The sequence below is a fragment of the Camelina sativa genome, chromosome 6 (genome assembly GCF_030686135.1).
Source record: "Camelina sativa cultivar CO46 ecotype springtype chromosome 6, ASM3068613v1".
Taxonomy (NCBI): domain Eukaryota; kingdom Viridiplantae; phylum Streptophyta; class Magnoliopsida; order Brassicales; family Brassicaceae; genus Camelina; species Camelina sativa.
Window position 1 is genome coordinate 14,163,493 of NC_141885.1, and position 59,320 is coordinate 14,222,812.

Here is a 59,320-nt window from a genome sequence, read left to right on the forward strand (position 1 = left end):
ACGTTCCCTAATTACTTCACCACCATTAATCCAATTTCTCCATCCCCATTTGTAACTGAAGCCTAGCCTGCTTCTTCTTCACATCTAAGCTTGACGTGCTTTGACTCTGTTTACGTCGTAATTCGCAAGACCCAACAACACCAAGAAACCAAAGAACATAGCCATCTTCTAGTTAAAGGAGATTGTTGATATAGGGAGTCAAAAACATATACGGATATATAAGATAAATCAGAGGGATGATCGCTTGAAGCCAATATCTGATTCCAGAGGTATTGTACAAATGTAAACTAATTGAAAACCATCACAAGGGCAACACATCTTCATGGTTCTCATAGATTAAACACATCAAAGACAGACAACAATACCAAATAGAATGAAGTTAAAAAGATTTTTTTCATAAACAGTCAGAGGACACATATCTCACTCCAGAAACAAACTTATTCAAGAACCCCATGTACGGTCCTTTTTTACTTCTTAGTTGGTGCGGCTTTTGAAAACATCAAGACCCATTTCGGTTGGATCAGTAGCTTGAAGCTCCACTTGAATCCCATCAAGTTCTCTCTTGAACCTATCCTTAGAGCTCGCGTAAATCATCTTGTCTCTCACTTTAGCAGTGTCCGGAGACCTTTTTGCACACAAAACACATTGGATGATGATCAACAACACAAACAAATCAAAGGAACATGAATTGAGTTTTAGCGAATAACTTTTATTATTACCAAGCGATGAAGAAGATCTTGCTCTTCTGGCAGTTCTCAGCAGTGACAAAGTCGAAATCGTAAATGCAGTAACGGCATTCATCTTCTGGAAGACTCGCTGCAAAGTCATCATATGACTGTTCAGGCTCACCGAGCTTCTCTACAACCACTTGCCTGTCCTCAATCTTGTAGACTATGGTACGAAACGTTCGTTTCGCCTTCAGTTCCATAAATTTTAGCTTGCAATCATCATGCACAGCCATTCCTGACGCCGCGTTCGCCTGTTAATCATTTCAAATACACAGAACAACAAACAAAACAAATCTCTTCAAGAACACAATTATAAACCAAAGAGATCACACAATTTTAGAGAACTAACTCAACAGTTTTAGGATACTTCATCATCTGCTAAGTAGTTTCCAAATTCAGGAGACTAAGAAAGCACCACAAAAGATGGAACAATTGACTAAACACTGATCAAACAACAACAAGTTCCTCCTTGATTTCAGATCAACTAGCGAAGAAGAATCACATCAAAAATTACGAGTTCTTCATTTGATTCTCTAGTCCTCCTAGGTATATCTATATAAATCCGATCACACACCATAGAAACATACAAAAACACCAAAGATCGAACCAACAAATAATTTTTTTTGTATTCTCTAGATCTAACGAGCGAGGACTGTAATCAAAAATATAGACGAAACCAAAACGGGATTTGAAACTCGAATCGACAAGCAAAGCAAGCTTCAAAGCGAAGAACTTGAAAGAGAAGACGAGAGGAAACTGAGCTCACCATGGCTTGAATCAAACCGATTTCAAAGAAAAGTTCCTCCTGGTGAAGTGAAGAAGACGGAAGAAGAAGATATTTTTTTTCTCCGGTCGGCAAAGATCTATGGATATGTCTTTTTGTTTTCTTCACTGTTTCTTCTCTCTTATTTTTTTTTGTAGCAGCGTTATTTGTAAGCTATCCTAAGATTTTTTATTTATATAGAAAAACATAACATATGGTCCATTTGCTTATGTGTTTTTTTTTTACACATGGTTATTATTATATGGATAAGAAAAATATAGTAATGTAAATTATTGATCTCAGATTATGATATAATTACAAATTAAAAATATATTCCCTCTCTATCATAATAGATAATTTAATAGGATTTTCATCAAAATTAAATATATAAAAAAATCTATTATAATACAGAACATCATCCTTTATAATACAGAGAGAGTAGTAATGTAAATTATTGATCTCAGATTATGACACAAATTACAAATGATGATCCTACATATATTGAAAATGTCATCGATTCATAAATTCGTGGATAAGTTCGTTTTCAATTCTCTATAGTGTGTGTGTAATCATATGAGTTGTGTACCTGTGGACCAAAACAAAGATATCAGTAGGTCAATCCGGCCCTAGACAGTTGTTTCACATTTTCTTTTATAAATGATAACCAGAAAGGTTTCATCTTCGATAGAAGATTTTGGGTCCTTACACACACACACCATTTCGAACCAAAGACAACATCGAATTCAAAGACCAAAACATCACCAATATAAATGGAAGTTGTTTAGGTTCATACCTTCTTCACAGTTAAAAATGTATAATATAAAAGAGGGGGTAACATCACTCGGAAACAACAGAATAAGAGAATATAGATCTTTCAAGGGGATAATAATAAACTTTGGGGTTTACTTTTTTTAGTTGGCACGGCTTCTGAAAACATCGAGATCCATCTCGGTTGGATCAGCTGCCTGAAGCTCTATTTGAATTCCATCTAGTTCCCTCTTGAACCTGTCTTTGGAGCTCGCGTAGATCATCTTGCTTCTGACCTTAGCTATGTCAGGGCACCTTTGGCAAAAAAACCAACATAATTATGCATTTACATACACTAAGATAAATCCTACCTTTGGAAGATAACGAGAAAAGAAGACACAGTAGTAGTACCAGGCGATGAAGAAGATCTTGCTCTTCTGACAGTTCTCAGCAGTGACAAAGTCGAAATCGTAAATGGCGTAACGACATTCATCAGCTGGGAGGCTGGCTGCAAAGTCATCATAGGTTTGGATAGGCTCACCGACTTTCTCAACAACCACTTGCTTCTGCTTCTCCTCAATCTTGTAAACAATGAACCGGTGTGTCCTTTTCGCCTTCAGTTCCATAAATCTCAGCTTGCAATCGTCATGCACTGCCATTCCAGATGCCGCATTCGCCTGTATTAAACCAAAAGAGAACACTTAATATGAACATTTTTTTTCACACTACATACTCAACAGTTCTTACAAAACACAATCTAAAATATCCATAAGATCACTCATTCCCAAGAACTAGCATTTAAGATCATCATAGCTTTACTCACAAACCTCTATTGTATAACATGATACAGACTGACTCTATGATTAAAATGTAAAACTGATGAATCCATAGTAGAAACAACATCCAACAGCTCAAGACGAAGTGATAAAAAGATCAGCACTGATCAAGGAGAATGGATCAAACAACGTCATAACACCAAAATTGATAGATATGAACAAGTTTCAACAACAATAAGCATTAAAATCAAACTGATTTCAAATTCTAGCTATCGGAAATCGAAAAAAAAAAAACACAGTAAACTTCAACAGAGAAGCTATCTCTCACGCAGTTATGATCTTTAGATCAATCCACAAAACGATCACAAATCTCAGAGATCTAAATCAAAAACTAAAAGTCTATATACAGATCTTAACGAAACAGCAAAAATGAGCTAGAATCGTCGTAACCAGATTGGTTTTGTATACGAGACCCAAACCCAACTCAAGAGGCGCACGCACTACAGATCGAGGAATTGAAAGTATAATAATAATGAATAAGTTGAAATTGAGCTCACCATGGCTGGGAAAACACACTGGTATCAGAGCAAATTAACGAGAAGGAGAAGAAGTTATTTATATCTTCAGGCGGCCTGATTCGACAGAGAGAATACAGTCACTTTTTTTTCTTTTCTTGTCAATTTTTTTTTTTTTTTCTCGTCTTTTCTTCCTCAATTTATTCGGAAGTCCAACCATACTATTTGGTATGTATTTCATTAATATTGTTGAATTTATTATTTTTTATCTAATGCAATATTGTAATTATATATTTATCTTTTGAACTCAGTCTTTTTGGTAGCTATTTCAATAATATCATTTGAGTTTTTAGTTAATAATTTTATTTATTTTTTTAAAAAAATGATATAAGTGATACCTCGGATTAAAATTTCGAATTTTTTTATATCTTTGATGATTTATTTGATAAATAATTCATTAATTATATAGAACTTGATTTCAAATTTTTGATGGATTTTGGCTAACTCAGAGTCTCAGAGTGATTCGATTTTTGGAAAGAAAAAAAAATATATTGAGCTGGTTGAAAAACAGATTTAGAATTAAATTGTTAAAATTTTAAAAAATTTGAAAATCTCTCAAGACATTAGAGAGTCTATCACAAATAAAAAGATGACTACAAAATACAAATTAGTCCTATATACTTTTAAGAAGAGATGGCCACACTTCACAATGTATTAACATATATCTATCAGTCTAAACAAATTGTTTTAAAATAATTGTACTCCCTGGCCTAGTTACTTGAATGACAAACCAAATTGGTACGTCATGTATCAGTTTCAAAATTTAAATAAACTAGTTGGTTGCCATCTCGCTGATTAGATTTACAAAAGTTCCAACCTACATTAATGTTTTATTAGTGTACTTTAATTTACAAGCTTTAAAACTCAATTACTAGTGGTCACATTTATGAATGCTGATAAGACTTTGGAGCCAAAAAATTTGTAACACATATACACATTTGGTATATATGTGTGCATTATGTAAAATAAAATTGCGAATTTTTTCATTTGAACAAATAAAATCAACTCAGATTCCACTAAAAAAATTCTTCCACAAGCCAAAATGTGTATTATTCATTGAAAACAATATAACATTTCTCTATATATATCGTATTTTGCCATGGAATATTTTTACATATTTTGCAAATCGAAATTAAATGTAAGGTACCTCTTCGGCACCTCTCTAGGTTGGCTCCACATTGACGCTCAGGTTTCATCATTATAGCGCGGTGATGGGAAGAAGCTGAGAGGAGCTAATCAAAATACAGACACGTGGAAATTTTGGAGTTTGCGTTTGTGCTACCGGCATGTGACCCTAGCTTCACCGCTTGTTATATTTAAGCCCATTAACTAAATCACGCCCAAGTCACCTCAAAAGCGAACGTAAACTGTTTCAAGGATTCTTCTACAAACAAATACAAACCATATCTCACAAATAGCATCTGTTCAGTGTAGTGAACATGGAAATGATGATCTCAGATTTAATTTTGTAAACAAGTTTACATGAGAACAGTGAGTCTCTCTATGCCTAAATTACCGGCGGTCATCATCGGCTTTCTTACTGTTAATATCCGTTGTCACTTCCTCTGCGTTTTGGCAACTTCAACAAATATTAGTCTACCATCAACAATCTGAAACAAACAAAAGAACCAATTATAACTTCAGCACATTTGTCAAGAAGCTCAACAACGTTATCATCACAATGAAAGGACCAACATTGATATAGCTTCAGACCCTGAACGGCATTTCTACAGTAGATTCTAACTTCAGTACATTTGTTAAGAAGCTCAGCAACGTTATCATCACAATGAAAGGACCAAAATCGATATAAGGCTTCAGACCCTAATCAGCATTTCTACAGTAGTTCTAATACAATGCCAATGGATATAGAGGAGCTCAACAACATTATCGTCACAAATTCACAATGAAAGGACCAACATTTATATAGCTTCAGACCCTAATCGACATTTCTACACAGAAATTGTAAAACAATGGTACTCCTACGAGAATCCTATGAATCTATCTCACGCCAAGGGTCCTGACTAGTGATGCTTAGGACAATAATATACCAAGAAAGCAATTTTAGAATATGTAATACAGAACAAAGTCAGTAGTAGTACATCAAACAACACAGCCACAAAAACATCAAACTGAAATCCATATCCAAAGGACAAAGAAATGGCAAAAATGTTATCGTAGAAATGAAAAAAGTCAATTGGGTTTTCTTCTTACCTTCCCATCTAAGCTTTTCATTGCCTTTCGAGCATCATCTTCAGACTCGTAGGTGATAAAGCCGAACCCTTTTGGTCTCTGCGTTTCTGGGTCTCTAATAAGCCGAGCTAACCAAAACCCACAACACAAATTTTGTTTGAGGAACAAAAACAAGAAACCTAACTGAGCCTTCTTAAACATATTCGATCTCGTGCTTATCATATAACATACCTTCTTTGATTTGACCAAACGGAGAAAACAATTGCCTCAGAGATTGATCTGTAGTGTAAGCTGATAACCCTGCACAATATATAAATCTGATTAAACCAGAGCAAAGTAAAACGAAGGAAGAATCTAAAATTAGAGATGGTGAGTAAACAATTATCTTACTGCTTACAAAGAGTTGAGCTGAGATTCTCTTAGCCATCCTACTCAAACTGTTTCGAGAAGAAGTCAAGTAAAGAAATTGCAATACTTTTTCTAGGTTAGAGACGTTCGAGCAACACGGTGGCGTTTTAGTAAGAAACACAGATTCCGTTCGAAACGACGACGTTCTCGGTGAATCCAGAAGCTAATTCGATACATTTGCAGAGAGGAGACAGAGCAAAGAGATAATTTCAGAAGAAAGATTTAGTATTTGATTATAGAGAGTGATTGGATCTTAGTTTGATATTACATCTACATCACAATAAGAAAACCCAAAAGATCACAAAACGGAAATCGAATTACACAACTTTTAATAGTCAAAACCCTAATTTTACAAACACACCTTAAAAGACCAAATCAACGATTCCAACAAGATCCACACAATTTCAAGAACTAGTAAATTTAGTCACAGCCTTAGTTCCTTCAGAAACAGCATGCTTAGCGAGCTCACCAGGAAGAACAAGTCTAACAGCAGTCTGAATCTCCCGAGAAGTAATCGTAGGTTTCTTGTTGTACCTAGCGAGCTTAGACGACTCCGAAGCGAGCTTCTCGAATATATCGTTGATGAAACTGTTCATAATCCCCATAGCTTTGCTCGAAATACCAATATCGGGATGAACTTGTTTCAAAACCTTGAAGATATAGATCTTGTACGTCTCGACGCTCTTCTTCTTCATCTTCTTCTTCTTGTCGCCTCCAGCTCCAGCTTCTTTCGGGAGCTTCTTCCCGGCTTTTGGTTTCTTCTCCGCCGGAGCTTTCTCGGCTTTTGATTTCTCCTCTACTGGCTTCTTCTCTGCGGGCTTCTTCTCTGCCTTTGGAGCCATTCTTCAAACAAAGTATCAGAGAAAAAGAAAAGTTTCAGAATTTAGAAAGATAAAAGCTTTTGTGTCGTGTGTGTTGTTGTTCAATCGATTCCATAGCTGATGTATATATACGAGTATGTATTAGATACTGATTGGTTAGTTCTGGTTTCACGAGGATTGATGACGTGGACTCTATTACGTACCGTTAGATTGGAACAAATGAACGGTTTAGAATCCGCATAATCAATATTAATTACGAGTTTAACGAGAAAAATCGGCTTAATAGGACTCTACACTTATAACGGGCTTAAATGGGCCTAACTATGTACCTATAATGGGCCTAATGAAACCCGTGAAAGCGGTAAAAATCGAAAACCCTACTTTTTTTGTTCGTCTTCTCTGTTTAACCTGTTCTTCAAGGCAAAGCGAGAGCCGAGAGACTAATCGATTACAGCAACATCATTGTTTCTCTGTATAATATGTTCGTGATTTAAACGTCCTCTGAATGATTATCTGATGTTTGAATGGAGTAGAATTACGTTCTATGATGATCTGATGTTTGCCCAATTGTTGAATCTGTAGGGTTGAGAAAGATGTTGGCGAAGAAGGAAGATCCAACACGGGTCTTTTGGGACATGAGCACCTGTCCGGTTCCCAGTGGCTACCCTGCTAGTCGGGTAGGCCCGTGTATTAAACGGGGGCTGAAGAAACTAGGCTACACTGGTCGTGTCTCCATCACTGGCCTTGGCATACTGAAAAACTTCTCTACCGACGTCCTGAAAGAGCTCTATTCCTCCAGGGTCTCTCTTACTAACCTCGAAACCAGTAAGTTTCTACATTACTGGATTGGTTTTAAACATTCAATTGGCTGCATGTATTTTCCTTTTGCATGGAGTCTCAGTCCTTTATTTTTGTTTGTGAAACAAAGCAAAGTTTGGCCTTCAAGTTCAAATTTCCTGTTGGATAGATGGTATTCCACCTTTGGAAAATTTAATGCTCATATCCGGAGAGAGGAACTTCATTCCATATCTTGGCATCTTAGAGAGGATGCGAGTCAAAGTTATTCGTGAATTACCATTTGATGATGAGCCAAAAACTACCACCTCCAATCCTCTAGACTACCCCGTCTGAGAAAATTTTTTATTGGCACGTATTTGTTTTCCTTCTCTCATAGTCCAGCAAATTAATTAAGCTGTTGTTGTTTCTCAAACCATGTCGTTTTTTCCACAGATAGCGTGGGTTCAGGGGACCTTGAGGAGGACCTTGACGATGATCTTGTTTGGTCGTGCTCACTATGCCTTAAAACTGGCCGTGGTTTTCAAAGTTTCTGCATGTGCACATCAAACTTAGATGAAGATAACTACTGGAGAATATACTCTAACAGACTCCGTATTTGTAGTAACGACTTGTACATGCTCATAGATTTATGTTTCTTGTTAACTAGGTTCTATATATATGTAATCCTAAACTCTCAATGAACACATAGAAAACCTTTTCACGCTTCTGAATTTCTTTACAGTATCAGAGCCTGAAATCTACAAACTCTAAAGTTTATTTTTGACAACGAAATGTCAACGAACCCGAACCCGACCACGACTGCTGGTAAGCCGGCAACAACGACGACGACTGTTGAGGTGAGAAGAACTATCTCTCCTTACGACATGACTTTGGCGGACAACCCCGGTGCGGTGATTTCGCATCCACTTCTCAAGGGGACGAACTATGATGAGTGGGCCTGCGACATGAAGACGGCGTTAACGTCACGCAAAAAGTTTGGCTTTCTTGATGGTACCATTGAAAAACCGCAAGAAGGATCGGCTGATTGGGAGAACTGGTGGACAATCCAAGCTCCGTTGGTATCTTGGATCCGTATGACAATAGATCCGGTGTTGCGGTCTACAATCTCACACAGAGAGGTGGCCAAAGATCTCTGGGACTATCTGAAGAAACGTTTTGCTGTGATTAACGGATCTCGCATTCAGCAAATCAAGGCAGAGTTGGCCTGCTGCAAACAGAAGGGACTTGCCATTGAAGCTTATTATGGAAAGCTTAACCGGATCTGGGATAGCCTTGCAACCTATCGCCCGATAAGATGATGTGAGTGTGGCTTGTGTACATGTGATCTTGCAACTGCTCAAGAGACCGATCGGGAGGAGGACAAGGTGCATCAGTTCTTATGTGGTATAGATGACCAGTTTAGAGTAGTACGGTCGAGTCTTGTGGCACGGGTACCGGTGCAACCTCTAGAAGAGGTGTACAACATCGTAAGGCAGGAGGAAGACTTACGAGTGAGTGGTGAAGAGAGAGCCGAGGTGGTTTCTTTTGCAGTTAATACGAAACCACGTTTCAAACTTGAAGATAAAGACGGAATGATGTGCAAACTCTGCAATCGTCATGGTCATATTGTAGATCGTCGCTATGCTGTCATTGGTTATCCTGAATGGTGGGGTGACAGACCAAAGAGTCGATCACTTCAAGGTAGAGGTCGCAGTGGAACATCATCTGGTGGAGGACGGGGTAGGGGTCAACAAATTGCATATGCGAATCATGTTAATGTTCCAAATCTTGAACCAGCTGAAAAGGAACAGGTGAACCATGTCATCACTGATAAGGATCGTGATGGAGTAAGTGGTCTCACAGACCAGAATTGGGGAGCCATTAAGAACATCCTCAACGCTAAGAAGGAAACCGCAACTAACAAATCCTATGGTAAGTCATCTTCTCATTCTTGGATTATGGATTCTGGGGCTTAACATCATTTGACAAGTAGATATGATGCGTTGTCAAATGTAAGAGAAATGTCACCGGTTTTGATCATAATGGCAGATGGAAGAGAACGAGTTTCTCTTAAGGAGGGTACAATACAACTTGGCTCTGGTTTAGTATTACAATCAGTGTATTATGTTGAGGAGTTGAATGCAGATTTGATATTTATGGGACAACTCATGGATGAGAATAGATGTGTAGTACAGATGGCTAACACATTTCTGGTTGTTCAGGACCGCTCTACGAGGATGGTGATTGGAGCTGGTAAGAGGGTAGGAGGCACATTCCACTTTCGCAGAATGGAGATAGCTGCTGCAGTCACAACACAAGACATTGAGATTTTCGAGCTGTGGCATAAGAGAATGGGACTTCCATCTGCAAAAGTTCTAGGAGTGCTTCCTTGTATTTCAAGTTCTGTTTCAGTAGCTAAGTTGAATAAAGATTGTGATGTGTGTTTCCGCGCAAAGCAAACAAGAGAGAGTTTTCCTCTCAGTATGAATAAAACTTCTACTATTTTTGAGTTGATTCACATTGATTTATGGGGACCGTATAGAGTTCCATCTCACTCTGGAGCTAGATACTTCCTCACAATTGTAGATGATTACTCAAGGGGAGTTTGGTTATATTTGCTAACAAATAAAGGAGAAACAAGAGAACATATGAAAATTTTCTTTGTTCTAACTGAGAGGCAATTCAATAAACAAGTGAAGACAGTAAGAAGTGACAATGGAACAGAGTTTATGTCTCTTACTTCCTTCTTCCAGCAGAATGGAATAGTCCATGAAACATCTTGTGTAGGGACACCACAGCAAAATGGTAGAGTTGAGAGGAAGTATAGACATATTTTAAATGTGGCAAGAGCATTGAGATTTCAAGCAAATCTTCCAATCCGGTTTTGGGGTGAATGTGTGCTATTTCCGGGAGATACACCAAGCTCAATTACAGGTAACATCACACCGTTTGAGCGTCTGTTTGATCGTCCGCCGTCGTATGATCATCTTCGGGTCTTTGGCAGTCTCTGCTATACTCATATTCAAAATCGTGGAGGAGATAAATTTGCTTCTCGCAGCAGGAGATGTGTTTTTGTTGGATATCCGCATGGCAAGAAAGGTTGGCGAGTCTATGATCTAGAGAACATGGAGTTCTTTGTCTCAAGAGATGTTGTATTCAGCGAGTCAAAGTTTCCGTATTCACCAGAAACTACTTTACCTTTGCTCGATGATGATGAAGAGGGACAAGTTTTATGGGCTCCAATTTCAGAAGGAATCATATCTGACGATGATTCTTTGTTGAGCCCACCAGTGCTTCCGATCCAACAGGTCACAATGGCCATGGACTCTACTTCCTCGGCCCAGACAGTTAATGTTGATACCAGGCCCAGTCCACAATTACAGCAAGTTGAACCCACAACAAGACCTACAACTTCTTCTACATCGGTCACGACGATAACCTCCGATCCAGAGATTGCAGAACCGAGATTAGGCAAAGGTCAACGACAGAAAACGACTTCGGTAAAATTAAGTATGTAATAGTGTATACCCGATTCATAATAATGATGATGTGCATCGGTTTTCAGCGGAGCATATCGCTTATGTTGCGGCTGTTGTTTCAACAATCGAGCCAAAATCATTCAAACAGGCAATGGTGGATAAGCGTTGGAGAGATGTTGTTGGGTCTGAGTATAGGGCTTTGGACGAGAATGAAACGTTTGAGATCGTTGATTTGCCAAGTGGTAAACACGCCATAGACAGTCAATGGGTTTTCAAAGTGAAATTTCAATCAGATGGATCCATCGAAAGATCTAAAGCTCGACTAGTTGAAATGGGGAATAAGCAAATCGAAGGAGAAGATTTTGGTGAAACATTTTCTCCTGTTGCAAAAATGGGAACAGTCCGCTTGTTTCTTGATACAGCCTCGAAGTATGGTTGGATAGTGCATCAAATGGATGTGCATAATGTCTTCCTTCATGGTGACTTAGAGGAGGAAGTGTATATGCGACTACCTCCAGGGTATCAGTTGGGAGATAGGAACAAGGTGTGTAAGTTGAAGAAATCATTGTATGGGCTAAAACAAGCTCCAAGGTGTTGGTTTCCTAAGCTGACATTGGCCTTATTATCCTATGGTTTTGATCAAGCTTTGGGGGATTATTCATTGTTCATGTATGAGAAAGGTACCACTCATATCCATATACTAATCTATGTCGATGATCTGATAATTGCGGGAAGTTGTCCTAAGGCTACATCTGCATTCAAAGAGTATTTGTCTTCTTGTTTTAAGATGAAAGATCTAGGAGCATTGAAATACTTCTTAGGTATAGAGGTTGCTAGAAATGAATCAAGAATATATTTGTGCCAAAGAAAATATGCACTAGATATTATTGCTGAGACTGGTTTGTTGGGAGTAAAACCAGTGGAATTCCCATTGGAAGATCATCACACATTGGCTGTGTCATCATCACCGCTATTGTCTGATCCAAGACCATATCGCAGGTTGTTAGGAAGGCTAATATACTTGGGAGTTACACGTCCTGATATGGCATACTCGGTTCATGTGTTGACACAATTTATGAAGGAACCACGACAGGATCATTGGGAAGCCGCTATACGCGTTGTCAAATATCTGAAGTTTGATCCAGATCAGGGTATATTGTTACGATCAGATACGAAATTTCAACTCACTGGCTGGTGTGATGCGGATTGTTCGCGATGTAAACAGTCAAGGAGGTCAGTCATGGGATACTTTGTTCAGTTGGGTGACTCACCTGTCTCTTGGAAGGCTAAGAAACAAAAGACAGTCTGTTGATCATCGGCAGAATCGGAATACAGGGCCATGGCTGATTTGGTTCAAGAACTAATATGGTTGAAACGTATGTTAGGTACTTTGGGGGTGATGCATGTTCAACCAATGCTTGTGCATTGTGACAGTAAGAGTGTCATCCATATCGCTACCAATCCGGTCTTTCATGAGAGGACGAAGCACATAGAAAATGATTGTCACTTCGTCTGCAATGAGGTCACCACAAGAAATATAGACCTACTACATGTTGGAACCTACACTCAACTTGCTGATATATTTAGGAAACCCATTGGAAGAGATGGTTTTCTGAAGTTTCGATCCAAGCTAGGCATACACAATTTGTATGCACCAGCTTGAGGGGAGGTATTGGAGAATATACTCTAACAGACTCCGTATTTGTTGTAACGACTTGTAGATACTCCTAGATTTATGTTTTTTGTTAACTAGGTTCTATATATATATATATATGTAATCCTAAATTCTCAATGAACACATAGAAAACCTTTTCACGCTTCTAAATCTTTTTAATAAATTTGATGAAGAGGAAGTGGAAGATGAAGAGGAAGATGAAGAGTAAATCCCACATGTTCTTTTTCTTTTAAATCATTTCATAACTGCCATTGTATCTTATGGTTTGTGACTAATCAGAAATTTAACGAGAATCACCATGTCAATGTCAAAATTATCTACTGGCATTCATAAGCTGCGAAATTTTAGAAATCAATAGTAAGAATTTAGATCATTGACAAAAAAAAAGACACAATTTTGACATCGCTTTGTGTGTCGTTCAATCGATTCCATTGCTGATGTATGTACGAGAGTATGTATTAGATACTGATTGGTTAGTTCTGGTGTCACAGAGGATCGATGACGTGGACTCTATTACTGATTAGAACAAAAGAGCGGTTTAGAATACGCAGAATCAAAATTAATTACGAGTTTATCGAGAAAAATCGGCTTAATTGGACTCTACACTTATAACAGGCGTAAATGGGCCCTAACTATGTATCTATAATGGGCCTAATGGAACCCGTGAAAGTGATATAAGCGAAAACCCTAATTTTTGTTCCGTCTTCTCTGTTTTAATCTGTTCTTCAAGGCAAAGCTAGAGACGACGTCGGAGGCGGCTGCTACTTAGGTTTCAGGTTAATTAGTAATCGCCGGAATCTTCATCTCTCCTCAACTTCTATGAACTGCTCTATTGTTTCTTTTGAAAATATCGTTTAGTTAATTGTTTCTCTGGAGAATCTACGTTTGAAGCTTTCGTTTTGTGTCATTTTCAGAGTTTAGTGTTATGAAAATATCAATAAGCTCTAAGATTCGTTGGTTTATGGTTTTTGCAGTTTTTTGAAATTTTGAAAGAATGGTGAGAATCAGTGTGCTCAATGATGCTCTCAAGAGTATGTACAATGCTGAGAAGAGGGGAAAGAGGCAGGTCATGATCAGGCCTTCTTCTAAAGTGATCATCAAGTTCCTTATCGTCATGCAAAAGCACGGTATGTGTGATTTTTGCAGAGCTAGTAGTTATAACTCTGTGTTACTTTTGCTTTCATGTGTACTGTTGTTTCCAAGTGTAATGATGATGCTTTGTGTTTTGGAATTTTGTAGGTTACATTGGCGAGTTTGAGTATGTTGATGACCACAGGTCTGGTAAGATTGTTGTTGAGCTTAATGGAAGGTTGAACAAGTGTGGAGTTATCAGTCCTCGTTTTGATGTTGGTGTTAAGGAGATTGAAGGATGGACTGCTCGTCTACTTCCTTCCAGACAGGTTAGTCTAAGACACTATAGCCTTTTTTTACTCTATATTTGTGGTTCCGATCCATTAAGTTTTAGAACGTAAGAGTCGACGTAATGCTCTCATATCAATCTGCTGCCTCACTTTACTGTTCCTGTTAGGGTGTAATCTGGTGTTAAGTGGCATTACTAGTAGAACATAATCACTTTGCTCATTGCTGTTACTGTTAGGGTGTAACCAGTTGTCAAGTGTCAGTACTTGTAGAACATAATCACTTTGCTGTTCCTGTTAGGGTGTTATCGGGTGTTCGAGTGTTATTACTAGTAGATTGACATAAGCTTACTTTATCTTTTAATGTCACAACTTCATTGAACACATATCTCTATGTGCAGTTTGGTTACATTGTTCTGACGACCTCAGCGGGAATCATGGATCACGAAGAAGCCAGGAGAAAGAATGTTGGTGGCAAAGTTCTTGGCTTCTTTTACTGAAGCAGCTTCTCGAGATCTATCTTATCGGGTTATATTTCGATTCTCCTTATGTTGAGGGAGTAGTAATTGGATTGTGACCTCAATGTTAAAGTAGTAGTTTTTTGTACGTGGTTTTACTCAGATGCTTAAAAACTTTGGAGATGAGTAGACAAATTTATTTCAGTTTTTGAATTCGTTAGACTTGCGATTTATGATAGGTTTTGGTTTTTAGTTTTTCAATTTTTATTTCTTTTTTTTTTTTATATATTTTATATTTTACAAAAAAAGAAAGATAACTAAATAAATATTTATATAAAAGAGTAATTCGGGACAAACATCTATATTAACATTTTCACAGCAACTTTAGCAAAGAAAGTTTGGAGTTGAGAAAATATTTACAATCCTATGCCATTGACATTTATTAAAAAAATATCAAACGATAATCTCATCCCATTGAATTAATTACTCAAATCTAAAAAAATCGACCAATAATTTTTGTAAACAAGAATATATTAATATTTGGAAATCACAACAATATCGGACCGCAAATTTAGCTATTCTGACGCCATAAAATTAGTATGCAAATCGCAATCTCATTTGTTAGAATGAATATTCTTAATTTAGGAAAATTATATTTGAATAAAATCAAATAAGGAAGTTCTTTATTACTCCGAATTTTATTATAGTAATTTTTGTAATATATCTATTTCATGAAATCTTAAATCTTACCTTTTATTATATGGCATATTCTTAACGTTATGACTGACTAATGAAATTTAAATTCTATCTATAATTAAGATTTTTTTGACAGATTTTGTACTTGTCCACCAAAAATATCTCTATCCGCGACAACTTCTATAAACCACTATAAATACATACCATTCATATGTTGTCAACTCGATAGCATATTCTTTTGCTTTTCTCTGAAAATCTTTTTCAACTTCATATTGGATCACATAATCAATTCATTACAAATACTGAGGAGCTTTGTTGTTATCCTCATGAAAATTTGAATCCTTTAGGAATTGATAGAACCACCAAAACATATATGTTAACTGAACTTTACATTTTTTTTTTTCGTCCAGATCCATGAGCAGGATCGTTTGGGAAGATTTAGGAAGATGAACATTTTCCTCTAATTTTTATTTTTAATTGACCGTATATCTTTTTTTCCATCATGTATATATGGACACCATGACATTTGTTTTTTTTTTAATTCACATATGACCTATTATTATATTGAACATATCAAACCATATATATGGCTTAACGAAAACACCCAAAAAGATTTTGTACATTCAACCAAGGCCCATTTGTATATGTCTAATTTTTTTCTAGCCTATTTATTTGTATTTTTTAATTATTAACAAATTGTTTATTTTAATATATAGTTTAACTATGCAAAGTAAGACTCAAAAATAAATACATAATATTTTAAACTTAATTTCAAGTATGTTCGAATCTATATTAATATTTTTGAAGTACAAAATTTTCAAAAATAACAATTACTTCAGATTTTGTTTCATAGATATATTACATTCGATTCCAACTAAAAAAACAGTAATCAGTATTACATAGAAACATAAACTATGATATATTAACCACACCTTATATTGTTTTTTGAAGATATTTTGTCTCCGAATCCTTTTCAAACAAAGAAAAAAACAATTTAATTTCCATTATGTTTTTCCAAAACATGTTAGCTTCGATTTATAAGCTAATAAGAATTTAGATTCCCATTTTTTAAATATTATTATTGATATAAATATATATATATATAAACTTAATAAAAACTTTAAAATATTATGAATATGTAAACTTAAAAAAATTTAAATACTATATAATGTGATTATATAGTAGAAGGGTTATAAAGAAGACGGTTTTAGCAATTATTTAAATATCATTAACTTTGTGCTAAAATACGGGTTAATTCCTCATTTTATTATTTGTCAACACTCCTAATATTAGAATATTTGACATACCAAATTAAATTGATTTAATTAAAATTGTGTAAAATAATTAAATCACTTGGAAAATGTGACTTAATCACATCTTATAAATTACTTATTATGTATCTAAATCCTTTGTTTTGTTATAATAACTAAAAATCCAAATAGAATCTCAAACACTAAATAAAATAAACTAAACATAACAAACAAATGGTTATGCGGTGTACCACGGGTCAAAAAATTAAAATAAACATTTAGTCACACAAGTGGCATGGAAATTTAGTTATTTTTCTATTTACAAAACATCCAATATTTAACAAACAAATACAATGTAAATAATAAATACAAATAAAATTTATATGTCCACACTGTAACGCTTACACAAATCCCATAATACTAAACTTATACGTATGACAAATTAAATAACACAAAATTATATTAGTCCTAAAAATATTTTTATTAATTTTACTAATAACAATATGTAAAAAATAAAGCAAATTTAAAAATCAAACACCACCCCGGGTTAAAATCTAGTTTTATAAATTAATAAAAGCAGGTTTTTAAAATTTTGAAAGAAATGAAAGAATTGACAACATCTCTTAGAATTCATATATTTTTAAAGAAACTACTTTTACCATAACCATCTCGAAACAAACAAAAGCGCGTCTAATATATCTATGGTTTAAGTTAGATTGTTTTTTTGTTAGATTTAGGTCCGTACTCGTCTTCGCAAGAACGTCGTTTTCCGTATGTATCACTAAATCCTAATTAACAAACAAAAGAATCATTACATCAACTCATTTATCTAATACCAAAAATAATGAATTACTAGTAAAAACCAAAATAATAATAATAAAATATTGTGTTTTCTTTTTTAAAACATAAAAAATCTTATTGTAATAAAAACTTGGACTCACTCACAAGAATTTCACATGTGAAATTTTTCTAATTAACTGAATCGAAATATGGGTTAATTAATGGGATTCAAAGAATGATTTGGGTTTGTAGGGTTAAGGGGGAATTAAAGACCCTAATCCATATTTTCCCAATTACATCTATACACAATGCTATTATAGTAAAGATCTCATCTAGTTTCCTAAATTTTAGAAAAGCTTCCCAAATCTAGGCTTTTAGCTAAGTCGTAGTTAAAGAAAAAAAGCACATTGCTATTTTTTTTTGTTAAATAGTAAATATCATATGCTGAAAGGTGTTACAGAGCATAAGGAAAATGAACCTTGCCAAAAAACGATAAAAAACAAGGGCTCATATAGATACACATTCTCAAGAGAAACAAAGAAAAAAGATGGGAAACCTTAGCACAGCCAGAGTCATAAGGTTCCTGAACTTTTTATACTTCCTCCTTGCTGAAATGGAGTTGATGATTAGACGATCAGTATCCTTGAATATGGTGAGAGCTGGTACAACAATCTGATTGTGTAGGAGGTTGTTCCTTTGGCGCCAGATACTGTAGACTAGAGCATGAACTAGCAACAAGCGGAGGGTTTGAGGGGAGGAAGGCTTATTAACCTTAGCCCAAGCCATAAGAGCTGACCAATCAGGAAACATAGCTAGGGCGAGTCTCAATCTAGGCAAACTGCATCTCCATAAAGTCTGAGCAAACTGGCAGTGAAGACAACAGATTATGGGAACTTGTATTCACCAGGGACTAGCCGAGACCTTGTAGGAAGCCTATCCAGGTTTGTGATCCACATGTGGAAAGCATGCTTTGGTGTTGACCCTTTGAACCAAACTAAATCGCTCCCGTCTTTAAGGGAGTCTCTTGGTCTGAAAACCTCCCATGTTGCACTCAAAGAGAAGCTGTCACATGACTTGTTTTCAATATACCAATCATAAGAGTCAGTATCCTGAGAAACGCTTGGTATTTGAATGGTGGACAGGTAGATTTGAAGTGTCACTGCCTGATCCGACCTTGGAGAAGCTAGTCTTCAGCCATTTCTAGTGCAAGTTGCAGACACTCTTGCATAACGAGGGATTTGAAGAGTAGAGGACCTGAATCTCCAAATATCGCCAACAGTGGACCCAAAGGGGTCCAATTATCATGCCAGAACCAAGCTTTGTCTCCATTTCCAACCCTGCATTTGATAAAATTCTTTGCCAGCAGCCTCAACTTAAGCATGCTCTTCCAAAACCAAGAATCTGTGTTCTTCACATTGCTATTTTAATTTTAGGGTTTTTTTCATTAACTAATTTGAAAAGCCATAAAACCCTAGATCTAAAAACCTAAGAAGACGTAGACGACGAAAGAGATGAAGAAATCATCAGACTCTCCTCCGACGTCGTTCTCTTCGTTCTCGGAAGACATCGTTCTCAACTGTTTGGCTCGTGTCTCGAGGTTCCATTATCCAACCCTATCCCTAGTCTCCAAGTGTTTCCGATCACTCCTCGCCTCCCGTGAGTTCCACGTAACACGATCTCGCATTAGAAAAACCGAGAGTTCCCTCTATGTCTGCTTATACCTGTATAGGATGAGCTATACTCCTCGATGGTACATAGTTTCCCCGATTACCAAACAGAAACTTAAACCCATCCTTTCGTATTCTTGTCCATCCTCGACAACCGTTGAATCAATCAGTTCAAAGATTTACATGATCAGAGGCTTCACAGAGGGTAAGAGTAGCATGAGAGTGCTAGTACTCGATTGTCGATCCCATGAATGGCGTACACTCCCCAAGATGCGTGTACCTCAAGAAAATGCAGCAGCTGATGTAATCGATGGTAAGATCTACGTGATTGGAGGCTCTAGTTTCAACGATATCGAGGATTGGGGAGAGGTTTATGATCCAAAGACCCAAACGTGGGAGCCAATATTGCCTACAACACTAGATCTCACCGTTCAAATGAGTGTGGTTCCAGGTATATTGGTAATGGGTGGGAAAGTTTATGACATGAATGGATTGGAGCTTAAGTTTCAGAAGAATAATTGCTTGGTGGAGATAGATAACATGATGTACCAAACAAAGGTTTTGGATGGGGTGTCAGTTTGGTATGAACCAAATGAAAATCTTGGGTGGTGTCACGTTGATGGACTTGAAGGACTGCTGTGCAATCCAACTTTTCCTGATTATCTAACTTCGGTGGCCAAATCTGATGAGGAAGAAGAGTAACAGTTTGGTGGGAGTCGGCGGTGTTCCATCGTCTAGGTTCCAAATCGATCATGGAATGTAAAACAGAGATTTTTTGGTGTGCAGAGATTTCATTTGAGAGACGCGGTTTTGGAAAGATTTGGGGATTTGTTGAATGGTCTAATTAGAATGAATTTACTAAGAATGAGTATCCTTGTAATATATGTGACCCGCTTTCTGATTTCTTTGTGAATTATGCCATTGTGACATATTGATCAATGAGAGTTTATTTTAAACTTTTGAGCGAGAGTACTAAATTCTTTTGTGTAAAACATCTTGAGTATATTAAGACGACGAACGAAATTATGTTGGTGTGTTTTTATACTAATATATACAGTATGCAGTTGCGTAAGAACATTAACATTACTACTAGCTAATGAAAGGTTTATCGTTGAGCTCACTTGAACTCTTTTTTTTTTTTTTTTTTTTTTTTTCACTGAATGATTATATTGATGGATGAATGATGATATAAGTTTTTTACAAAAATGATCAAAGGCAATCAACCCAGCTAACCAGCTAAATCTAACCTAAGATTCTAGCCATATCATCTACAAAAAGTTTGTGAAGCCAACAAAGGAACCAGTTGCTACATAAGATTGACGGTGATCCTCTCTTGTTACACTCTTTGCAATAAGATGAGCTCCAAAATTTGAGTTCCTATCTTCCAAAAAAACTTTATAATCCAAAATATGCTCACTTGAACTTTACAATGAATGAATTAGTTCCGGAATATAATTTAAACCTTTAAACTATATGAATAATCATCTATTATATAAAGGGTGGTAACAATATGGAGTTGACTCATTATCACCTCTCTCCATGACACATAATGACATAAACCTTTCTAAGAAAAAAAACTTAATTTCTCTATGAAAGTCGGTGCCTCTCTCACCATTCTAGTTTACTATTGACATATCAAACTGAAAGTAAATGGTTGAATATACTTAGAGATTGGAGAGGTGATTTCTAAATCCATATGAAATTTTAAATTCTAGAAATCAAAACACATGGATTTTGAAATAACATGTTTTATCCTTGGATTTGAATCCTTATATTTTACACTTTCAAATTCATTCAAATCCATCTAAAACATAACGTGGATTTTGAAATCCAAAAACAAATCATTGAATGAATAACATGAGATTTTAACAAGTATTTGTAAATCATATAACCAATAACACATCATTTTGATAAGTATTTTAAAATCAATGATTGAATAACACATGACTTTTGTCTGGATTTCCAAATCCATTAAAATCATAGAATCAATAACTCCCTCTTTGTTTTATACTATGTACTACTCACAATATCATAAAACAATTAATTCATCGAGACTTTTTCTTCGTCATAGAAAAATAATATAACTAGAATTCAAAACTATCAAGTGTAAGTTGAAAACAATAGTGAATACATTTTTTTCTTTTGGTAGGAACAATAGTGAATAATACATTACAAATGCAAAAGAAAATTCTAAGAATAATGTATTTAGGTTATATCTCTATTAAGATAGATAGAAGTACAATTTAATCTAATGTGATTAGTTTTTACAGCTTCCTAGAAAAGTATTTATAGCTAATATAAAAGTAATACAATAGACCATTTTAAAATTAAAATAAGTTTTTTTTTTAGAGATAATATTTTTATAAAAATGATTTATCAAATTATTATTATTATTATTATTGACAATTTATCAGATTATTATATTCTTGTTTCAGTCCAGCTAATTGATTTGGATATAAAGTAATTAACAAAAGGCCCATAAGGCTTCGTGCCTTCTATAGGCCCTCTCCCCAAAGTATCTCTTCTCTCTCTCTCTCTTTTTGTGCGCACACTCTCTCCTTCGGTTCCAATTTCTAACGTGCGCAGTGTATCCTATCGTGCACACGAAGACGAAGAAGTAGAGGACGAAGTAAAATAGAAGAAGCCGGGAGGGAAATATCTGAAAAAGCTAAATCAGGACTGGCGCATTTTAGCCGTCCGCCATAACCTTCGCTCCTCTCCGATTACATCGGTTTCTTCATCTTCTCTCTCTCTCCCTCTCCGGTACGTGGTCTTCTCCATTACGCAGCCGATTCATTCGATTTCTTCCTCTTTTTTTTGTTTGATCTAATTCGATTTCGATGAAACTAAGATATACAGATTTTGATCTTTGAGTTGTTTTTTTTTTGGTTTCCTTTAGATTCAATGGCTGCTCCACCTGCTAGAGCCAGAGCTGATTACGATTATCTCATTAAGCTTCTTCTGATTGGAGATAGCGGTACGTTCGTTGATCTGAAAACCTCTTCGATCGTGGTGGATCCGTTGAACTTTTCCTGCATCGATTCGTTTTTTTTATTGTTAAAATCGATCTACTCACTGTGATGATTTTGATTTTGTTGGTTTGTGATGAGATCGTTGTGTGGACTTGGTGATACAGATTTGATCGGTCTTTGTATTTTAGAGATCTCTCTGTAACGTAATGGTTTGTTTTTTTTTCTTTTTTTCTTGTAGGTGTTGGCAAAAGTTGTCTTCTTCTACGTTTCTCTGATGGATCTTTCACCACTAGCTTCATTACCACCATTGGGTTTGTGTTCTCTCGGTTTATGGGATAAATTTGAATTCAGTGATGTGTGTTTTGATTTTGTTCCTTGACGTTTTACTTACAGAGTCTTTTTGTTTTTTTTTGACGTGATGTGTAGCATTGACTTTAAGATAAGAACGATTGAGCTTGATGGCAAACGTATCAAGCTTCAGATTTGGGACACTGCTGGTCAAGAACGGTTTCGGACTATCACTACTGGTGAGTTTTGTTTGCTGAATCATCTTATTATGAATCAAATTCGATAGATTCTCAAGGAAATGAACACCTAGTTTTTATAGTTCTTAAATAGCCATTTATATGTGCTGTGATCTCTTGTAGAGGGAATGTATTTTTGCAATGCCGCTTGACTGATTTGCTTTGTTTGGCTGATTACTTTTCTAGGTCTTGTATAGTTCATGTTGTTGGGCTACTTCAGAACTTTATACTTCCATCTTTTTGTATAAACTCTGTTTGATGAGCTCTGTATTTAGCATTCTCAAGTCAAGTTAGAAAGATTGTCGAGATGAGATTGACGACAAACACCTAATATGTAGTGTTAGATAGCCACTTATAGGTAAAGGAGATGTATTTGTGCAATGTCACTTTACTGATTTGCTTTCTTTAGCTGATTCCTTTCGTAGGTATTGTATAGTTGGTGTTGTTGGGATATTTTGGCAGTTAATATTGATCTGTTTCCGTTACACCAGTTTGAAGATTCTTTTTCTCTTGCATTTTCACAGCTTATTACCGCGGGGCTATGGGCATTTTGCTGGTGTATGATGTCACAGACGAGTCATCCTTCAACAGTAAAACTCCCTCCATCAAGTCTTTTCACTTACTGGTTTCTATAAAACTCCTTAAACTATAATGGTCATCTCTTTTACACAGAAGATTCTTAACGTAATTGCAGACATTAGGAACTGGATTCGTAATATCGAACAGCATGCTTCAGATAATGTTAACAAGATCTTGGTAGGGAACAAGGCTGACATGGATGAAAGCAAGAGGGTATGAATCACACAACCTCTATGGCTCTATCCCTGTTCATTATTCACGGCTGATCCTGATAATAATAGCTTCTTGGTCCTGTCACAATTTTCAGGCAGTACCTACAGCAAAGGGTCAGGCTCTTGCTGATGAGTACGGAATCAAGTTCTTCGAAACAGTAAGTCTAACAATGCTCTCAATCATCGAAACTAGATAGGTAGTGTATACATTGCTTACACATCTAGCTATATATATGTTGTCGCAGAGTGCCAAGACAAACCTAAACGTGGAAGAAGTTTTCTTCTCAATAGGGAGGGACATTAAGCAGAGGCTTTCAGACACCGACTCGAGGGCAGAGGTTTGTTACATCTCTCTCTCTTCTCTTTCTACATCTTTGCGCTTTTACTCGTGCAACTATCTGAAACATATTTGTTTCATGTGTCTGTCCTCAATTGCAGCCTGCAACTATCAAGATTAGCCAAACAGACCAGGCAGCTGGAGCCGGGCAGGCAACACAGAAGTCTGCATGCTGTGGAACTTAGAAGTTGAAAGTCTTAAAAAGTGAAGTTTAAGTCGAAAAAAAGTTTGAGGTGAAGTGAGAAAAAAAACTAAGATATATCGTTGGGTGCTTCTGTAATTTTTGTTTTATTCCAACACTTCTGATTCGTTCTTAAATTGTCCTTCTCATTTGTACGAAGGTTTAATCGAAACTTGTATTTTTCTTTTCTGTTACTGATTTTTTTTTTTTTATGAAGGTGACTGAATTGTTATGTTGGTCATCACTTTCCTCTATATTATCCTCTCTGTTCTTATGTTTCTCTTGCTTTCACTCTTATCAAGTCTTGAAACAACACTTCTAAGGGAAACACAACCATTGATTTACTCAAAATACAAACATATAAAGAGAAAATAAACATATAACTTGTGTTAGGTTCTTCAATCCAGAGATCACGAAACTTATCATATTTTAGTTGCAACACAGTAACTAAGCATGATCACACTTATACTGTAGTGACACCAGTTAAATCATTCATAAAACGTGAATCCAAAACTTTTAATAAAACGTGAAACCAAAAATTTTAGGAAACAAGAATACAAATCTTGTGATAGTATATAGAACTGTATTCACATCGATCTGTAAGGATAAAACAAAAACATCAGAAGACTAATTAAACCATGTAAAAGCTCTACGCAATATGTTTGTTAATCTATAAAACTGACAAAACCCTAACGGATACGAAATTGTGTCAATACATCGTTCTACCCAACTCCAAATTCGTATTGACCAAAGTCTCCACCGCAGCTAAGTCGGCGAAATCCAAACACGCAACTCTCTTCCCACTACTACTCGATTTCTTCAAAGTCGTCGTCGTAAGCGTTGCGTTCTCCGGCAAGAAAGATCGCGTAACCAACTCGTTGTTTGAGGCTTTTTCTTTCTCGTTCCTATGCTTCCTCATGTGACCACCAAGTGCTTGTCCCATCGGAAAATCCAAACCACAAATCGGACAAATATGAATCGTCGTCGTCGTTTTAGTCGGCGTCTTCTTCTTAGGTGATCCAGGAATCGACGTAACGTCACCGTTGTTAGTGGGTTTATTGTGGCTCGCACGGTGACCTCCTAAAGCTTGGAACGAAGAGAACTCTCGCTTACAAGTCTTGCATCTGAAAACTCGTTTCTCTTTTAAAGCTGTTCCTTCACCACCACCGCCGCCACCAACTCTCGATAACAACATCAGACAGTTCGCCGCCGCTTTATCCATCGTCGGATCAAGATTCTCTCTAGTCGCAACCATGGTTTCGAAGTCTTGAATCGAGTTTAGTGACGCTCTTCTAGGGTTTTCTTTCGTTTTTTGTTTTCTTTCTAGTGTCGGTGTTAAGTTTGTGTGTCTCGTGCGTGTTTCTGGGATACACTCCGCATATTTATAGGGTTTACTTAAGGAAGAGACGTAATGAAAAGTGACGAAAGTACCCCTTCGTGACTTGGTGCGTAAGTTAGTGTAAGTGGTGTTTATGTTAATTAATACTTTGGATACTCTGATAAATGGAAATAAATCGTTTGATAAGAAAATAAATTATTTATTCAAAGACCAAGTTCTAATTATTTATTAATATCTAATAGTTTTATTCATATAAGCCGCCATAAAGGTTTTTGTCCCTTTTTTTTTTTTGGGTATAATTATAAAGAAATCTTCTAGATGTGGAATTGTGGATTGTGCAAATCTACTTAGCAACTTATCCATATTCACTGTAAAGAAGTAAAGAAAAAAAAATCTAACTTATCCCATATTCAGTCAAGAGTACATGCATGTAGAGTGGATATATAATCAATATATTTTGTTTATTATTCATTTAAATCATTTACTAATAGATACATGTTTGGATATCATTTATTTATAGTCAGAGATATTCTGATCCGACGTCTGGTTTACTTGCAATGATCAGTAGAACTCAAGACTTGAGTTTTTGAAAGAACAAGTAGAGAATGGGACGAATAAAAAATGTGAAAATCAATGGTTGTACGGAAACTAGAGAGAAACGTTCAGAAGCAAAAGAGAAGAAATTAAGAAAAGGAGAGAGTGATGTGATTGCGACATTTTTTTTATACACTTCCACGCGGTTCCTTCATTAGCACACACACACACATAACATATCTCTTCCAAGGGTTTTAAATTACAAAGTTGTATCTCTCATATTCATCTCCCCGTAGATAAACATTTATAGATTAGCATGTCTATATAGCGTAATATCCATATAAAAATATATATTCAATGAATATAAATATTTGAATTATCAATATATACAATTTGATTATTTATATGTGCTAGTTTGGCTGTTTAATTATAAACTTCATTATTTATATTCGACGACCCATATTAGAATACCAATGAAATGATTCAATGATGATCTGTACTGTAGTTTGACGATAACGGATTTGAATGATATTTCTCTGTAATATATTACTCTTAAGATAATGGGTGACCAAAAAAAAAAAAAAAACCCTTATGAAGCCAGAACTAAAATCTCAATATATATACGACATAGTGTGAGATTATGATCCAAACTTGAAGATTAACTAAGTTCAACTTAAAGAACAGTTGGAACTGAAGAAGAACAACAAGCTTGAAAAAACAAGAAAGTTGAAGAAGCAACTAAGAGAAAACTAGTTGATTAAGAAGGTTAGTGTGAAGTCTGTTGAGGTTTGTGTTAACAAACATCAAATTAAGAGATCTAGTACTGTTAGCTCAGTCTCGTCTCTGCTCCTTCTTCTTACATGGGTTCTTCTTGTTCTAGTTTTGACCACAATAGATAATACATTATAGTTTCAACACTACTTAAACCATTCATAGCTCAATTTAACCTTCAAGGGTATAATTTAAGGAAACCAAAAAAATTAGCAAACAGTAAAAGAAATCTCGGATAGTATATATCAAGATAATATTCACATCGATGGGTACTATAAATGGATCCAACAAAGAGTACTACAAGATGAAACTAGAAACCTAACGAATACGAAGAAAAGAACAAGAAATCAATAGATCGTTCTACCCAACTCCAACTTCCAATTAACCAAACTATCCATCGAATCTAAGTCCAAATCCAAACAGGCCACTCTCTTCCCACTACTACACTTCTTCAAAGTCGTCACCGTAGTCGCCTCTGGCAAGAAAGATCGTGTAACCAACGACGTGCCTGAGGCTTTCTCGTTCCTATGCCTCCTCATGTGACCACCAAGAGCTTGTCCCATTGGAAAATTCACGCCACATATCGGACAAGGATGAGACGTCATCGCCGCTTTAGTCTTTTTATTGGACAAAGATCCTAGAAGTGATGGATCTTCACTGTTAATGAGTTTCTTGTGGCTTGCACGGTGACCTCCCAAAGCTTGGAACGTCGAGAACTCTTTGAGACAAGTCTTGCATCTGTAAACGCGTTTCTCTCCTCCGCCGTATTCTCCAACTCTCGGTAACAACATCAGACATCTAGCCGCCGTATCGTTCATTTTCTCAATCTCCTCACTTCTCGCAACCATTTTGAATTTGACTAAGTGACTTCCTTCTAAGGTTTTTGTTTGGGATCTTTCTTTTTGTTTGTGTGTGTTGTTGTGTGATGAGTAGTCCTATTTATAATGGCACTTGTATGTTCTGTGATTGAGATGTATTCCCATTTATAAATAAACATATAGGTTAGTAAAATATGATCATTCTGTTAAATGACGAAAAGACCCTATTGTGTCTTGCTGCGTAAGTAAGCTGAGGTGTATAGAAACGGAGAAATCATTGTCACCGCGTCACGAGTTGCGTCACCGCGTTAACACTTTAGGAGACTGACTCGGAACAAAATGGAATAAGTCGTTATACGTAAGTTAAGAAAAAGGAATGTTCTTGGTGCGTTCCTTTACACAAATACAATATTTGTCGTCTAGAAGAACAAGTTATTAATTTATTATTTTATTTTTTTCTTTTTCTTTGGGTCTTCGAAGTTTCTCTTATCTAAAAATAAGTTTACTCTTCAACTATAAGCTTCGTCGTCATGGATTGAGCAAATGAATTTACTACGCTACTTATCCATACACAGTCTAGATATATATATACAACTAGAATTTTCTTGGTTGGATGGTCAATATTTATTCGTTTAACTTATCTACTCATCATATATTATTCATTTTTATATACTTTTCTTTGTTTTAGTTTTAATGTTAAGGATATTTTCTTTTTTTTACTTTTTAATTATATACTTGTAATAGTATCTAAAGATTTGAAGCAAAACTATTCTAAAGTAAAAAAAATTAGCTAACGGAGGAACGTCAACAAGGCAAGAATCGGACAAGGGGATGAACATGCTGAATTCCTTCATTTTTATTGCCGGCTTGGCTGCTAGGGGTCTCTAGGTTCATGGGTACTCAGAACGGATAAATAACAGTAATTCGGAGAACAAATCGAACTAGCTAGGGGTCTCTAGGTTCAACCTCATTTCATTGAAAGGACTTGAAACCACTAGATCACCCCCTATTTGGCGTTTTCTTATGAGTTGTTATTTTGTATTTTTCAAGAAGATTTGAAACTCGGGCTTGTGTAGTCAGATCTTCTTATGGCCGGGACCATCCTGTGATCTAGTTAAGACAACGAAACTACCTACAACTTGATATATGTTGTTATGTTTACATCTCCATATATATGATTGATATTTTTATTCGTTCATAATTTGGTTGGATACCATATATCCTAATTCCTATCAACTTCTAAACCACATATAAATAATGGAATGCACGCGTCAACTTATTCAGATCGTCATCTCATATTCTCATTCAATCTAAGTTTTTTTTCTTTCTCACAGTAACGTACATGAGGTACAAATAGAGGTGTGCGTGTGTTTCTCGGAAAGATGAGAATTATGAATTAAAAAAAAAAAAGTGTGAAAGTGGTGGGTTGTACGGAAACTAGAGAGAAATGTTTTGAAGCAAAACAGAAGAAATTAAGAAAAGGAGAGAGTGATGTGATTGCGACATATTCGATATATTCCAACGCGGTTTCTTCTTAGAATACACAAACTAACATGTCTCTTTTTCACCAAGTTTATATCCCACTAAAATTTCTCTCTCATATTCATACTCCAGTAGAAAACCAATGTATAAATTAAGCTTAATATCTATGTAAGATCATCAATATAAACCACTTGATTGTTGAATTTTACTACACCTAAGAATTGTACAAGCATCTTACTCTTACCTGATAGCATTATAAGATATTTAGATTTTTAAACATTATATTCGATCTATAATTGGAATCCCTATTCAATAGTATTAGATCTACTTTGACGATTAAGAGATTTGAATGATTTAGTCCTTTTACTATATAGTTTAACTACATAATAGACAGTTTGCACTTTTGCAGGATCACTTCTCATTTTCTTTTGTCTCTCTCGCCCAATTTCATTGTAAGTTTCAGAACCATTTTCCAACTAATCACGTAATGTAGTCAAAAGGTATATTTTGTAATCATATTTATCGTAATGAAAAAGTATATTCAAGATCCATGAATATAAGATTCTTGATAAAAACTTCCACGATCAGATAGAAGATCCAATCTCAACTCAATTGCTTTTAAGAATGTAAAGGAGTAAGGACAATGAAACAATATGGTTCAAGTTAATAAATAGCCTTAGATACTACTCTAAGTCACTGAGTTTGACTTGGAACTGTTCACCTGAAGACAACACCTTCACACTGACCGAACCATCTTCCCACTCTGTCTTCCCAACCAGAACCAGCCTTCTTGCATTTACCCGAGCTGCCCTCTTGAACACCCACTTCAGCGGTTTACTCTCCAATACCAAATCAACCGTTTGGCCTTTGTCTCTGAGAGCAGTTGCAACGGTGGCTGCAGCTCCTTGGAGATCTTTGTCCAAAGCACATACAATGTTCTCTACTTCTTGTCCCAGTTCTGGTAACAAATCCTTCTCCTTGAGCAACTACATACAAGGGTGGGAAATAAGAACCAGAGATATTCAGAGACGCACAACTTTTCAGTGCGGGTAATAGAAACTTAATGACCAACAAGTTTAAATTACTTCAACAATTACAGCATCGCCGAAACCAAAACCACAGGCAGGAATGTCATCACCTCCATAAGTAGAGAGTAATCTGTCATATCTCCCACCACCACATATAGCTCGCAGCTTCCCTTTTCGATCAAATCCCTGTCACAAAACATTTCTATCAGTTGTTATCACAAAACTATGGACAAAGTATGGAGAAGATTATGTCATAAAATCTAACCTCAAAGACGATACCAGTGTAATAAGCAAGACCGCGAACAACAGATGCATCAAACTGTATCCATTCTGAATAACCAAACTTTTCAGCAAGTGAGAAGAGTTGTTTCAAATCTGCAATGGCTTCTCCTGCTCCACCAAGTATATCTGCTTATACAAATTAGAGGTTCTTATCAGCAGCGAGTTTCGAAGAAAGGGACTCACTAGATATAATGAAAGGACATACCTTCCAAATCATCCAAAGACTTCACAGAAAGCACTTGCAGCAACTGTTCAATAGCATCTTCTGATATTCCCGTGAACCCAAGTTCCTTTTTTATTTCATCAATTGGAATCTTTTCTATCTATGTAGCATGCAACATAAAAAAAAAGTAGGGTGGCAAAATCAGCAGTAGCAGAAACATTCGTAAAGCTGGAGTATTTTATTGATATCAGTAGATGAAGTAGCCTAGATTTCAAAGTAGTATATTGATGTTTAGACCACTAACCTTGTCTATAATGATACAAACTCTTCCAAACATGTCTTCTGTTACACCATATTTTGTTAGCAATTCTTGTAAAACCTGTACAAGAAAGAAGTTATGGGAAATGATAGCTACTGTAGATATTCAGATGCTGCAGATCGTGCACAACAATCAGCCATTGCAAGTAAATTCCTTGGTTCTGTATCTTGAGGGAAAACCAAGAAACAAGACGATCATATAATCCACATCGAATGAGAAAAATAAGCAAAAATACCTTGCGGCTTGAAACCTTAAAACCCACATCTGATGCAGTGATTCCAATACGCTTGAAGAAGGTGACTATAGATGAAATTAGTTCTGCTTCAGCCTAAAAGAAAAGGTTTGAGGGAAACACAAGTGAGGTTAATATAGCAAGAAACTCGAAGGCCTTAAAGTGATTGTGTGAAGTTGTGAGTTGAGAGAAACATACAGTTACTTGAGGCACACCAATAATATCCATATTCCATTGGTAATGCTCACGTCGCCTTCCTCTAGTCATCCTCTCATATCGCCAACACTGCCCAACAGCAAACCACTTCAATGGAAGGGAAACTGATTTTCTGGACCAAAAAGAATATGGTAATCAACATTTCTCACATCCATACCTGGATACAATTTACAAGCAAAATAAATAAATAAATATGTCCTTTTGAAAAATTTCATGGAAAAATTATATTAGGCTTGTGGGGTATATTACCCTTTCTGTATGACAAGCCTGGCTAAAGAAGGTGTAAGCTCAGGCCTCAATGCTACACGGCGATTTCCCCTATCTTCAAAGCAGTAAAGCTACATATAACAACAAGGTTGCAAAGAGTTCAAGCCAAGGAACTAAGTTCTTCTAACAATTCTACATAAACAGAGGTTATTGAACTGGTCCTAAACTAAAGATAAAGGTGGAAATAGTAACTTGGTCTCTAATCTCTTCCCCTGCTTTTCTGAGGAACAATGCCTCCGTCTCCAGTACTGGAAAATCTACTTCCTCATACCCAAATAACCGTGAGACCTTCAAAGAGATTAAAAGTGTCAAACATTGAATACAGAGTGAACAAAGTATTCAAATTTGCAGAAACACAAAATGAACAAAAGTAGAGTTTCATCATCTCTGACCTCTTTGAAGTGGTTGAAGAGCCAATTGCGGAGACGCATATCTTCAGGAGGGAAATCACGAGTTCCTTTAGGTGGGTTGACATCGATCTTCTGAAAGTCTTCGTCTTGAGTCAACAACGGAGGAGCCACAATCGAACCTGACCTGCCTCCTCCTCCTCCATTGGCCTTGGTCGCGGCGGCACAGATTAAACGCCTAGGGATAGAGAAGTTGCGAGGAGGCGAACAAATAGAAACGAAGTCAAGAAGAATTGGCCTCAAGCTCGAGCTCAATCGCGTCGTCACGATCATATGAATTGCTCCTCGCATCTCTCTCTTTTCGATTGCAGCAGCTGAGTGAGAGAGATAGAATAAGCAGAAGAAAAGAGATAACAAGATGAACGAACGGGCCTCTAATGGGCTCAATTCATATCCCGTTAAAGCCCAATCAGTTTGGTTCAGTTCATTTCCTCTCTGATTTAGATTGATTATGAGGATAACAAAATGACGGTGACCACTGACCAGAATCATTAATGGTACGAAATGTGAAATGTTTGATCATGCAAGTGACTACAAAAAAAACGTTTTAGTCGATATTGACCAAATCATCAAATCTCTCAAATCTTATCAGGGGCCACATAAATCGTCCGTGAACTGAAGAGAAAGAAAACAACAAAAATTTTACATTTGTCAACAAAAAAAAAATGAAAAAAAAAACAAATCGTTTGAATGAAGAGAGTTTTTTTTTTGTTTGTTTGTTTCAAACATACAAATATTAGGCCGAGAGATGTTATTTATCATAATTCTACATAAAGAGAAATTGAAAACTTGAGGTAAATTATAACACTTTCTTTTCTTAATGGCATGTGAAACTATGAACACGTTGCAATGGGCTCCACTCGTGGCTCTCGTGTTTAGACATGTAGTCAAAGTTAGGTGAGGGTATGACTCTGAGTGGACTCACTTACTCACAACTCTTAAATATTTGAATTCTCAATTAGTATAACTTTGTTGACTACTTGCCTCCTATATTCACGTACGAAGAAACATTTTCAAATTACTTTACAGTACCACCACAATTTCATTATGATTTTGGAACGCAATTTACATAAGCTTACAACGTTTTCGATGATTGCTAACAAAGAAAAAAAAAAACAGAAACTTTCAATTATGTTTAAATTTTTGAAAAACTCGACATTGTGTCAGATAGTAATATTGCACGAATGATTACATTTTATATCATAGAAGTAAGCGCCGGTCATGAAAAAAAGACAAAGATAGAAACAAAAAGTCGTATTTGCTGTTTTGTCTCTCATTCTCAGATCTCTCTCATTTTGTGTCTCTCTCTTTAATACATTCAAACTCGTCTTCAACATTATTTCCTCTACTTCTTCACTTTGTGAAGCAGAAGAACAAACCCAATAAAGCTCCAACATACACCAAAACAACATAAATGGCGTTGATGAATTCAAGAGCAACAACAACACAAGACAACTTCATCATGGTTCCAAGCAGAATGAATCACCACAAGTTAGACTCAAAACCCAAAGTCTCCGTCGTTTACTATCTCAGCCGTACTGGCCAACTTGATCACCCACACTTCATCGAAGTACCTCTCTCTTCTCACAACGGTCTCTATCTCAAAGGTAGTAAAAACTCTCATCTCTGTTTTTGCTCTGTTTTATTTTTTTGCTCTGTTTTTGGTTTCATAAAGTTTCGATCTTCAGATGTGATCAATCGATTGAACGATTTACGAGGCAAAGGAATGGTTTGTCTCTACTCTTGGTCCTCAAAACGGTAAAAATCTCACTTCATCACTCCACCGTCGGATCTTTAAGTCTTTCTCAAATTTTTTTGTTATTTATACTCTGTTTTCTAATCTCAGAACATACAAGAACGGGTTCGTATGGCACGATTTATCAGAAGACGATTTCATTTTCCCCGTTCATGGTCAAGAATATGTACTCAAAGGCTCTCAAATTCTCGACCTTGATAACAACAACTCCGGTAAAGAATCTAACTTCTCCGCCGTCGTCACTCACCGACGTAACCAGTCTTGGAGCTCTATTGATCAGTACAAAGTCTACAAAGCCTCCGCTGATTCGTCAAGTCGTATGCTCGCGACGGATGCTTCCACTCAGACGGACGACCACCGGCGGCGGAGGAAACATATAGCGAAAGAGGTGGATGAAGTGAATGAGATCACTGAGCTGAGCAGAGAAGAGATTACTTCACCTCCACAGTCAGATTCGAGTCCGGAGACCTTAGAATCATTGATGAAAGCAGATGGACGGTTAGGATTGCGTCAAGAAGATCGGACGGTAGAGAAGATGCGGCCGTCGGCTGTTCTGATGCAGCTGATATCGTGCGGTGCGATGTCGTTTAGGAAATGTGGGCCGACGACTATGCTAATGAATGGGAGCACGAGGAGGAGTACGGTGGAACGAGGGACAGGGAGTTATAGGCTCGAGAGGGCAGAGAAGGAATTAAGGAGGTTTGGAAGGGTGAAATTGGAAGAGAAAGAGTATTTTAGTGGTAGCTTGATTGATGAGAGTAATAAGAAGGAACTTGTTCCTGCTTTGATGAGGTCTTCTTCTTGCAATACTGATAGGTAAATGCCGACATGCAATTCGCTTCGTTGTAGGTGAAACGGCACGATGTCTTTTTTTTTTTTTTTTTTTTTTTGAAATCGCATTTTCTAGTTGTACCATGCCAACGGATTGGTTGTTTAAATTGATATAAAGTGTAGACGTACGTCTTGGCTTTTTATTCTTTACCGGAAAGTCCTCATGAAATTTACAATAGAATTTCAAAAAGTCACATGAGTTTTATTAAATTATAGATCTGAGGTGACTTTGGGATTTACGTGTTCTATTAATGGCGTTATATTTATCAACTAATGTTGTCTTAGGAGTTCAAGGATGGGGCTGACCAAACAGAAAGATGGGGAAGAAGTGGCTCGGGCTAACTTGATTCCGAGAAACCCGAAGTCTGTGGAAGACGGCCATAACAAAGCCAAAACAGGTGTTTGATACATTTACAACCATTACATAGAATGTAGCCAAATGGCATAGAGGTGGTTTTCCTATTATATATTTTTTTTGGTTAAGTAACCATATTCCATTTACAAAGTATGGTTCGATGAGTATGATTCAATGATTGTTACATGTAAATATGTTGTAATTTGACGTTTGGTGTTGTTTATCAACGTTGCCCTATTGCCCGTTGGTAGCAATATGATCAGAGAGAATAAATTTGCACCACAACACCAATCATAAAACTTTAAAACGATCAAAAATGTTTTTTTTTTCTCAAGTAAATTTTAGTGTTCGATTGAAGCAGTAATTCTGGTAATAAACCATACAAACTAACCGAATGGCTCTAACCCTCTCTTTGGACCCAAATTGACTCTATACTGCAGAAACAAACATAAACTAAGTCATAACATTATAAGTTATAACGTTGAATGTTGGCTATAAGAACCACCTTGAATCACGAGCGATGGTCAGTGACTCAGCGGAGATGTAACAAAGAAGAGGCAAGATGAGTTACAATTTTGCCGGGGAGAAGGCATGACCATGATCGATGGTCAGTGGAAATCATATGCTTAAAGCTGCATTCAAAATCAAACTGGATTGAAAAGAGAGTTTTAATAGAATTGAAAAGATATCAATGCAGAAATAACAATCAAATTTTGGAAAGACTTCTTAATATACTAAGATTTGTGTACATACATGTTTTGCCCATGAAAAAAATAGAGAAAACTGGAAATAAAGGATATATATATATATATATATATGTATATATTTATCAATTTGTCCATATATGCTTTATATTTTTTCGATTGGTGAAATAGGTTTTATAACCTATTATACCCCTAGTTATAAAATAAACGTTAATTAAATTGCAAAATGCCATGTGATTTTTATTGTATATATAGAATAAATCTTGTACTAAAAAATATATGAAAATAAATTCACTAAAATATATTAGTTATATCATAAATAACTATAATATTAGATTCTTTTTTTTTTTTTGTATTTTCTTTGTTACTTCTTATTACAATTATTGTCATTGCTTATCTTTTGTTCCCCTTTTTATTTTTTAATGAAATACATATCTTGGTTACTTATTAGTGCCGATTCGTTAGAAAGACTATCATAAAATATAATTTTTATCAAGGATCATAGTTTTTTTAGTCAACATTGTACATGCCTTTTATACTCAATTCTTTGTGGATAAGTGAAGTACACATTTTTGCTTTGTATCTTATATGATTTAAATTGTGAGGATAGAAGATAAATTTCTCAAAATATGGATCAATTATTTAATTAAATAGCATTATGTATATAACATGATATTTTTTTCATTGTAACACATGAATGACACTATACTATGGAAATGCAAATTATTGCTTTAATAACCATTCTCGAATAAGCAATGTTTACATGATAACTTATTGACAGTTGAGTGGCTGTTTTTTTTTTACTGTTAGATTTATGAAAATAGAGATTAATCTTCTCTCCCATATCACCAACAAAAAATTCATCCAAACAATCATCAGTCTCAATATAATTAACATGATCAAAATTAATCATTTTATCTTCATTCTCTGATTCTTCTTTTTCTTCATCATTAAAAACATGTTCGATTTTTAAAAAATATAATACACATATACGAAAACATCAATATTAGGTTATATATAATGAAAACTAAAGATAAGAAAAACGGTAAATTTATAAATTTCTCAAAGTATATGATAAAATTAAAATATGTATCATATTTTATCGTTATAGCTTATTGAATCACTTGAGCCTCTTATAATATGTAACTTACACAAACGAAAATCAACATTTGGTTCCAAATTTACAATATACAATAATTTTATGAAACACCATTACTTCAATAGAACAACGATGTTATAAAATTAAAATTTATGGGGCATTTGAGATATGGTGATGATTAGTGATTTGTTGCTATTTATACAATAATTGTTGATAAATAATATTATCTAAATGTGTAGGTAATGCATAATTTAAGCGGTATCAAATGACTTTTTGTACATAATTTGAAAATAATATATATATATATATGTTTATATATTAAATAAATTATATAAATAATTTTATGCTTGAAGATTGATATATGATATATTTTGTTTGCTTAGTAGATATGTAATACGATATAAATTACAGAATTTGTTGTTTAACACTATTAAATAAAAAGCATTAATAAACATTTTTACGAAGATATGAATTGTCTTAGAGAAAGAGAATCCTTAAAGATTCGATTGATGCTATTTGGTACAAGTCTGAGGATATGGATATAAGGAATTTGATGATATGTGTGATGTTTTTTTTCAAAAAATATGGCCAAACATTTAAAAATTGCACAACTTATTTTTACAAAAGATAATGAAAAGATTGATGGATGAATTGGGTGGACACATATTGTTTATGGGAGGCTAAATCTTGGAGCTTAATGAATTCCAAGGTTTTATTGGCTGGACACATAACCGAATTTCTGATTTCTTTAAAATTAAAATTACTACTTGGGATTGGTATAGGATTGACATTAGACTAGTATTCAATCCGATGAAAGCATGGTGGTTTCTTTAATGGATAATTTGGATTTTATGATATTCATTCACCGTGTTAAACTGTTCACACTCGGGATCGATGTGAAGTTTTGATTATTATCATACTACTTAATCAAATATTTACTTTTATGTTATAAGATATTTGCATTATATTTTTTTGTATTATGTTTTTAATAGACTAAAAGAATTGAAATGACATTTTTACAAAAAGGTCGAAACACCATTGAGAAGAATTTATAAATTATGTGAGACATGAATTGTGATGGTTAGTGAAAAGTATATCTTACAATTTATATAATTTTTTTTTCTGTAGATTAGAAATTAATTATGCTGTTATGTAGTTAAAGAAGATTTACGCATTACAAATATTAATCTTTAAAAATTATATCTTATACCATTATGAATAAATTTAAATGTATTAATATCATACAAATTATCATTACATTTTAATAAATTTATTGTTAGAGTCAGCCTAAAGACATGCATTTTTTAGTGTGGGATTTAAATTACAACACGTCATAAACAATTAATTATAAACATATTTGATGTTAATTTTAAAAACAATTTTTTGGGTTTACCCCTAAGGTAAACCCCTTTGTTTATCTCTACAAATTTTACCCATTGAGAATCTGACATGTCATAATACATTTAAAAATCTATTCATTCACCTCTTTATAAAATACAATAAAAAACAAAATCTGTATACATTATTATAAAATTAAAAACTCAAACCGCTCTTTTATAAACCCAAACCGATATATAATTTTATTCTAATTGTAAAATCTAAATCCTAACCATCTCATTTGTAAACCCAAACCGACATATAATTTCATTTTAATTGTAAACTCTAAACCCTAACCATCTCATTTGTAAACCCAAACCGACATATAAATTCGTTCTAATTATAAAATCTAAACCCTAACCATCTCATTTGTAAACCCAAACCGACATATAATTTTGTTTTAATTGTAAAATCTAAACATTAACCATTTCATTTGTAAACCCAAACCAACATACAATTCCGTTTTAATTATTAAATCTAAACCCTAACCACTTCATTTGTAAACCAAAACCAACATATAATTTATTTTTAATTGTAAAATATAAACCCTAATCTTTTTATTTGTAAAATCTAAACCAAACCAATATTTAACTTTCCTTAATTAAAAGTATACATAATTTGTTTCCTTAATTTGTTTTGGTTTTTAATTTAATTTTAAATTATATTGTAAATGAAATAATGTATAGAAAATTCTGATTGGTTGAAAAATTTGTTTCCTTAATCTGTTTTGCTTTTTAATTTAATTTTAATTTATATTGTAAATGAAATAATGTATAGAAAATTCTGATTGGTTGAAAAGGAGGAGGTGAACAACAAAGGGTGAACCTAAGTATTTTTCTAATTTTCATGATTTTAAAACTAAAAATATATTTTAAAATTTATTAAATTTTATGATTTAAAAAAAGTTCCCTTATTTCACCAATATATTCATATAAAAAATAAATTAGTAATTATATTTATTGACTTGTGGGCCAAAATATCTCTTCACTCATTTGTAATGGGTCTGACCCTTTAGTTTATTGAAAAAGCCTTTGTACAAAAAAACATATAATATATTTGTTTATATATGTGAATGAACACTACTTTAAAATTCTAAGATTACAAATTTAAATTAAAATTCTAATCTTTTTTACTTACTTTAAATGATAAAAAAAATAAGAGAGAAATTGTAGAAATACCTGATATGTCTATAATTTGTCTCTCATTAGCATATATTTATCATGCATTTAGTTAGGATAACTCATTGTTTGCATCAGTTTTATAGTTTTGTTCTATACACTTTGCATGTCTAGGTAGTTCTTGCATCATCCTTGCATACATTGTCCATTTCGGAGTATTTCAGGTATCTAGGTGGCGTTGGAAACGCATCCGTTCGAGCCAACCTTCCAAACGTTGTTTGAGCCACCCGTTCAAGCCGTCGTTCGAGCCGTCGTTCGATCCTACCATCGAGACATAATCCCACCTCGTTCGAGCCACTCTTCAACCCGTCACTCGAGCCACTCACTCAAGCCACTCTCGAGTCACCACTTGAGCCACTCTCGAGTCACCACTCGAGCCACCGGTCGAGGGATTCAGCTTTTGATGTCTTCATAAAAGTTGTAGAGAATTGAGTCAGCTTTCCAATGATGTTTATTTCAAGCCAATCAGAGGTGTGGTTAGAGAGTTATCATTCTTTTAGTGGATGCGTATACACCCAGCTCGAGCCAAAACTGCTCTGGATCGAGCCAGCACCACTCTAGTTCGTGCCAACACCCCTCCACTCCACCCAGTCAACCTCGCTCGAGCCAGCCTCACCACGCATCACTCAACCTCACTCGAACCATCTGGATCGAGCCACTGGACGCACACCGACTCGTTCGCACATGGGTAGGAAGACGTTCCGTCTTACACGCTTCAGGAGATTCCCAAACCGACTCTTCACCTTGTCGTTTTAAGTTTTAGGGATTTCCATGTTTTTACTATAAATACATTTTGTTAAGTCTTGGCTGAGGACATCTTTTATTTCGTTTCTTTTCTAAGGTTTACCTAGCCACCAAAAACGTTCTCCGATATTGTAATCCAGCTTTGATTTTATTGAGTTTTTGCATTGGATTTCTTCTACAAAATTGTTCTTCTCAATTATATCTATCTTACTATGCTTTGTTTAATGTTTTCTGGATTTGTATCTTTGGTGATGATTTCCGGATCTGAGTAGTGTTAGAGTTCTTGGGGATGGGATAGATAGGTGGAGGATCTTAGGATGTAGGGTGTTTAAGCTTTGATTTGTATGATTTCCTTCTGGACTAGAATTAGAAATACTAGTTTCTCTCTGATCAATTGGAATTAGGTCTTAGACATTTCCACACCCAAAAGGTGTTCGATGAAATGTCTGACCAACTAGTGCCAGAGACTTACGTTCCTAGCCTAAGAGATTAGTTGTCTAGGATGTTTGTTGACGTGAATAAACTTGTTTGTCATGTCTGATCGACCATGTTTCTCTAGCGAGAGCTAGGTATGGAAGTGGTTCAGTATGAGTAGCTTTTGCCAAGAGATTGAATTAGCTAAGTTGTGATGTTCATTGTTTAGGGATAGTTTGCTTGAGACATGTTAAACACTTTGTAGACTAGGATACTCCACCGACATCAATTACTCCCATCCCTAGGACTTCTTTCTTTTGATTGATATTGGATTCCCGAGACTGTTTCTGATCTTGCGGTTTTGTTCATGCTTAGACTCGTTTTCGTTTTTACTCTTGTTTACTTCTTGTCATACATTTTCGTTTCCAGTTCTGTAGTTCATTTTCGTTTTGCATTTTCATCATTCTAGGATTGTTAGATAAAAACACTCTCTTTGAATTGGCTTGACTTGTGAAATCCTGATTGCATCTTGAGTGATAGTAAAGTTTCCCAACTGGATTGACACCTTAGGTATTATAACACATAAAGTTAATTGAACCTGCTAGGACATACAAAAATCTTAGTATCAATTTGGCACCATTGCCATTTTGGATTCATTTTGCTACAATTAAGATTTCAAGTTTTGAAAGATTAAGTTCTGTTACACTTGTCATTCTGAGTACTGACTTGTTTTGGTTGTCTACTTGTTTATTTTGCATCTTTGGAACCTATTGATTGCAACATTGCATGCACACCAGATCAAGAGGAAATCAGAATCTCCTTCCTGTTATTGACGACATCAATCAGTTGCAAAGACCACGACAAGCTCGTACTTTCAGTGGTCATCCCGCACCAGTCACTATGGAACAACAGAATGTACCAAATCTGAGACCGCAAAACATTGGTGCTGGGGATGCACCAAACACTCATACTCAGCGTGATGGAATCGTTCCTCATGCTGTGTAGAACAACAACTTTGAAATAAAAAGTGGTCTGATCTCCATGATCCAAGGAAACAAGTTTCACGGGTTGCCTATGGAGGATCCACTCGACCACTTGGACGAGTTCGACCGGCTGTGCAGTCTCACTAAGATCAATGGAGTATGTGAGGATGGATACAAGTTGCGCCTCTTCCCATTCTCCCTGGGAGATAAAGCTCATCAATGGGAGAAAAATATTCCAAAAGGATCAATCACCACCTGGGATGACTGCAAGATAGCCTTCTTGGCAAAGTTTTTCTCCAATGCCAGAACAACACGTCTCAGGAATGACATATCTGGTTTTGTTCAGAAGAGCTCAGAATCATTCTGCGAAGCCTGGGAGCATTTCAAGGGTTACCAGAGCCAATGTCCACATCACGGATGCAGCAACGAGTCATTTCTGAGCACTCTCTACTGTGGTGTGCTACCAAAGATACGTATGCTGCTTGACACTGCTTCAAACGACAACTTCCTGAACAAGGACGTCGATGAAGGATGGGAACTCGTTGAAAACCTCGCCCAATCTGATGGAAATTATAACAAGAATTATGACCGCACAATTAGAGGAGAGTGTGGTTCTGAGGAGAAGTACAAGAGGGACCTTAAGAATGTGAATGACAAGTTTGACCGCCTCTTACTCAGTCAACAGCAAACCGTCCACTTTGTCTCTGAGGATGACCATTTTCACGTTTAGGATTGGGAATGTGAGCAGTCTGAAGAAATCAGCTACGTCCAGAATCAAGGTGGATACAACAAGGGTTACAACCCCTACAAGACGAACCCCAATTTGTCTTACCGGAGCACCAATGTTGCAAATCCACATGATCAAGTGTACCTCCTCAGCAGCAACAACAAGGCCAACAAAAACCTTTTGTGCCTTACAATCAAGGATTCGTGCCTAAACAACAGTTCCAGCAAGGTTATCACACTCCTTCCGGACCACCACCAGGATTTTCATCTCAACAAATTCAACTTACTCAAGCTACAGATCAAGAAATGAAGCAAATGATGCAACAACTTCTTCAAGGTCAAGCTAGTGGTTCTCTAGATACTGCTAAGAAGTTTGCTGAACTCAGTCAGCGGCTGGAATGTTCTTACAATGATATGAATGTCAAGTTTGAAGCTCTTAACTCCAAAATGAAGTATATGGAAGGCAAGGCTGCTTCTACTTCTACCCCAACACCTGGCCAACTACCTGGAAAAGCAGTTCAAAACCCCAAAGACTATGCTACTATCCATGCCATCACCACCCAAGCTGTAGATGTACGGCTCACTGAGGACAATGAGAGTTTAGATGGGGAGGATTTCCTTCAAAATGAAGTTCAGATTAAGGATCTCGTTGAGATGCTCTAGGATCCAATTGAGTCAGCAAAGCAACCTGATCTTCAAGCTGCTAAAAAACCTGTTGCTCCCCAGGACATACCTGTAAGATTCATCCCACCTCGTCCATACAAGCCGCTTTTACCATTTCCAGTGAGATTCAAAAAAGAGCTTACTGAGAAGTATAGAGCTCTGTTTGTTAAACAAGTTAAGGAGATTGAGTTGAGAATGCCATTGATAGATGCCTTCGCACTTGTTCGTCACTACCAAAAATTCCTTAAAGATTTGGTAATGGAGAGATCAAAGGACGTTCGGGGCATGGCGATGTTGAGTCATGAGTGCAATGCCATCATTCAAAGGGAAGATTTAACCAAGAAATAAAAATCTGTACAAGATAGCAAACAGCTTGATGAGTTGCCCAATGAGAAACACAATCACCTAGATTGTGTAGCCTCTAATGTTGACACTCTTATAGCATCTGGACCTGCTAAAGAACAAGTTTTTACCGGGAGAAGAACAACTTTATCCAGTGCACCATCCTTTTTATCCTCTTTGCCCATTCCTGGAACATATAGAAGGGATTTAGTAGAGAAGTACAAAGTTGAATTTGATCAACAATTGAAACAACTTGAACACCATATGTCACTACCTACACTCTCAGGTCATATACCTTTATCCCATAAGTCCCTTAGGGAATCCATTATCCAAAGAATCAAGGAAAAGGAGGAAGCATCTAAGGGAGCTCATGAAAAGGTTAGAGAAGACGAGGAAACAATCATGTTGAGTCACCAACGCAATGAAGTGGAGATGATTGTCCCTAAAAAGCTTGAAGATCCTGGATCTTTCACTCTACCTTGTACTACAGGTCCATTAGCTTTCAGTAACAGTCTATGTGACCTTGGTGCTTCATTCAGCCTCATGCCACTCTCTGTAGCTCAAAGGCTAGGGTTCAACAAATACAAGTTAAGCGACCTCTGCTTAATATTAGCTGATAGGACTACTAGACTGCCTCATGGTATACTAGATAACCTGCCTATCAAAATTGGACAAGCTGAGATTCCTACTGACTTTGTGGTGCTGGAAATGGATCAAGAGCCTAAAGATCCACTAATCCTGGGAAGACCTTTTATAGCTACAGCTGGAGCAGTCATTGATGTCAAGAAGGGGATGATTGATCTCAATCTGGGTAAAAACTTCAAGATGAAGTTTGACATCAAGGATGCTAAGAAAAAACCAACTATTGATGGGCAAACCTTTGTGATTAAAGAGAAAAATCAGAAAGCTGGGTTTGACATCTTTGAAGGTGTGAATGAGGCAGAAACAAGGGTTTTGGTAGCCAAAGAGGAAACTCTAAGGGGCACTCGAGCGTGTTCCAACTCGAGTGCAGTTATTGCCCTCCCCAAGCATAAAGACGTGCTTCCTAAACCTTACCAACCGCAAGAGTTAAGTCCTCCTGCTTGACAGTTTATATGAACTCCAAATACAGAGATTCTAAGAGATTCAGTAAAAGAGTTAGCAGCTATGGTGAAGGAGATGAGTGGGAAAATCAAGAAGCTCCTAGGTACAATGAGAAGTACTCCTCCAAGGAAATCAAGGAAGAGGTTTGGGATAATGAAGAAGAGCAGTCCATTTATTATTGAACCTGGGCAGAGTGTTAAAGGGTTCTGCCTAGACAAGACATTCAAGAGGGGTTTCCGAAGCCTCTCTATGATCCTCCCAAATCATAATGAGTACGAAAAGTCAAGCTCAGAGACTTTAAACAAGCTCGATTGGGAAGAAATCCCAAAGGTATCACTGTAAATATTCTTTAGGATCTTTGTGTTTATAATTTTCGTTTTTAGTTTTCTGGTGTTCAGGAATCTGCAGAAGGGAGTATTAGCAACATAAAAGGAAAAGTGAAAGTATCAGTCAAAAGAATGCGCTTCAACTTGACCTAGAGAGTTCAACCACCGCCCTGCGTTCTCAACCAGACGACTCGATGACCGTCGAACCCACTCTCTCGAGCCACTCACGATTACACGGTCCAACTGCCACGCTCGAGCCGATCTCACAACCACACGAATCGAGCCAACCTTCCTCTCCTCACTCGAGCCAACATCCGTCTCCAGTTCAACTACGTCGATCGAGCCAATCTCCATCGCTACGCTCGACCACATCCACTTGATCCGGTCACCAAACTCTCGCTCGAGATACCACTCTCGACTTGATCTCCCACACTATCCGAACTCACCAATCGAGTCACTGTCCGAACTCACCATTCAAGCCACTGCCAAAATCACCAACGAATACCTTCTCCGGTCCATTCCGCAGCTCGAGATGAGCATGAGCATGAGGCTGAAGTTGAGCAGCGAGATGAACATCAGGGTGATTATCAAGACATGCAGGAAGTTGAGCAGCAACTCGAGCATCATGGTGATTTTCGGCATACTGAGGTGGTAGTGTTAGTCTCGGACCATGGTGAGTCCAGAGTCGACGACATACAGTGCGACGAGCAGCCGAACACTTATCAGAACACGCACGCGGTTGAGCAGCAAGTCGACCAACCAGCCGAGGTCACCCCTGCGGATCCAGCACAAGGTGAGGAACAAAGTCAGTACCACGCTGCTCCCTGGGCGAGCTCCGACTCATTATTTTACTATTGAGGTACTCCTACCTTCCCATTGTATATATCATTTCATTCATGCATTGTTTGTGTTGTGATTCTTAAATCCTCCTGCAAATTTTTCTTACACAAGAGACTGTGCAATTTAAGTTTAGGGGAAGGTTTGAGATGATGTAACTGGTGTTGTTTTTTGTGATTCTTATTTTCAAATTTTTGCATCATATCATGTTTGAGTTAGCATTCATCTATTTGCATAGAAAAACCATAAAAATTTGAAAAAAATCAAAAATTTCCACAAAAACGGAGTGTTCATGTAATTTGCACCTGCATATTAGAATTGAGTTTAATGTCATTCATATAGAGTTGTTGCATTTCGCATAGGGGTTCATGATGATTATAACCTTCTTAGCATGATGAATTCAATAGGATAGGATCAATGCCCTTGTTCTTAGTTCTTTGATTCATGTTGATTGAACTTGAAAATATAAGATTGAAGCATGTTTTGAATTGACATCACTCCCTATCTATCTGAACCATCCCGACTTAAAATTATCTTGTTATGCATTGAAGTCGAACTCATGGATACCATATACATACTTGGATTGTATTTCATATTTTTATCACCTTTGTCAATCAAAGTAGCTGATTCCCATTTTTGGAACAGTTCCCCGCACCCTTAACCAACCGTTCTTTCAAGCCAATTGTATTCTTGTGTGTCATGCCTTTTCCGAGTTGAGCTTGTTAGAAAGTGTTAGATTCTAACCGACAAGAGTAGGATCCTGTGTAGCTCTAGTTCGCGTTATCCGGACTAGTAGGACTAGGCGAGAACTCGATTTTGGGTATTGGGTATGGATTGGTGCATAAAAGTAAAGGGTATAAAGTCTTAAGGAGGGGGATGTGTTTTCAAAGTTTACAAGTCTAGTAAAGGATTTAGGTTGAGCAAAGTAAAAAGAGTTATTGGTTCTTGGCATAAAATAAAAAGATTAGACAAAGAAAAGAAAATGAAAATGCTTAAGATGTTTAGAGTCCTTAGAAGAAAAGAAAAAGAACCATAGTGATAATAAAGATTTCCCAATCCGCTAGAATTAAAAGAAGTGAACTCCTCCTAAGACTAAGTGTAAAGAGTTTGAGATGATGTTTCTGATGAAGGGCAGAGATAGGACCAGCTTCTGGGTTAGAATATTAGTACTGAGTTTCCCTGGGGACCTTTGGGTAGACAGGGCGCTGCTCTTGTATGTATCAGTTGGTTTCAACCTTTAGCCTTCTCTTAAGCTCAACTCATTTTCATGAGAGAACCTTGTTATGTATTGATGGAACCACTTGAGAAGGAGACCACATTTGTCTCTAACCTTTTACCTTAACCAAATGAGTTTGACGACATTGCATAGCTTAATTCACGGTTCTCTGTTAATGAATGTTAAAGGGAGTGATTGGTAGGATTGCATGTGTAGATTAGATAAATAAAGTTCCTTCTCCATGCCCCATAGAACTAAAAACAGGGACATTGATTCTAACTATTTTATTCAACATGTTTTAGGTTATGAGATCCCATCTTCACACCTCTCTTCCATACTTTGTTCTTGATCGTTTGCTTGAGGGCAAACAAAGACTAAGTTTGGGGGAGTTGATATGTATATATTTTGTCTCCTTAGCATATATTTATCATGAATTTAGTTAGGATAACTCATTGTTTTGCATCACTTTTCTAGTCTTTTCTATACACTTTGCATGTCTAGGTAGTTCTTGCATCATCCTTGCATACATTGTGCATTTCATAGTATTTCAGGTATCTAGGTGACGTTGGAAATGCATCTGTTCGAGCCAATGTTCCAAACGTCGTTCGATCCACCCGTTCGAGCCACCCGTTCGAGCCGTCATTCGATCCGAACATCGAGCCATAATCCCACCTCGTTCGAGCCACTCTTCAACCCGTCACTCAAGTCACTCTTGAGTCACCACTGGAGCCATCATTCGAGTCACCGGTCGAGGGATTCAGCTTTACAATGCCATTTATTTCAAGCGAATCGGAGCTGTGGTTCAAGAGTTATCATCGTTTTAGTAGATGCGTATACACCCATTCGAGCCACTCGTCATGCGACCACTCCACCCCGTTCGAGCCGTTCCACTTGAGTGGCATTTAGCTTTCGACGTCTTCATCAAAGTTGTAGGGAATTGAGTCATCTTTCCAACGCCATTTATTTCAAGCCAATCAGAGGTGTGGTTCAATAGTTATCATTGTTTTAGTAGATGCGCATACACCCAGCTCGAGCTAAAACCACTCTGGATCGAGCCAACACCACTCTGGTTCGAGCCAACACCCCTCCACTCCACCTAGTCGACCTCGCTCGAGCCAGCCTCACCACGCATCACTCAACCTCACTCGCACCATCTGGATCGAGCCACTGGACGCACACCGACTCGTTCGCACATGTCAGGAAGACGTTCCGTCTTACACGCTTCAGGAGATTCCCAAACCGACTCTTCACCTTGTCATTTTAAGTTTTAGGGATTTACATGTTTTTACTATAAATATATTTTGTTAAGTATTGGCTGAGGACATCTTTTATCTCATTTCTTTTCTAAGGTTTACCTAGCCACCAATTGGAATTAGAGTTAGAAATACTAGTTTCTCTCTGGTCAATTGGAATTAGGTCTTAGACATTTCCACACCCAAAAGGTGTTCGATGAAATGTCTGACCAACTAGTGCCAGAGACTTATGTTCCTAGCCTAAGAGATTAGTTGTCTAGGATGTTTGTTGACGTGAATGAACTTGTTTGTCATGCCTACTCGACCATGTTTCTCTAGCGAGAGCTAGGTATGGAAGTGGTTGATTATGAGTAGTTTTTGCCAAGAGATTGGATTAGCTAAGTTGTGATGTTCATTGTTTAGGGATAGTTTGCTTGCGGCATGTTAAACACTCTATAGACTAGGATACTCCACCGACATCAATTACTCCCATCCTTAGGAGTTCTTTCTTTTTGATTGATATTGGATTCCCGAGACTGTTTCTGATCTTGCGGTTTTGTTCATGCTTAGACTCGTTTTCGTTTTTACTCTTGTTTACTTCTTGTCATACATTTTTGTTTCTAGTTCTGTAGTTCATTTTCAATTTGCATTTTCACCATTCTAGGATAGTTAGATAAAAACACTCTCTTTGAATTGGCTTGACTTGTGAAATTCTGATTGTATCTTGAGTAATAGTAAAGTTTTCCAACTGGATTGACACCTTAAGTATTACAACTGCATAAGGTTAATTGAACCTGATAGGACACACAAAAAAGCCTAGTATCAATACCCTTTTGTAGATACACTTTTTCAAAAATACATTTTTTTGGTCATTTTCATTTTTGTCCTTTTTTACATAATTTCAATGTGTTAAATTGATTTTTAGAATTTTTTTTTTAGAGTTTTGGATTCTCTATTTTACATTTAGGGTATTGTCTTGCGGGGTTAGGTTTAGTATTTGGAGTTTAGAGTTTAGAGTTTAGAATTTAATAATTTTGTATATAGAAAAGAGTATTATTGAAAGTGAACAACAAGAGAAGGTATTTTTACAAAAAGATATAGAAAAAGGTATTTTTGCAAATGCCCCAAAATAAAATGTAATTTCAGTGTGTCTCTCATATATGTTTGGAATACAATAATATAATTAAAACTAATGAAAATAGCTATTAGTGTACATGAGTTTGAAAATAAAAGACTCACATCAAAAGGAAAAGTATAACATGCCAGGTTTTTAGAGTTGTGTGTAGAACAAACTTTACTTTATTATATAAGATATATATATATATATATGTTTTTTTTTTCTCAAAAAAAACTTCATAAACAATGCATTCAAGAAGCGAAAGATATTTAACACTCGAATAAGATAAGGCAAAAACCTCTTAGGCACGATTATCGAGGGACATCACTCGAACAAGCTTTCCGGCGTCGGAATCCCTTTTATCCTCTTCTTCCTTGATTCGTTCTTTCTTCCTATTTTTAACCCTTTGAAGCTTTGCTCTAATGTTTGCAACCGTTGTCATATGTTTCGAACCTTGTCAAGTATCATGTCTTCAATTGCTTCGTCTCTGGTCAGATCTGGATTCAACAAACATAGTCTAGTTCCAACTAACCCATACTCCGCATCAGACTCCTTCGACATCCGACAAACAAGCCACTTGTATCCACCTCCATGAACAAGCTTCACTTATATCACGTAGTGCGACCACCACCTCAACTTGGTACTCACTCGCACAACCAACCATCTCTAAGCGACCAAGTATCAAGAGAGATGGGCTGGAATACTCCATTCTGTTTCAGTCACAGACTTCACCTCACCAAAAATCCGCTTCGACCCATATTAAGCAACACAAAAAACTTCCCCAATTTTAATCAACACCTCCATCTAGTGTCGATTGTCATCCATCACACCACTTGCTATCTAACACACGTGGTGTCAATCGACACTATGCTTCCGGCATCACCTCTGTTGATCCTCCCTCGACAATCCTAACTCCAACTGTTCTCCTACGAGCCAAACATACAAAACATGCTAGCCATCTTGGACTAGTTCATATTTTCTGTTTGTAAGTGGTTTGTCGACCGACACCACCATGATAACGAATGACACCAACCCATAAACCACTACCAGAGCCTCCCTTTAAGCTCATTTTCAGCATAAAACCCTAATCTTCACAACAATCGATTAAACAACACAACTTACTTAGAAAACAACCATGAGAGAGCCTCCTTATATCTCCCAATCCACCACCAAATAATCACATCCTTCCTCACACCCATGAAGAAGATGGATCTCCTTTGTCCTCCCTTATGTCAAAGCACAAGATCTCTTCTTCCAGCATCCTTGACGAACGACAAGAGAATCTCTCCCTCAAGCCCACTGTTAAATATCCTCTTCTCCCTTATGCTGATAACTCCTTCCTTTTTCCTTCCATCCCCAAACCATTCTCTTTCTAATCCCATCTCCAAGAGAGAACCCACAAATCTCTTCTCTTCCTCTAGGTCATGAGACGGCTCATGAAGGAACCCCTAAAACAAAGAGGAGTTCTCTTTAAACAGGGAAGGTTGATGGTTTCCTACAAAACCACACTTAACTGCCCCTAAAACCAAAGATGAACCAACCCGTAAATTTTAAACCCTATGGTGTCGAGCGACACCAACCTCCAAAACTAAAAATTTGTTCACGGGCGTTACAATCGTTAACTTGGGGAAGAAGTGGTGAAGTCTTGGAAGCTTCTTATGCACTTGTAGAAACTTAAATATACACAAGAATAAAATAGGAAGTAGTCGTTGTACATTGATGACAATCGGGTCCGAAAAAGGCAAGTAATAATAGGATTGAATCCGCCTGGTCCTGTGGCTATTATTATGCGTGAATATTCTCCCAGTATTCTTCGGTTGCTGTAGAGGTTATGCTGGTTTCCATATGTAGCTTTTTGACACGTCCAAGTGAAGGCAAATGAAAGTTTCTTTATCTAACTCCAAATAGATCAACGGACATGATTCAAAGGGTGGTTTGGACTTGGGTTTTCTCTTGGGTTGTTCTCCATGGGCTGGGGACTTGTGGTGAATCAAATAAGTGTGTGGGCTTCCTTCAGGGCTGGTTCAAGTGTTAAAAAGCTGAAACTCCTCATAGCTTGCAATGATGTATGATTCATCTGCGAGTAGTTCAAGTCTGTCGTGGAGTAGTTCATCATGTCTGTCAGCAAGTACATCAGCTATGATTTTTTTTGCGTCATCTTTAAATCATATGGATGGTAAATGATTCCTTGATGAATTGGTGTTGCCTTATTAAAAACCTCTCTAGGTAAACTCATTGGGAAAACTCCTAGACAAGATAAAAAGAGTGCAACAGTCATATCCCAACAATGAGGTGATTTGACTTGGTGATGCTTGTTCCCTCTTGAACCATTGGACTACTTAGGGTTAATTTGATGGTGGATAATTAACCATTTTCCTTGTGCTTGATCAGTACCCCATTTGGAAAAAGATTCTTCAAAATGCTCTTCATGGACCGGTTTGGTAGTGTTGGGCAAATAAACCGAACCGAATGGATCTAACCGAAACCGAACCAAAATTTTGGTTCCCATTCGGATTCGGTTAGTGGGCAATAACCGATTGGATAGTATTTCAGCTATCCATGGATATCGGTTATTAACCGAACCAAATCGTTCTCCATTCGGTTATCCGAACCAAAGCGAACTCATATTAAAAATATGTAACAACCAAGAATCGTACTTGAGACCTCTTCACATTTGAACTTGTAGCCACTGCACCACATCAAAGTTTTGATATTACAATACCTTTTAATTTATATAAGATAATATAAATTAAACTAAAAAACCTTATATATTTAGACCAAAATACCAATATATTTTAAATAAACCAAATATCTGGAAGTTTTTTGATATATTTGTTAAATTATAATCAAATTTTATTTAAATAGTATTTTTTTAAAAATATATTACACAGTTTCGAAAATAACCGAAACCGAACCGAACCCGAACCAAAATAGTAAATTAACCGAATGGATCCTAAACTTCTATATCCATAATAACCGGAACCGAATGGAGATATCCGGAACCGAACCGAATACCCGAACCCCCAGGACTAGTTGATAACATCATTATTTTACCCATTTTAGCTATAGTTTTCATATGCATTTAGGACTAGTTTGATGAAATTTCAGGTATAAATGGTCTATTATCAAGTATTTCAGGTTTTAAAAAGGTTTTACAGGTTTTATAGCAAATTGGACCAAAAGACAAGGAAAATACGTTTCAGGACAGATTCAGAGCTTTATAGTACGGGCCACCTTTGAAGACATTACACAACTCACATTTCAACATACTTGGTGTCTATGGAAATCTAAGAGAGTCATCTTTCTCCTCGAAGTTGAATCAAGCCAATACATTTACTCATCAGGAAGTTATGCCCGATTTACCGAGAGGTGTCTTTATCTTAATGCATGTGCTTGGATTGATCACCAAGTGCTGATCTAGAGAACGGGAGCGCTAACCGCGTTATCCTACTTCTCCGAACTAGTGTTATACCAAAACCTCGTGTCGTAACGTACGTAAGTTGAGTTGCGGAGTTTGGTGAATGTATCGAATTTGTTTAACTAGTTGGTTTACATGCGTCGCTTCCTGCGAAATTTGAGTAACGGAGTATGAAGACTTTAGACTTTCATTCTATGAGAATAGCTTGTTACTTCATTAGTGTTTCGTAGTTGAGAACCTAGACCGAAATTAGTATTTACTTGTAAGATCTTGACACTTAATATTGCTTAGAACCATGAAAACCCTGAGATGATTCCCAAAACGCCAAACGCCTTAGTCTTATAGTTTTAAACCGTTTTTATTTATTTGCAATAGTTATTAGGAAAACCAATACCTCAATCTCTTCTTTATTCTTAGCCATAGTTCTTTCTCTTTTAATTCAATTTGTTTTAGCTATTACTCTCTGTGGGATCGATCCTAAAATACTACACTGATTAACTGTGCACTTTCAGTCGTTCTGTAGTCTTTTCAGGTAAAAGATTTGGAGTGAAATTCTATACACATCACTAGTGAACCGGATGATTCGTCATGTTCCACGTTTCGTCTAGTTATGATGTCCGGTCTAGAGTAAAATATCAACACAAATATGATCCCTAGTATGATTAAGAAAAAGGAAGAAAACAGTATGATTAAAAACAAATTTGTGGAGTTTTATTTTAATTAATGTGTTGTTTAATGGGATCTTTATCACATCTCGTATGTTTAGCTAAGAGTTTATTTCCTTTCCATAAAATTTCACTGTATATTCATAGCAATCTCTAGCATTTACGTTGGGTGATACGCTCTCATGTATATATGCTTGTATATTCCTCTATCAATGATATACAGAAATCATTCCATACTATATTCCTTTCATGGTGTCAGAGCCATACACACAATTTTTTTCTTTTTATTGATTCATCATGGCTGATATGAATCCCCCGAACCCAATGAACACGAACTTGACGACCCTGAACCCGGCGACACGAACTCGACGACCCCGAGTCACGCTACTGTGGAGGTACGACGTACAATATCTCCATATGACTTGACTTCTGCCGACAATCCGGGAGCTGTGATATCTCATCCGCTGTTGAAAGGGATGAACTACAAAGAATGGGCGTGTGGTATGAAGACGACGCTCTGTTCTCGCAAAAATTTTGGTTTTCTCGATGGATCCATTCCTCGACCAACAGAAGGATCGTCCGATCTTGAAAACTGGTGGACTATTCAGGCGTTGCTGATTCCTTGGATCCGGATGACCATTGATCCGGTGTTGCGTTCCAATATTTCTCACCGGGACGTTGCTAAGGATCTCTGGGATCACTTGAAGAAACGATTCTCGGTTACAAATGGTCCACACATTCAGCAACTCAATGCAAGCAATGAGGGCTTACCATAGAGAGCTATTGTGGCAAGTTGAACCGCATTTGGGACATCATGGCTAACCACAGGCCATTGCGTGTGTACAAATGTAGGAAGTGTTAGTGCAATCTTAACGCATTGTAGGAGCAAGATCGAGAGGAGGACAAGGTCCATGATTTTCTTTCTAGTCTTGATGAACCTTTTAAAACGGTGAGGTCGAGTCTCGTTTCTCTTATGCCGATCCAACCTTTGGAGGAAGTGTATAATATTGTCCGTCAAGAGGAAGACTTGAGGAACAATGTTAAAACAGAGGATACTGCAGTAGAAATCATGGCATATGCAGTTCATCAACGTGGTCGTGTATCTTCCTCTGTCCATGTTGACGATGCGGTGGCCGTCTATAACCATTGTCATCGTAGTGGTCATTCCTCTGATCGTTGCTTTGCTGTTGTGGGCTACCCAGAGTGGTGGGGTGATCGCCCAAGGAGCCGCACGGTACAAGGAAGGGGTCGTGGTGGTGGTCCGTCGGGTGAACGAGGTCGTAACATGACGTATGCAAATGCTGTTCACATCCATCCCATGCAACCTCAGGAACGTGCCAATCAAGTAATCGCCAACAAAGACCCCGATGGGCTCAGTGGCATGGGCGGAGCCAATATAGGATCATGTGGATCAAATGACCCTGGTGAATTTTTAAAACTGGTTAAATTTTTAAAGAAAAAATCAAATTGACCCTGGTAAAATAGCACAATTGACCCTTATAAAAAAATTTAACAACATAATTGACACCTTAAAATTTATTTTGACCCTGGTAAACTAATTTCCTAGCTCCGCCACTGGTCAGTGGTCTTGATGATAAGCAGTGGGAGCGTCTTATGAAGCTTCTCAATGCTAGCGGAAATGGTGGACCATGCTCCAGTCACGAAAAGTTTCGAGTAAGTATTCCACTCCCTCTTGGGTATTAGACACAGGGCCATCTCATCATTTGACGGGCAACTATGATATACTCACGAATGTGCGTAGTATGGAGCATGTGCTGGTTATTTTGGCAGATGGGAGAGAGTTGAAAATATGTGCAAAGAAGGAACGATTGTTTTAGGATCCAATATGCTTTTGAAATCTGTTTTCTATGTTCAAGTATTTCAGTCTGATCTCATTTCCTTAGGCCAGCTCATGGATGAGAATATATGTGTAGTATAGATGGCTGATCAGTTTCTTGTGGTCTAGGACCGTGCTTCGAGGATGATGATTGGTGCGGGTAAACGATATTTTGGAACCTTTCGCTTTTGTAGAACGGAGTTGGGAGCGTTCGTGACGGATAAGGATGCAAACAAGTACGAGTTGTGGCCCAGTAGGATGGGCCATCGGTCTCCAAAAGTTGTTGGTACTCTTCCAAATGTTTATGTTTCTGTTGTTTCTGAATTATCGAATAAGGTGTGTGATGTATGATTGCGTGCCAAGCAAACAAGTTCTTCTTTTCCCATTAGTGAGAATAAAACATCATCATTTTTGAGCTTCTTCACTATGATCTTTGGGGACCATATCGCACTCCTTCTTCCACGGGTGCTCGATATTTTCTTACCGTTGTCGATTATTTTTCCAGAAGTGTGTGGATTTATCTCCAACAAGACAAAACCGATACATCAACAAAACTGAAAAGCTTGATTTCTTTGGCTGAACGAAAATTTCAAAAACAAGTTAAAAGTATTCAAAGCGATAACATAACAGAGTTTACAAGTATGGGTAGTTATTTTCGCTCTCAAGGGATGATCCATGAAACTTCCTGTGTGGGCACACCACAAAAAAATGGTAGAGTTGAAAGAAAGCATCAACATATATTAAATGTAACTCGTGCTTTGCGTTTTCAGTCGAGCTTGTCGATCACCTTTTGGGGAGAGTGTATCTTAACTGCTGGTTATTTGATCAATCAGACTCCTAGTTCGGTGCTTAATGGAGTCACGCCGTATGAGAAGTTACATGGTCAACCTCCAACTTACGATCATGTGAAGGTGTTTGACAGTCTTTGCTATGCACAAAATCAGACACACAAAGGAGATAAGTTTGCTCCAAGAAGTCGAAAGTGTGTATTCATCGAGTATCCCTACGGCAAAAAGGCATGGAGGCTATATGATCTTGACAAAGAAGATTTTTTTGTCTCCAGGGACGTGGTCTTCAGTGAAACAGAGTTTCCTTATGCAACTCATATTCCCGCAACGAATATAGATGAGGAGGACGGTGAGTTATGGGCCACAAGCTTATTGGGCCAAATATTCGAAAAAACAAACAAGGCATGTTGGTCCATTAAGCAATTTAAGCCTAGTTAATGTTGTTTCTTCTCCAGCCCCAATACTTCCACCAGCCGATCAATCTACTTCGACGTCGTCATCCTCTGCCACTCCGACCTCCGCATCTTCCGGCCCCGTCGCTCTGCCTGAACCTTCGTCACCATCTCTGGTCGTCACTTCTTCTTCATCCCCGTCTGCTTCTACCGATGGCGACGAAGTTCAGCAGCCCGTCGCGGTTGAATTACGTCGAGGCCTCCGACCGCGGCATCCACCACCGAAATTGCAGGACTATACAACGTACACTGCGCAAACACGAATTATGGGTAATTCTGCTTCTCTTTATCCAATTTCGAAATATGTGGGATCTACTCGTTTTTCTTCGACGCATCGGGCATACTTGGTTGTGATAAATTTTGCGGTTGAACCCAAGACAAACAACCAAGCAGCAAAAAGCAAAGTGTGGAACAATGCTATGGTGTCTGAAATTGATGCTCTCGAAGCAAACGAAACTTGGACTATTGAAGATTTGCCTCCTGGTAAGAAAGCGATTGGATCGAAATGGGTTTACAATATTAAACACAATTCTGATGGTGGCTCTCGGGAATAAACAGGTCGAGGGTGTTGATTACGGTGAAACGTTTGCACCAATGGCACAAATGCAAACAGTCCAAATGTTTTTACAAGTCGCTGTTGGCAACAATTGGCCTGTGCATCAGATGGACGTATACAATGCTTTCCTTCATGGAGACCTTGTTGAGGAAGTCTACATGAAGCCTCTGACTGGTTATCTTACAAATGATGAGACCAAAGTTTGTAGATTGCGCAAGTCCTTGTATGGTTTGAAGCAAGCTCCTAGATGTTGGTTCGTAAAGTTAACAAAGGCTTTGCGTGAGTATGGTTTTCTCCAATCTCTCTCTGATTATTCATTATTTTTGTTTGATAAGGGTGGTATACGGATCAATATTTTGATTTACGTTGACGACATGATTACCTCAAGTAACTCTGATGAGGCCTTACATATTTTTAAAGGCTATTTGGCTTCTTGTTTCAAGATGAAAAACCTTGGTCCTTTGAACTATTTTTTGGGTATTGAGGTCTCACGCAGCATCAAGAGTTTTTATTTGAATCAGCGGAAGTACACTTTGGAGCTTCTCGATGAGGCAGGTTTGTTAAGTTGTAAACCTGTGGAATTTCCTCTCGAACAGAATCATAAGCTGGGTCTCTCCACCTCACCTTTGCTTCCTCATCCCGATCAGTATCTTCGTCTCGTTGGGAAGTTGATATATCTAGCAGCTACGCGGCCAGATTTAGCATATTGTGTACATGTTTTAGCAAGGTTCATGAAAGCTCCTAGACATGATCATTGGCATGCGGCTTTGAGAGTTATTCACTATTTGAAAGGCAACTCCGGGCAAGGTATTCTATTACGCGCTCAGAAAAATTTTCAAATCACCGGTTGGTGTGACTCCGATCTGTCTGGATGTCCTCTTTCTCGTCGATCTGTTAGTGGTTATTTTGTTCAAGTTGGTGATTCTCCAAAATCTTGGAAGATAAAGAAGCAAGACACAGTGAGTATGTCATCCACATAAGCAGAATATATAGCAATGACATTCATCACCAAAGAACTTCTTTGGCTGAAACGCGTTCTTCGTGACCTTGGGGTTAATCACGATCAGCCGATGCATCTCTGCTGTGACAGTAAATCAGCAATCTACATTGCTACGAATCCCGTTTTTCATGAGCGGACTAAAAATGATTGTCATTTCATCAGGGATGAAATTCAGAGAGGCGTCCTTCTACCAATTCATGTTTCGAGCATCTCTCAGCTAACAGACATTTTCACCAAACCACTTTATCACATCCCGTATGTTTAGCTAAGAGATTATTTCCTTTCCATAAATTTCTCTGTATATTCGTAGCAATATCTAGCATTTACGTTGGGTGATACGCTCTCATGTATATATGCTTGTATATACCTCTATCAATGATATACAGAAATCATTCCATACTCTGTTCCATTCGTGGTTGACAAAAAAGAAGTTGTGGAAGAAATATAGTTGGTGTTGGGACCAAAACACCATGTGGGTTTAGGTTCTAAGTCAATAGCGGAGCATTGGCTTTGGGTCTCCTACTTTTATGACATGTGTCGACAATCATACATGGGTCTGTGACTTCAGAGACAAGATGGGTCACCTTGAGACTTTTTGGCTCGAAAGGCAAGGGAAAAGTTGGGGAGCCGAGATAGACGGAAGGATAGAAGTCTGGGATTTTAGAGAGATTCTCAGACTATAAAGAGATTTGGTCAATTTGGAGATGCGAGCTTTTCAGGTTACTTGCTAGGATCAAAACATGCGCGTTTACGAAGAATAATTGTTTTGATTATCGAAATAATTATGCATTTTAGTATAAATAGATAACTTTGTAAATCCTAGAGGAACAAACAATTCTCAAAGCAAAAACTCAATAATATACATTTCTTTTTTAAACTTGTTTTTGAGGTACAACTGGTATTCGATCCCTAAAGATCATCGAGTGTGAGATTTGGCTCCCACAGTTGGTATAGTTTTTTTTCATGTGTGTGTGTTTGACATTTTTATTAAAAAGTAAAGAGAAAGACGAAGAAGAAAGATTAAATGAATCACGAACGCATATATTCTTAAAAGAACCATTTCAAGCCGTAGCGAACTCATACCGTCATCGATCACAATTATCTCTAGCATTTTTATATTCATTTTCTCTTTTGCAACACTAGTATATACGTAACATATGGTTACAAAAACGAGCATACACATAACGTATCGTGAAAAAGCGTTACTAATCTATATAAAGTTGCATATTTGTATGTAATTAAACAACAAATGTTACATACTTGTTAGATAGATAACTAAAGTAATTAAGAAAAGGACTTGTCGTAAATTTTTAAATGGTTTCTTTTTTATATAAGCGGCTGTATATTATGGCTGATGAAATCGTTATCTCCACCCGAAGGCATAAAGCTAGTGATTGCTTAAATGGACAACACTTATTTTCTTTCTTCCTAAATTGAATAAAAATTAGTGAGAAAAATGGAATAATAGTTAGTGTAAAAATAGAGGCTGTCCTTAAAAATTGTTCCACAAGAGAGGAATGGAATAATCCAAATGTTAAAAGACCCAAAGATACGATCATTTTCTTTTGCGTAAGACAAGAGTTTACTCTTTTGCACGAAGATGCTAGAATTTTTAAAGGCACCGATCCCATGTTCCATAGACTATGGATCTAATGCTTCTTTTTTTTGGTAGTCATGCAGCTACCATCTTAATCAGTAACCCACTAATCCATCAAACCATTTCAACCGAATTTATTTAACTCATTTAACCCATTAATTCATTAATGCCCAACTTTTTCGCTTATTAAATCTATGAATTTGCATGATTTGG

The 59,320-nt window shown here is 36.8% G+C and overlaps 11 protein-coding genes, 1 non-coding gene and 4 pseudogenes across 19 annotated transcripts; 7 read left to right on the plus strand and 9 right to left on the minus strand.

The window, feature by feature from the left end:
* Positions 1 to 237: 237 nt before the first annotated feature.
* On the minus strand, positions 238 to 1,960 carry LOC104790836 (actin-depolymerizing factor 2). Its single transcript, XM_010516623.3, has 3 exons — positions 1,495 to 1,960; positions 720 to 979; positions 238 to 625 (listed from the first exon to the last, which is right to left on the minus strand). The coding sequence occupies exons 1-3, from the start codon at positions 1,495 to 1,497 to the stop codon at positions 475 to 477; spliced, it is 414 nt and encodes a 137-aa protein (XP_010514925.1). The 5' UTR covers positions 1,498 to 1,960; the 3' UTR covers positions 238 to 474.
* Positions 1,961 to 2,125: 165 nt separating this feature from the next.
* Positions 2,126 to 3,748, minus strand: LOC104790837 (actin-depolymerizing factor 1). The gene is made up of 3 exons (XM_010516624.3): positions 3,572 to 3,748; positions 2,650 to 2,915; positions 2,126 to 2,553 (listed from the first exon to the last, which is right to left on the minus strand). Exons 1-3 carry the CDS (start codon positions 3,572 to 3,574, stop codon positions 2,403 to 2,405), a joined length of 420 nt encoding a protein of 139 aa, XP_010514926.1. The 5' UTR covers positions 3,575 to 3,748; the 3' UTR covers positions 2,126 to 2,402.
* A 1,171-nt stretch (positions 3,749 to 4,919) lies between these two features.
* On the minus strand, positions 4,920 to 6,303 carry LOC104790838 (uncharacterized; annotated as a pseudogene). Its single transcript, XR_015559004.1, has 4 exons — positions 6,170 to 6,303; positions 6,011 to 6,079; positions 5,801 to 5,907; positions 4,920 to 5,199 (listed from the first exon to the last, which is right to left on the minus strand). The product of XR_015559004.1 is annotated as an uncharacterized LOC104790838 (transcript).
* Positions 6,304 to 6,394: 91 nt separating this feature from the next.
* LOC104790839 (histone H2B.7) lies at positions 6,395 to 7,029 on the minus strand. The gene has a single exon (XM_010516625.3). It carries the CDS (start codon positions 7,027 to 7,029, stop codon positions 6,592 to 6,594), a length of 438 nt encoding a protein of 145 aa, XP_010514927.1. The 3' UTR covers positions 6,395 to 6,591.
* A 572-nt stretch (positions 7,030 to 7,601) lies between these two features.
* LOC147942571 (uncharacterized) lies at positions 7,602 to 8,540 on the plus strand (annotated as a pseudogene).
* A 36-nt stretch (positions 8,541 to 8,576) lies between these two features.
* LOC147942572 (uncharacterized) lies at positions 8,577 to 9,104 on the plus strand. The gene has a single exon (XM_087456118.1). It carries the CDS (start codon positions 8,577 to 8,579, stop codon positions 9,102 to 9,104), a length of 528 nt encoding a protein of 175 aa, XP_087312244.1.
* A 4,211-nt stretch (positions 9,105 to 13,315) lies between these two features.
* Positions 13,316 to 20,083, plus strand: LOC104698896 (putative F-box/kelch-repeat protein At3g46050 pseudogene; annotated as a pseudogene).
* Positions 13,563 to 14,968, plus strand: LOC104790840 (small ribosomal subunit protein uS8z/uS8w). 2 transcript variants are annotated; one of them, XM_010516626.3, is made up of 4 exons: positions 13,563 to 13,715; positions 13,914 to 14,066; positions 14,179 to 14,339; positions 14,699 to 14,968. In XM_010516626.3, the coding sequence occupies exons 2-4, from the start codon at positions 13,934 to 13,936 to the stop codon at positions 14,795 to 14,797; spliced, it is 393 nt and encodes a 130-aa protein (XP_010514928.1). In that variant the 5' UTR covers positions 13,563 to 13,715; positions 13,914 to 13,933; the 3' UTR covers positions 14,798 to 14,968. The 2 variants fall into 2 exon arrangements, with proteins under 2 accessions (XP_010514928.1, XP_087309128.1); XM_087453002.1 differs by having other exon boundaries at positions 13,625 to 13,723.
* LOC147942573 (uncharacterized) lies at positions 17,483 to 18,810 on the minus strand. Its single transcript, XM_087456119.1, has 4 exons — positions 18,736 to 18,810; positions 18,403 to 18,644; positions 18,038 to 18,319; positions 17,483 to 17,489 (listed from the first exon to the last, which is right to left on the minus strand). The coding sequence occupies exons 1-4, from the start codon at positions 18,808 to 18,810 to the stop codon at positions 17,483 to 17,485; spliced, it is 606 nt and encodes a 201-aa protein (XP_087312245.1).
* A 1,507-nt stretch (positions 20,084 to 21,590) lies between the features above and the next one.
* Positions 21,591 to 24,194, plus strand: LOC104790841 (ras-related protein RABE1c). Its single transcript, XM_010516628.3, has 9 exons — positions 21,591 to 21,911; positions 22,048 to 22,125; positions 22,359 to 22,431; positions 22,547 to 22,647; positions 23,169 to 23,234; positions 23,339 to 23,436; positions 23,531 to 23,593; positions 23,681 to 23,773; positions 23,874 to 24,194. Exons 2-9 carry the CDS (start codon positions 22,053 to 22,055, stop codon positions 23,955 to 23,957), a joined length of 651 nt encoding a protein of 216 aa, XP_010514930.3. The 5' UTR covers positions 21,591 to 21,911; positions 22,048 to 22,052; the 3' UTR covers positions 23,958 to 24,194.
* Positions 24,195 to 24,450: 256 nt separating this feature from the next.
* On the minus strand, positions 24,451 to 25,370 carry LOC104790842 (zinc finger protein ZAT8 pseudogene; annotated as a pseudogene). Its single transcript, XR_015560184.1, has one exon. The product of XR_015560184.1 is annotated as a zinc finger protein ZAT8 pseudogene (transcript).
* Positions 25,371 to 26,817: 1,447 nt separating this feature from the next.
* LOC104790843 (zinc finger protein ZAT8) lies at positions 26,818 to 27,536 on the minus strand. Its single transcript, XM_010516631.3, has one exon. The coding sequence runs from the start codon at positions 27,443 to 27,445 to the stop codon at positions 26,945 to 26,947; it is 501 nt and encodes a 166-aa protein (XP_010514933.1). The 5' UTR covers positions 27,446 to 27,536; the 3' UTR covers positions 26,818 to 26,944.
* Positions 27,537 to 29,387: 1,851 nt separating this feature from the next.
* Positions 29,388 to 32,540, minus strand: LOC104790844 (histidine--tRNA ligase, chloroplastic/mitochondrial). 4 transcript variants are annotated; one of them, XM_010516633.3, is made up of 10 exons: positions 31,797 to 32,540; positions 31,597 to 31,692; positions 31,387 to 31,475; positions 31,120 to 31,249; positions 30,925 to 31,017; positions 30,675 to 30,749; positions 30,413 to 30,530; positions 30,191 to 30,333; positions 30,036 to 30,111; positions 29,388 to 29,883 (listed from the first exon to the last, which is right to left on the minus strand). In XM_010516633.3, exons 1-10 carry the CDS (start codon positions 32,301 to 32,303, stop codon positions 29,750 to 29,752), a joined length of 1,461 nt encoding a protein of 486 aa, XP_010514935.2. In that variant the 5' UTR covers positions 32,304 to 32,540; the 3' UTR covers positions 29,388 to 29,749. The 4 variants fall into 4 exon arrangements, with proteins under 4 accessions (XP_010514935.2, XP_010514934.2, XP_087309130.1 ...); XM_010516632.3 differs by having other exon boundaries at positions 29,983 to 30,111; XM_087453004.1 differs by having other exon boundaries at positions 29,983 to 30,111; positions 31,120 to 31,206; positions 31,797 to 32,140.
* Positions 32,541 to 32,976: 436 nt separating this feature from the next.
* LOC104790845 (protein SOSEKI 4-like) lies at positions 32,977 to 35,035 on the plus strand. 2 transcript variants are annotated; one of them, XM_010516634.3, is made up of 4 exons: positions 33,016 to 33,418; positions 33,500 to 33,569; positions 33,658 to 34,383; positions 34,684 to 35,035. In XM_010516634.3, exons 1-4 carry the CDS (start codon positions 33,226 to 33,228, stop codon positions 34,802 to 34,804), a joined length of 1,110 nt encoding a protein of 369 aa, XP_010514936.2. In that variant the 5' UTR covers positions 33,016 to 33,225; the 3' UTR covers positions 34,805 to 35,035. The 2 variants fall into 2 exon arrangements, with proteins under 2 accessions (XP_087310052.1, XP_010514936.2); XM_087453926.1 differs by lacking the exon at positions 34,684 to 35,035 and having other exon boundaries at positions 32,977 to 33,418; positions 33,658 to 34,588.
* A 6,530-nt stretch (positions 35,036 to 41,565) lies between these two features.
* LOC147942574 (small nucleolar RNA R71) lies at positions 41,566 to 41,672 on the minus strand. Its single transcript, XR_015560515.1, has one exon. It is a non-coding gene; the product is annotated as a small nucleolar RNA R71 (small nucleolar RNA).
* An 11,681-nt stretch (positions 41,673 to 53,353) lies between these two features.
* LOC104698897 (uncharacterized) lies at positions 53,354 to 56,508 on the plus strand. Its single transcript, XM_010414279.2, has 7 exons — positions 53,354 to 53,596; positions 53,761 to 54,301; positions 54,445 to 54,551; positions 54,640 to 54,753; positions 54,844 to 55,050; positions 55,485 to 55,851; positions 55,958 to 56,508. Exons 1-7 carry the CDS (start codon positions 53,354 to 53,356, stop codon positions 56,506 to 56,508), a joined length of 2,130 nt encoding a protein of 709 aa, XP_010412581.2.
* The last annotated feature ends 2,812 nt before the right edge of the window (positions 56,509 to 59,320 follow it).

Bases quoted from the DNA above. Each gene is read 5' to 3' on its own strand.
- LOC104790841 (XM_010516628.3), top strand. From the start codon at position 22,053: ATGGCTGCTCCACCTGCTAGAGCCAGAGCTGATTACGATTATCTCATT. The intron at 22,648-23,168 runs GTGAGTTTTGTT...GCATTTTCACAG, and splicing joins GTTTCGGACTATCACTACTG to CTTATTACCGCGGGGCTATG. The intron at 23,774-23,873 runs GTTTGTTACATC...CCTCAATTGCAG, and splicing joins ACACCGACTCGAGGGCAGAG to CCTGCAACTATCAAGATTAG.
- LOC104790843 (XM_010516631.3), bottom strand. From the start codon at position 27,445: ATGGTTGCGAGAAGTGAGGAGATTGAGAAAATGAACGATACGGCGGCT.
- LOC104790839 (XM_010516625.3), bottom strand. From the start codon at position 7,029: ATGGCTCCAAAGGCAGAGAAGAAGCCCGCAGAGAAGAAGCCAGTAGAG.
- LOC104698897 (XM_010414279.2), top strand. From the start codon at position 53,354: ATGAACTACAAAGAATGGGCGTGTGGTATGAAGACGACGCTCTGTTCT. The intron at 55,051-55,484 runs GTGTGTGATGTA...TTGCGTTTTCAG, and splicing joins TTTCTGAATTATCGAATAAG to TCGAGCTTGTCGATCACCTT. The intron at 55,852-55,957 runs GTGAGTTATGGG...TTTCTTCTCCAG, and splicing joins GAATATAGATGAGGAGGACG to CCCCAATACTTCCACCAGCC.
- LOC104790845 (XM_010516634.3), top strand. From the start codon at position 33,226: ATGGCGTTGATGAATTCAAGAGCAACAACAACACAAGACAACTTCATC. The intron at 33,570-33,657 runs GTAAAAATCTCA...TTCTAATCTCAG, and splicing joins TACTCTTGGTCCTCAAAACG to AACATACAAGAACGGGTTCG. The intron at 34,384-34,683 runs GTAAATGCCGAC...ATGTTGTCTTAG, and splicing joins TCTTCTTGCAATACTGATAG to GAGTTCAAGGATGGGGCTGA.
- LOC104790837 (XM_010516624.3), bottom strand. The intron at 2,554-2,649 runs GTACTACTACTG...TTTTTGCCAAAG, and splicing joins AAGATCTTCTTCATCGCCTG to GTGCCCTGACATAGCTAAGG.
- LOC104790840 (XM_010516626.3), top strand. From the start codon at position 13,934: ATGGTGAGAATCAGTGTGCTCAATGATGCTCTCAAGAGTATGTACAAT. The intron at 14,067-14,178 runs GTATGTGTGATT...GGAATTTTGTAG, and splicing joins TATCGTCATGCAAAAGCACG to GTTACATTGGCGAGTTTGAG. The intron at 14,340-14,698 runs GTTAGTCTAAGA...CTCTATGTGCAG, and splicing joins GTCTACTTCCTTCCAGACAG to TTTGGTTACATTGTTCTGAC.
- LOC147942573 (XM_087456119.1), bottom strand. From the start codon at position 18,810: ATGGAGACAAAGCTTGGTTCTGGCATGATAATTGGACCCCTTTGGGTC. The intron at 18,645-18,735 runs GTCCTCTACTCT...AGGTCGGATCAG, and splicing joins GGCGATATTTGGAGATTCAG to GCAGTGACACTTCAAATCTA. The intron at 18,320-18,402 runs GTCTCGGCTAGT...ATGGAGATGCAG, and splicing joins CTGGATAGGCTTCCTACAAG to TTTGCCTAGATTGAGACTCG.
- LOC104790844 (XM_010516632.3), bottom strand. From the start codon at position 32,303: ATGATTCTGGTCAGTGGTCACCGTCATTTTGTTATCCTCATAATCAAT. The intron at 31,250-31,386 runs GTAATATACCCC...TTTTTGGTCCAG, and splicing joins AGGCTTGTCATACAGAAAGG to AAAATCAGTTTCCCTTCCAT. The intron at 30,334-30,412 runs GTATGTCCTTTC...TTGTATAAGCAG, and splicing joins GTCTTTGGATGATTTGGAAG to ATATACTTGGTGGAGCAGGA.
- LOC104790836 (XM_010516623.3), bottom strand. The intron at 626-719 runs GTAATAATAAAA...GTGTGCAAAAAG, and splicing joins AAGATCTTCTTCATCGCTTG to GTCTCCGGACACTGCTAAAG.
- LOC147942572 (XM_087456118.1), top strand. From the start codon at position 8,577: ATGTCAACGAACCCGAACCCGACCACGACTGCTGGTAAGCCGGCAACA.